The sequence below is a fragment of the Biomphalaria glabrata genome, chromosome 11 (genome assembly GCF_947242115.1).
Source record: "Biomphalaria glabrata chromosome 11, xgBioGlab47.1, whole genome shotgun sequence".
NCBI classification, from domain to species: domain Eukaryota; kingdom Metazoa; phylum Mollusca; class Gastropoda; family Planorbidae; genus Biomphalaria; species Biomphalaria glabrata.
This window is the reverse complement of record NC_074721.1, coordinates 42243974-42316062: the sequence shown is the minus strand read 5'-3', so window position 1 is coordinate 42316062 and position 72089 is coordinate 42243974. Positions and strand designations below refer to the sequence as shown.

At 36.6% G+C, this 72089-nt stretch overlaps 1 protein-coding gene across 4 annotated transcripts; it reads left to right on the top strand.

Annotated features, from left to right (window-relative positions):
• The first annotated feature begins 21625 nt into the window (after positions 1-21625).
• Positions 21626-71723, top strand: LOC106052743 (A disintegrin and metalloproteinase with thrombospondin motifs 7-like). 4 transcript variants are annotated; one of them, XM_056004970.1, is made up of 20 exons: positions 21626-21683; positions 25398-25483; positions 27908-28113; positions 29076-29171; positions 30994-31198; positions 32177-32733; positions 35611-35688; positions 39071-39216; positions 39872-39921; positions 42870-42987; positions 47224-47394; positions 51069-51207; positions 53854-53973; positions 57615-57666; positions 58191-58325; positions 62363-62545; positions 65474-65614; positions 66667-66807; positions 69449-69595; positions 71423-71723. In XM_056004970.1, exons 2-20 carry the CDS (start codon positions 25426-25428, stop codon positions 71620-71622), a joined length of 2943 nt encoding a protein of 980 aa, XP_055860945.1. In that variant the 5' UTR covers positions 21626-21683; positions 25398-25425; the 3' UTR covers positions 71623-71723. The 4 variants fall into 4 exon arrangements, with proteins under 4 accessions (XP_055860945.1, XP_055860947.1, XP_055860946.1 ...); XM_056004971.1 differs by having other exon boundaries at positions 21634-21720; XM_056004972.1 differs by lacking the exon at positions 25398-25483 and having other exon boundaries at positions 21629-21720.
• Positions 71724-72089: the final 366 nt, after the last annotated feature.

Genomic DNA, 72089 nt, shown 5'->3' with positions numbered 1-72089 from the left:
AAATAATGGACATTAGGTTCTTCAAAATATATAAAGAACGTATAAAACGTATATTTGGTTGTTTATAAAAACGTACAAGTTTTAATAACTTTTAATTGTAGGTTTCAAAAATAATTAGAAGATAATGGATGTTTTAGATTTTTTATAATATACAATTGTAAAATATTTATCTATATATTATGCCTATTTAATTCTAAAACTAAAACAAATATTTTTTTATTATAAAAAATGCAAAAATTTTCTTTAGAAAATGTCAATAGAGTTCTCTATGTCACTCTGTTACGAAAATAATGTACGGAAAGGTCAACCTTCAAAGGTAGATAACTGTTGGAAAAAAGGTTTATCTATTTTTAATATGTATAAGTATTACTAGACTAACAATTTTAAAGGTCAACCGTAAGAAAATATGACACATAAAACCTTTTTTTTGTTTTGCTTATTCTTTTAGAATAATCTATAACGTCTTAGTTATTTAAAGTTACAGATTTAAAAAACAATGTTTATAAAGTATAGCCGAAAAAGAAGATTAAGATTTATCATTCAAAAAGAAAATTTATTTAAAAGTAATTTATATAGACTACAATTTTAAATGTTCATATAGGACGTGTGGCTTTGTCCGTTAAATGGTGGCTTTTGAAGCCAAAGGTACGAGGTTCAAATCTCTCTGTAAGCACAAACATATACAAATTTTTTTTGTCGAAAACAAAAAACAAAAATCTGTACAACAAAATCGTAAGTAAATAATGATAATTTTGTCTAAATATATATATATATATATTCTTAGAAAAAAAAACAATAGCAAGTCAAATGTATTGTTTTTTATTGTTCATATACATTTTCAAAAAATGTTATGTCTTAAAGTGAACAGATATCTAGAACTTTATTTTTTCTTTTTTTTTTAGGAAACCTCAGCTTTTTAGCTTTTGACTTCAGTTGTCTAGCTTAGTACATCCTAGGAATCCTTGGGCTTTTGCCTCTTTTCTTTGCCTCTTTTCTTTGCCTCTTTTTTGGGCGTTGCCTCTTTTTTGGGCTCTTGGCCTCTATATTGGGCTTCTTTTTTTTTTTTTTTTTTTTTTTTATTATTTTTTTCAAAGAAAACACACAAAGCATCATTCTAAATTACTAATAACGCAATGAAAATTTCATAAAAAAAAAACATTTTTATCAAAGTCATATTCCAGGATTTACAGTATAAACGCGGAGTAGGCTGCATCGAAGATCCATAAAATGGTGACAGCGGGGAGTCCAGAAACTGATGACAGCAGAGGTTCAAAAAAATGATGACAGCAAAGGTCAGGAAAAAGGTGACAGCAAAGGTCCATAAAATGATGACAGCAAATGTCCAGAAATTGGTGAAAAAAACATTCACAAAATATTTTGAAAGTGTTCCTTTTTAAGATAAAATTTATTTAGATTATTATTTATTGTAATATTGTTTTTTTTTTTTTAATTTTCTGTTTTTGTTTTATTTTTTTTAACAATTTAGTAGTCCATTTGGTACATTTTCATGAAATCCTGTCCTGTTTGGGTTGTCTTGAAAATTTATTAATTTGGTCAAAGGGATGTAACCAAAAGAAATTGTCAGCTTGCATCTTCCAGTCCTAATTGTCTCTCTTGTTGAAAAAAAAATTAATAAATAATTTATAGGTAATTTTTAGTAATTATAATTTTAAAGCAAATAAATGATGTATTAAATACATACACATGCACATTTTTAATAGTTATTACTTATACAAACACACACACCAATACATTCAAACTTATTTTCTTCATTGTTTAAACAGGCGTTGAACGTTGTCCAAAGTTTATATATGTCCTCCGTTAATGTCAGGGTTATGTATGGAATAATAAAATGCAATGTTTATTTGTTGTAACTTTGGTATGAGTTATATCCATGTTTTATGTACTTTGAGGTTATGAATGTGATAAGTCTGCACGTGATGTAAACTTATTTTCTTAATTTTCTTTCTATGTGTTTGAGAAAGAAAAAGTATGTTTGTCCTTCGTTATCTCTGCAGAATGGAAGACCACCGCATCCCATAACGACTCTTGTATGGCCAACTAAGCGAAGGAAAGCGCTCTCAGGGTTGTCAAAGATAGCGCTTCAGGGACACCCTCAAAGCTTCTCTGAAGGCGTTTAGCATAGATCCAGCCACCTGGGAGACAGAGGCACATGACAGAGCATCATGGCGTCGCGCTGTGAAAACTGGCTCACAGGTTGCTGAGGAAAAAAGAATAATCTGGCAGAAGAAAAACGCCAGAGAAGAAAAGCAAGTCAAACGACACTAGCTCCAGCTGGAATAACCTGCCAAGTGTGCGGCCGAACATTCCGGGCTTACATAGGTCTCACCAGCCACAAGAGGAGGCATGAAACCCCAGTGCAAAGCCCTCAGCCCCCTGGATGACAAAGTGGTCATCCTCGAACCACGATGGACGAACTATATCTATATATCTCTTTGTGGAACAAGAAGTTAGATCGTAATAAATACAAGTGTATCTGAGATATTGTATTTTGAACGTATTGAAAATTGTATATTTCAAGTATGATTGGCCCTTCAACTTGTTTTTTTAAAGTATTCTCTTATAAAGATCCAGTCTTTGTTTTGTATTCAAATAATCAATCAAATTCCATGTTTGTAAAAAGTTAAGACTAATGGCCCTTCTACAGTCATTCGAAAGTACACACGACTTGTTTTGTTTGGTTATTAATTATAGTAGTTGGATTTCCTTTCAGAATTTGCGATCTATAGAGTATAAAATGATCTGATCATCTGCTTCGTTAACGAACAATGTTGCCAGCACCAGTCTGAAAGTGTGTTTTTTACCCAAATTACGATACAAAACTGGGTTTGGATGGACTTAGAATAGCTAAGGACAATTATGAAATTGTAATATCTTTGTCGAGATATCAAACCAAGATTTCAGTGTCGGGAGCCTAACGGTTAACTGGTTACTCTTTATGTAGTATTATTCTGCAAAATAATGGACATTAGGTTCTTCAAAATATATAAAGAACGTATAAAACGTATATTTGGTTGTTTATAAAAACGTACAAGTTTTAATAACTTTTAATTGTAGGTTTCAAAAATAATTAGAAGATAATGGATGTTTTAGATTTTTTATAATATACAATTGTAAAATATTTATCTATATATTATGCCTATTTAATTCTAAAACTAAAACAAATATTTTTTTATTATAAAAAATGCAAAAATTTTCTTTAGAAAATGTCAATAGAGTTCTCTATGTCACTCTGTTACGAAAATAATGTACGGAAAGGTCAACCTTCAAAGGTAGATAACTGTTGGAAAAAAGGTTTATCTATTTTTAATATGTATAAGTATTACTAGACTAACAATTTTAAAGGTCAACCGTAAGAAAATATGACACATAAAACCTTTTTTTTGTTTTGCTTATTCTTTTAGAATAATCTATAACGTCTTAGTTATTTAAAGTTACAGATTTAAAAAACAATGTTTATAAAGTATAGCCGAAAAAGAAGATTAAGATTTATCATTCAAAAAGAAAATTTATTTAAAAGTAATTTATATAGGCTCCAATTTTAAATGTTCATATAGGACGTGTGGCTTTGTCCGTTAAATGGTGGCTTTTGAAGCCAAAGGTACGAGGTTCAAATCTCTCTGTAAGCACAAACATATACAAATTTTTTTTGTCGAAAACAAAAAACAAAAATCTGTACAACAAAATCGTAAGTAAATAATGATAATTTTGTCTAAATATATATATATATATATTCTTAGAAAAAAAAACAATAGCAAGTCAAATGTATTGTTTTTTATTGTTCATATACATTTTCAAAAAATGTTATGTCTTAAAGTGAACAGATATCTAGAACTTTATTTTTTCTTTTTTTTTTAGGAAACCTCAGCTTTTTAGCTTTTGACTTCAGTTGTCTAGCTTAGTACATCCTAGGAATCCTTGGGCTTTTGCCTCTTTTCTTTGCCTCTTTTCTTTGCCTCTTTTTTGGGCGTTGCCTCTTTTTTGGGCTCTTGGCCTCTATATTGGGCTTCTTTTTTTTTTTTTTTTTTTTTTTTATTATTTTTTTCAAAGAAAACACACAAAGCATCATTCTAAATTACTAATAACGCAATGAAAATTTCATAAAAAAAAAACATTTTTATCAAAGTCATATTCCAGGATTTACAGTATAAACGCGGAGTAGGCTGCATCGAAGATCCATAAAATGGTGACAGCGGGGAGTCCAGAAACTGATGACAGCAGAGGTTCAAAAAAATGATGACAGCAAAGGTCAGGAAAAAGGTGACAGCAAAGGTCCATAAAATGATGACAGCAAATGTCCAGAAATTGGTGAAAAAAACATTCACAAAATATTTTGAAAGTGTTCCTTTTTAAGATAAAATTTATTTAGATTATTATTTATTGTAATATTGTTTTTTTTTTTTTAATTTTCTGTTTTTGTTTTATTTTTTTTAACAATTTAGTAGTCCATTTGGTACATTTTCATGAAATCCTGTCCTGTTTGGGTTGTCTTGAAAATTTATTAATTTGGTCAAAGGGATGTAACCAAAAGAAATTGTCAGCTTGCATCTTCCAGTCCTAATTGTCTCTCTTGTTGAAAAAAAAATTAATAAATAATTTATAGGTAATTTTTAGTAATTATAATTTTAAAGCAAATAAATGATGTATTAAATACATACACATGCACATTTTTAATAGTTATTACTTATACAAACACACACACCAATACATTCAAACTTATTTTCTTCATTGTTTAAACAGGCGTTGAACGTTGTCCAAAGTTTATATATGTCCTCCGTTAATGTCAGGGTTATGTATGGAATAATAAAATGCAATGTTTATTTGTTGTAACTTTGGTATGAGTTATATCCATGTTTTATGTACTTTGAGGTTATGAATGTGATAAGTCTGCACGTGATGTAAACTTATTTTCTTAATTTTCTTTCTATGTGTTTGAGAAAGAAAAAGTATGTTTGTCCTTCGTTATCTCTGCAGAATGGAAGACCACCGCATCCCTAAACGACTCTTGTATGGCCAACTAAGCGAAGGAAAGCGCTCTCAGGGTTGTCAAAGATAGCGCTTCAGGGACACCCTCAAAGCTTCTCTGAAGGCGTTTAGCATAGATCCAGCCACCTGGGAGACAGAGGCACATGACAGAGCATCATGGCGTCGCGCTGTGAAAACTGGCTCACAGGTTGCTGAGGAAAAAAGAATAATCTGGCAGAAGAAAAACGCCAGAGAAGAAAAGCAAGTCAAACGACACTAGCTCCAGCTGGAATAACCTGCCAAGTGTGCGGCCGAACATTCCGGGCTTACATAGGTCTCACCAGCCACAAGAGGAGGCATGAAACCCCAGTGCAAAGCCCTCAGCCCCCTGGATGACAAAGTGGTCATCCTCGAACCACGATGGACGAACTATATCTATATATCTCTTTGTGGAACAAGAAGTTAGATCGTAATAAATACAAGTGTATCTGAGATATTGTATTTTGAACGTATTGAAAATTGTATATTTCAAGTATGATTGGCCCTTCAACTTGTTTTTTTAAAGTATTCTCTTATAAAGATCCAGTCTTTGTTTTGTATTCAAATAATCAATCAAATTCCATGTTTGTAAAAAGTTAAGACTAATGGCCCTTCTACAGTCATTCGAAAGTACACACGACTTGTTTTGTTTGGTTATTAATTATAGTAGTTGGATTTCCTTTCAGAATTTGCGATCTATAGAGTATAAAATGATCTGATCATCTGCTTCGTTAACGAACAATGTTGCCAGCACCAGTCTGAAAGTGTTTTTTTTACCCAAATTACGATACAAAACTGGGTTTGGATGGACTTAGAATAGCTAAGGACAATTATGAAATTGTAATATCTTTGTCGAGATATCAAACCAAGATTTCAGTGTCGGGAGCCTAACGGTTAACTGGTTACTCTTTATGTAGTATTATTCTGCAAAATAATGGACATTAGGTTCTTCAAAATATATAAAGAACGTATAAAACGTATATTTGGTTGTTTATAAAAACGTACAAGTTTTAATAACTTTTAATTGTAGGTTTCAAAAATAATTAGAAGATAATGGATGTTTTAGATTTTTTATAATATACAATTGTAAAATATTTATCTATATATTATGCCTATTTAATTCTAAAACTAAAACAAATATTTTTTTATTATAAAAAATGCAAAAATTTTCTTTAGAAAATGTCAATAGAGTTCTCTATGTCACTCTGTTACGAAAATAATGTACGGAAAGGTCAACCTTCAAAGGTAGATAACTGTTGGAAAAAAGGTTTATCTATTTTTAATATGTATAAGTATTACTAGACTAACAATTTTAAAGGTCAACCGTAAGAAAATATGACACATAAAACCTTTTTTTTGTTTTGCTTATTCTTTTAGAATAATCTATAACGTCTTAGTTATTTAAAGTTACAGATTTAAAAAACAATGTTTATAAAGTATAGCCGAAAAAGAAGATTAAGATTTATCATTCAAAAAGAAAATTTATTTAAAAGTAATTTATATAGGCTCCAATTTTAAATGTTCATATAGGACGTGTGGCTTTGTCCGTTAAATGGTGGCTTTTGAAGCCAAAGGTACGAGGTTCAAATCTCTCTGTAAGCACAAACATATACAAATTTTTTTTGTCGAAAACAAAAAACAAAAATCTGTACAACAAAATCGTAAGTAAATAATGATAATTTTGTCTAAATATATATATATATATATTCTTAGAAAAAAAAACAATAGCAAGTCAAATGTATTGTTTTTTATTGTTCATATACATTTTCAAAAAATGTTATGTCTTAAAGTGAACAGATATCTAGAACTTTATTTTTTCTTTTTTTTTTAGGAAACCTCAGCTTTTTAGCTTTTGACTTCAGTTGTCTAGCTTAGTACATCCTAGGAATCCTTGGGCTTTTGCCTCTTTTCTTTGCCTCTTTTCTTTGCCTCTTTTTTGGGCGTTGCCTCTTTTTTGGGCTCTTGGCCTCTATATTGGGCTTCTTTTTTTTTTTTTTTTTTTTTTTTTATTATTTTTTTCAAAGAAAACACACAAAGCATCATTCTAAATTACTAATAACGCAATGAAAATTTCATAAAAAAAAAACATTTTTATCAAAGTCATATTCCAGGATTTACAGTATAAACGCGGAGTAGGCTGCATCGAAGATCCATAAAATGGTGACAGCGGGGAGTCCAGAAACTGATGACAGCAGAGGTTCAAAAAAATGATGACAGCAAAGGTCAGGAAAAAGGTGACAGCAAAGGTCCATAAAATGATGACAGCAAATGTCCAGAAATTGGTGAAAAAAACATTCACAAAATATTTTGAAAGTGTTCCTTTTTAAGATAAAATTTATTTAGATTATTATTTATTGTAATATTGTTTTTTTTTTTTAATTTTCTGTTTTTGTTTTATTTTTTTTAACAATTTAGTAGTCCATTTGGTACATTTTCATGAAATCCTGTCCTGTTTGGGTTGTCTTGAAAATTTATTAATTTGGTCAAAGGGATGTAACCAAAAGAAATTGTCAGCTTGCATCTTCCAGTCCTAATTGTCTCTCTTGTTGAAAAAAAAATTAATAAATAATTTATAGGTAATTTTTAGTAATTATAATTTTAAAGCAAATAAATGATGTATTAAATACATACACATGCACATTTTTAATAGTTATTACTTATACAAACACACACACCAATACATTCAAACTTATTTTCTTCATTGTTTAAACAGGCGTTGAACGTTGTCCAAAGTTTATATATGTCCTCCGTTAATGTCAGGGTTATGTATGGAATAATAAAATGCAATGTTTATTTGTTGTAACTTTGGTATGAGTTATATCCATGTTTTATGTACTTTGAGGTTATGAATGTGATAAGTCTGCACGTGATGTAAACTTATTTTCTTAATTTTCTTTCTATGTGTTTGAGAAAGAAAAAGTATGTTTGTCATTCGTTATCTCTGCAGAATGGAAGACCACCGCATCCCTAAACGACTCTTGTATGGCCAACTAAGCGAAGGAAAGCGCTCTCAGGGTTGTCAAAGATAGCGCTTCAGGGACACCCTCAAAGCTTCTCTGAAGGCGTTTAGCATAGATCCAGCCACCTGGGAGACAGAGGCACATGACAGAGCATCATGGCGTCGCGCTGTGAAAACTGGCTCACAGGTTGCTGAGGAAAAAAGAATAATCTGGCAGAAGAAAAACGCCAGAGAAGAAAAGCAAGTCAAACGACACTAGCTCCAGCTGGAATAACCTGCCAAGTGTGCGGCCGAACATTCCGGGCTTACATAGGTCTCACCAGCCACAAGAGGAGGCATGAAACCCCAGTGCAAAGCCCTCAGCCCCCTGGATGACAAAGTGGTCATCCTCGAACCACGATGGACGAACTATATCTATATATCTCTTTGTGGAACAAGAAGTTAGATCGTAATAAATACAAGTGTATCTGAGATATTGTATTTTGAACGTATTGAAAATTGTATATTTCAAGTATGATTGGCCCTTCAACTTGTTTTTTTAAAGTATTCTCTTATAAAGATCCAGTCTTTGTTTTGTATTCAAATAATCAATCAAATTCCATGTTTGTAAAAAGTTAAGACTAATGGCCCTTCTACAGTCATTCGAAAGTACACACGACTTGTTTTGTTTGGTTATTAATTATAGTAGTTGGATTTCCTTTCAGAATTTGCGATCTATAGAGTATAAAATGATCTGATCATCTGCTTCGTTAACGAACAATGTTGCCAGCACCAGTCTGAAAGTGTGTTTTTTACCCAAATTACGATACAAAACTGGGTTTGGATGGACTTAGAATAGCTAAGGACAATTATGAAATTGTAATATCTTTGTCGAGATATCAAACCAAGATTTCAGTGTCGGGAGCCTAACGGTTAACTGGTTACTCTTTATGTAGTATTATTCTGCAAAATAATGGACATTAGGTTCTTCAAAATATATAAAGAACGTATAAAACGTATATTTGGTTGTTTATAAAAACGTACAAGTTTTAATAACTTTTAATTGTAGGTTTCAAAAATAATTAGAAGATAATGGATGTTTTAGATTTTTTATAATATACAATTGTAAAATATTTATCTATATATTATGCCTATTTAATTCTAAAACTAAAACAAATATTTTTTTATTATAAAAAATGCAAAAATTTTCTTTAGAAAATGTCAATAGAGTTCTCTATGTCACTCTGTTACGAAAATAATGTACGGAAAGGTCAACCTTCAAAGGTAGATAACTGTTGGAAAAAAGGTTTATCTATTTTTAATATGTATAAGTATTACTAGACTAACAATTTTAAAGGTCAACCGTAAGAAAATATGACACATAAAACCTTCTTTTGTTTTGCTTATTCTTTTAGAATAATCTATAACGTCTTAGTTATTTAAAGTTACAGATTTAAAAAACAATGTTTATAAAGTATAGCCGAAAAAGAAGATTAAGATTTATCATTCAAAAAGAAAATTTATTTAAAAGTAATTTATATGGACTCCAATTTTAAATGTTCATATAGGACGTGTGGCTTTGTCCGTTAAATGGTGGCTTTTGAAGCCAAAGGTACGAGGTTCAAATCTCTCTGTAAGCACAAACATATACAAATTTTTTTTGTCGAAAACAAAAATCTGTACAACAAAATCGTAAGTAAATAATGATAATTTTGTCTAAATATATATATATATATATTCTTAGAAAAAAAAACAATAGCAAGTCAAATGTATTGTTTTTTATTGTTCATATACATTTTCAAAAAATGTTATGTCTTAAAGTGAACAGATATCTAGAACTTTATTTTTTCTTTTTTTTTTTAGGAAACCTCAGCTTTTTAGCTTTTGACTTCAGTTGTCTAGCTTAGTACATCCTAGGAATCCTTGGGCTTTTGCCTCTTTTCTTTGCCTCTTTTCTTTGCCTCTTTTTTGGGCGTTGCCTCTTTTTTGGGCTCTTGGCCTCTATATTGGGCTTCTTTTTTTTTTTTTTTTTTTTTTTTTATTATTTTTTTCAAAGAAAACACACAAAGCATCATTCTAAATTACTAATAACGCAATGAAAATTTCATAAAAAAAAAACATTTTTATCAAAGTCATATTCCAGGATTTACAGTATAAACGCGGAGTAGGCTGCATCGAAGATCCATAAAATGGTGACAGCGGGGAGTCCAGAAACTGATGACAGCAGAGGTTCAAAAAAATGATGACAGCAAAGGTCAGGAAAAAGGTGACAGCAAAGGTCCATAAAATGATGACAGCAAATGTCCAGAAATTGGTGAAAAAAACATTCACAAAATATTTTGAAAGTGTTCCTTTTTAAGATAAAATTTATTTAGATTATTATTTATTGTAATATTGTTTTTTTTTTTAATTTTCTGTTTTTGTTTTATTTTTTTTAACAATTTAGTAGTCCATTTGGTACATTTTCATGAAATCCTGTCCTGTTTGGGTTGTCTTGAAAATTTATTAATTTGGTCAAAGGGATGTAACCAAAAGAAATTGTCAGCTTGCATCTTCCAGTCCTAATTGTCTCTCTTGTTGAAAAAAAAATTAATAAATAATTTATAGGTAATTTTTAGTAATTATAATTTTAAAGCAAATAAATGATGTATTAAATACATACACATGCACATTTTTAATAGTTATTACTTATACAAACACACACACCAATACATTCAAACTTATTTTCTTCATTGTTTAAACAGGCGTTGAACGTTGTCCAAAGTTTATAAATGTCCTCCGTTAATGTCAGGGTTATGTATGGAATAATAAAATGCAATGTTTATTTGTTGTAACTTTGGTATGAGTTATATCCATGTTTTATGTACTTTGAGGTTATGAATGTGATAAGTCTGCACGTGATGTAAACTTATTTTCTTAATTTTCTTTCTATGTGTTTGAGAAAGAAAAAGTATGTTTGTCATTCGTTATCTCTGCAGAATGGAAGACCACCGCATCCCTAAACGACTCTTGTATGGCCAACTAAGCGAAGGAAAGCGCTCTCAGGGTTGTCAAAGATAGCGCTTCAGGGACACCCTCAAAGCTTCTCTGAAGGCGTTTAGCATAGATCCAGCCACCTGGGAGACAGAGGCACATGACAGAGCATCATGGCGTCGCGCTGTGAAAACTGGCTCACAGGTTGCTGAGGAAAAAAGAATAATCTGGCAGAAGAAAAACGCCAGAGAAGAAAAGCAAGTCAAACGACACTAGCTCCAGCTGGAATAACCTGCCAAGTGTGCGGCCGAACATTCCGGGCTTACATAGGTCTCACCAGCCACAAGAGGAGGCATGAAACCCCAGTGCAAAGCCCTCAGCCCCCTGGATGACAAAGTGGTCATCCTCGAACCACGATGGACGAACTATATCTATATATCTCTTTGTGGAACAAGAAGTTAGATCGTAATAAATACAAGTGTATCTGAGATATTGTATTTTGAACGTATTGAAAATTGTATATTTCAAGTATGATTGGCCCTTCAACTTGTTTTTTTAAAGTATTCTCTTATAAAGATCCAGTCTTTGTTTTGTATTCAAATAATCAATCAAATTCCATGTTTGTAAAAAGTTAAGACTAATGGCCCTTCTACAGTCATTCGAAAGTACACACGACTTGTTTTGTTTGGTTATTAATTATAGTAGTTGGATTTCCTTTCAGAATTTGCGATCTATAGAGTATAAAATGATCTGATCATCTGCTTCGTTAACGAACAATGTTGCCAGCACCAGTCTGAAAGTGTTTTTTTTACCCAAATTACGATACAAAACTGGGTTTGGATGGACTTAGAATAGCTAAGGACAATTATGAAATTGTAATATCTTTGTCGAGATATCAAACCAAGATTTCAGTGTCGGGAGCCTAACGGTTAACTGGTTACTCTTTATGTAGTATTATTCTGCAAAATAATGGACATTAGGTTCTTCAAAATATATAAAGAACGTATAAAACGTATATTTGGTTGTTTATAAAAACGTACAAGTTTTAATAACTTTTAATTGTAAGTTTCAAAAATAATTAGAAGATAATGGATGTTTTAGATTTTTTATAATATACAATTGTAAAATATTTATCTATATATTATGCCTATTTAATTCTAAAACTAAAACAAATATTTTTTTATTATAAAAAATGCAAAAATTTTCTTTAGAAAATGTCAATAGAGTTCTCTATGTCACTCTGTTACGAAAATAATGTACGGAAAGGTCAACCTTCAAAGGTAGATAACTGTTGGAAAAAAGGTTTATCTATTTTTAATATGTATAAGTATTACTAGACTAACAATTTTAAAGGTCAACCGTAAGAAAATATGACACATAAAACCTTCTTTTGTTTTGCTTATTCTTTTAGAATAATCTATAACGTCTTAGTTATTTAAAGTTACAGATTTAAAAAACAATGTTTATAAAGTATAGCCGAAAAAGAAGATTAAGATTTATCATTCAAAAAGAAAATTTATTTAAAAGTAATTTATATGGACTCCAATTTTAAATGTTCATATAGGACGTGTGGCTTTGTCCGTTAAATGGTGGCTTTTGAAGCCAAAGGTACGAGGTTCAAATCTCTCTGTAAGCACAAACATATACAATTTTTTTTTGTCGAAAACAAAAATCTGTACAACAAAATCGTAAGTAAATAATGATAATTTTGTCTAAATATATATATATATATATTCTTAGAAAAAAAAACAATAGCAAGTCAAATGTATTGTTTTTTATTGTTCATATACATTTTCAAAAAATGTTATGTCTTAAAGTGAACAGATATCTAGAACTTTATTTTTTCTTTTTTTTTTAGGAAACCTCAGCTTTTTAGCTTTTGACTTCAGTTGTCTAGCTTAGTACATCCTAGGAATCCTTGGGCTTTTGCCTCTTTTCTTTGCCTCTTTTCTTTGCCTCTTTTTTGGGCGTTGCCTCTTTTTTGGGCTCTTGGCCTCTATATTGGGCTTCTTTTTTTTTTTTTTTTTTTTTTTTTTTTTTTCAAAGAAAACACACAAAGCATCATTCTAAATTACTAATAACGCAATGAAAATTTCATTAAAAAAAAACATTTTTATCAAAGTCATATTCCAGGATTTACAGTATAAACGCGGAGTAGGCTGCATCGAAGATCCATAAAATGGTGACAGCGGGGAGTCCAGAAACTGATGACAGCAGAGGTTCAAAAAAATGATGACAGCAAAGGTCAGGAAAAAGGTGACAGCAAAGGTCCATAAAATGATGACAGCAAATGTCCAGAAATCGGTGAAAAAAACATTCACAAAATATTTTGAAAGTGTTCCTTTTTAAGATAAAATTTATTTAGATTATTATTTATTGTAATATTGTTTGTTTTTTTTAATTTTCTGTTTTTGTTTTATTTTTTTTAACAATTTAGTAGTCCATTTGGTACATTTTTATGAAATCCTGTCCTGTTTGGGTTGTCTTGAAAATTTATTAATTTGGTCAAAGGGATGTAACCAAAAGAAATTGTCAGCTTGCATCTTCCAGTCCTAATTGTCTCTCTTGTTGAAAAAAAAATTAATAAATAATTTATAGGTAATTTTTAGTAATTATAATTTTAAAGCAAATAAATGATGTATTAAATACATACACATGCACATTTTTAATAGTTATTACTTATACAAACACACACACCAATACATTCAAACTTATTTTCTTCATTGTTTAAACAGGCGTTAAACGTTGTCCAAAGTTTATATATGTCCTCCGTTAATGTCAGGGTTATGTATGGAATAATAAAATGCAATGTTTATTTGTTGTAACTTTGGTATGAGTTATATCCATGTTTTATGTACTTTGAGGTTATGAATGTGATAAGTCTGCACGTGATGTAAACTTATTTTCTTAATTTTCTTTCTATGTGTTTGAGAAAGAAAAAGTATGTTTGTCATTCGTTATCTCTGCAGAATGGAAGACCACCGCATCCCTAAACGACTCTTGTATGGCCAACTAAGCGAAGGAAAGCGCTCTCAGGGTTGTCAAAGATAGCGCTTCAGGGACACCCTCAAAGCTTCTCTGAAGGCGTTTAGCATAGATCCAGCCACCTGGGAGACAGAGGCACATGACAGAGCATCATGGCGTCGCGCTGTGAAAACTGGCTCACAGGTTGCTGAGGAAAAAAGAATAATCTGGCAGAAGAAAAACGCCAGAGAAGAAAAGCAAGTCAAACGACACTAGCTCCAGCTGGAATAACCTGCCAAGTGTGCGGCCGAACATTCCGGGCTTACATAGGTCTCACCAGCCACAAGAGGAGGCATGAAACCCCAGTGCAAAGCCCTCAGCCCCCTGGATGACAAAGTGGTCATCCTCGAACCACGATGGACGAACTATATCTATATATCTCTTTGTGGAACAAGAAGTTAGATCGTAATAAATACAAGTGTATCTGAGATATTGTATTTTGAACGTATTGAAAATTGTATATTTCAAGTATGATTGGCCCTTCAACTTGTTTTTTTAAAGTATTCTCTTATAAAGATCCAGTCTTTGTTTTGTATTCAAATAATCAATCAAATTCCATGTTTGTAAAAAGTTAAGACTAATGGCCCTTCTACAGTCATTCGAAAGTACACACGACTTGTTTTGTTTGGTTATTAATTATAGTAGTTGGATTTCCTTTCAGAATTTGCGATCTATAGAGTATAAAATGATCTGATCATCTGCTTCGTTAACGAACAATGTTGCCAGCACCAGTCTGAAAGTGTGTTTTTTACCCAAATTACGATACAAAACTGGGTTTGGATGGACTTAGAATAGCTAAGGACAATTATGAAATTGTAATATCTTTGTCGAGATATCAAACCAAGATTTCAGTGTCGGGAGCCTAACGGTTAACTGGTTACTCTTTATGTAGTATTATTCTGCAAAATAATGGACATTAGGTTCTTCAAAATATATAAAGAACGTATAAAACGTATATTTGGTTGTTTATAAAAACGTACAAGTTTTAATAACTTTTAATTGTAGGTTTCAAAAATAATTAGAAGATAATGGATGTTTTAGATTTTTTATAATATACAATTGTAAAATATTTATCTATATATTATGCCTATTTAATTCTAAAACTAAAACAAATATTTTTTTATTATAAAAAATGCAAAAATTTTCTTTAGAAAATGTCAATAGAGTTCTCTATGTCACTCTGTTACGAAAATAATGTACGGAAAGGTCAACCTTCAAAGGTAGATAACTGTTGGAAAAAAGGTTTATCTATTTTTAATATGTATAAGTATTACTAGACTAACAATTTTAAAGGTCAACCGTAAGAAAATATGACACATAAAACCTTTTTTTTTGTTTTGCTTATTCTTTTAGAATAATCTATAACGTCTTAGTTATTTAAAGTTACAGATTTAAAAAACAATGTTTATAAAGTATAGCCGAAAAAGAAGATTAAGATTTATCATTCAAAAAGAAAATTTATTTAAAAGTAATTTATATAGACTCCAATTTTAAATGTTCATATAGGACGTGTGGCTTTGTCAGTTAAATGGTGGCTTTTGAAGCCAAAGGTACGAGGTTCAAATCTCTCTGTAAGCACAAACATATACAAATTTTTTTTGTCGAAAACAAAAAACAAAAATCTGTACAACAAAATCGTAAGTAAATAATGATAATTTTGTCTAAATATATATATATATATATATTCTTAGAAAAAAAAACAATAGCAAGTCAAATGTATTGTTTTTTATTGTTCATATACATTTTCAAAAAATGTTATGTCTTAAAGTGAACAGATATCTAGAACTTTATTTTTTCTTTTTTTTTTAGGAAACCTCAGCTTTTTAGCTTTTGACTTCAGTTGTCTAGCTTAGTACATCCTAGGAATCCTTGGGCTTTTGCCTCTTTTCTTTGCCTCTTTTCTTTGCCTCTTTTTTGGGCGTTGCCTCTTTTTTGGGCTCTTGGCCTCTATATTGGGCTTCTTTTTTTTTTTTTTTTTTTTTTTTTTTTTTTCAAAGAAAACACACAAAGCATCATTCTAAATTACTAATAACGCAAGGAAAATTTCATAAATAAAAAAACATTTTTATCAAAGTCATATTCCAGGATTTACAGTATAAACGCGGAGTAGGCTGCATCGAAGATCCATAAAATGGTGACAGCGGGGAGTCCAGAAACTGATGACAGCAGAGGTTCAAAAAAATGATGACAGCAAAGGTCAGGAAAAAGGTGACAGCAAAGGTCCATAAAATGATGACAGCAAATGTCCAGAAATTGGTGAAAAAAACATTCACAAAATATTTTGAAAGTGTTCCTTTTTAAGATAAAATTTATTTAGATTATTATTTATTGTAATATTGTTTTTTTTTTTTAATTTTCTGTTTTTGTTTTATTTTTTTTAACAATTTAGTAGTCCATTTGGTACATTTTCATGAAATCCTGTCCTGTTTGGGTTGTCTTGAAAATTTATTAATTTGGTCAAAGGGATGTAACCAAAAGAAATTGTCAGCTTGCATCTTCCAGTCCTAATTGTCTCTCTTGTTGAAAAAAAAATTAATAAATAATTTATAGGTAATTTTTAGTAATTATAATTTTAAAGCAAATAAATGATGTATTAAATACATACACATGCACATTTTTAATAGTTATTACTTATACAAACACACACACCAATACATTCAAACTTATTTTCTTCATTGTTTAAACAGGCGTTGAACGTTGTCCAAAGTTTATATATGTCCTCCGTTAATGTCAGGGTTATGTATGGAATAATAAAATGCAATGTTTATTTGTTGTAACTTTGGTATGAGTTATATCCATGTTTTATGTACTTTGAGGTTATGAATGTGATAAGTCTGCACGTGATGTAAACTTATTTTCTTAATTTTCTTTCTATGTGTTTGAGAAAGAAAAAGTATGTTTGTCATTCGTTATCTCTGCAGAATGGAAGACCACCGCATCCCTAAACGACTCTTGTATGGCCAACTAAGCGAAGGAAAGCGCTCTCAGGGTTGTCAAAGATAGCGCTTCAGGGACACCCTCAAAGCTTCTCTGAAGGCGTTTAGCATAGATCCAGCCACCTGGGAGACAGAGGCACATGACAGAGCATCATGGCGTCGCGCTGTGAAAACTGGCTCACAGGTTGCTGAGGAAAAAAGAATAATCTGGCAGAAGAAAAACGCCAGAGAAGAAAAGCAAGTCAAACGACACTAGCTCCAGCTGGAATAACCTGCCAAGTGTGCGGCCGAACATTCCGGGCTTACATAGGTCTCACCAGCCACAAGAGGAGGCATGAAACCCCAGTGCAAAGCCCTCAGCCCCCTGGATGACAAAGTGGTCATCCTCGAACCACGATGGACGAACTATATCTATATATCTCTTTGTGGAACAAGAAGTTAGATCGTAATAAATACAAGTGTATCTGAGATATTGTATTTTGAACGTATTGAAAATTGTATATTTCAAGTATGATTGGCCCTTCAACTTGTTTTTTTAAAGTATTCTCTTATAAAGATCCAGTCTTTGTTTTGTATTCAAATAATCAATCAAATTCCATGTTTGTAAAAAGTTAAGACTAATGGCCCTTCTACAGTCATTCGAAAGTACACACGACTTGTTTTGTTTGGTTATTAATTATAGTAGTTGGATTTCCTTTCAGAATTTGCGATCTATAGAGTATAAAATGATCTGATCATCTGCTTCGTTAACGAACAATGTTGCCAGCACCAGTCTGAAAGTGTTTTTTTTACCCAAATTACGATACAAAACTGGGTTTGGATGGACTTAGAATAGCTAAGGACAATTATGAAATTGTAATATCTTTGTCGAGATATCAAACCAAGATTTCAGTGTCGGGAGCCTAACGGTTAACTGGTTACTCTTTATGTAGTATTATTCTGCAAAATAATGGACATTAGGTTCTTCAAAATATATAAAGAACGTATAAAACGTATATTTGGTTGTTTATAAAAACGTACAAGTTTTAATAACTTTTAATTGTAGGTTTCAAAAATAATTAGAAGATAATGGATGTTTTAGATTTTTTATAATATACAATTGTAAAATATTTATCTATATATTATGCCTATTTAATTCTAAAACTAAAACAAATATTTTTTTATTATAAAAAATGCAAAAATTTTCTTTAGAAAATGTCAATAGAGTTCTCTATGTCACTCTGTTACGAAAATAATGTACGGAAAGGTCAACCTTCAAAGGTAGATAACTGTTGGAAAAAAGGTTTATCTATTTTTAATATGTATAAGTATTACTAGACTAACAATTTTAAAGGTCAACCGTAAGAAAATATGACACATAAAACCTTTTTTTTTGTTTTGCTTATTCTTTTAGAATAATCTATAACGTCTTAGTTATTTAAAGTTACAGATTTAAAAAACAATGTTTATAAAGTATAGCCGAAAAAGAAGATTAAGATTTATCATTCAAAAAGAAAATTTATTTAAAAGTAATTTATATAGACTACAATTTTAAATGTTCATATAGGACGTGTGGCTTTGTCCGTTAAATGGTGGCTTTTGAAGCCAAAGGTACGAGGTTCAAATCTCTCTGTAAGCACAAACATATACAAATTTTTTTTGTCGAAAACAAAAAACAAAAATCTGTACAACAAAATGGTAAGTAAATAATGATAATTTTGTCTAAATATATATATATATATATTCTTAGAAAAAAAAACAATAGCAAGTCAAATGTATTGTTTTTTATTGTTCATATACATTTTCAAAAAATGTTATGTCTTAAAGTGAACAGATATCTAGAGCTTTATTTTTTCTTTTTTTTTTAGGAAACCTCAGCTTTTTAGCTTTTGACTTCAGTTGTCTAGCTTAGTACATCCTAGGAATCCTTGGGCTTTTGCCTCTTTTCTTTGCCTCTTTTTTGGGCTCTTGGCCTCTATATTGGGCTTCTTTTTTTTTTTATTTTTTTTTTATTTAAAAAAAAAAAAACAACACACAAAGCATCATTCTAAATTACTAATAACGCAAGGAAAATTTCATAAAAAAAAAACATTTTTATCAAAGTCATATTCCAGGATTTACAGTATAAACGCGGAGTAGGCTGCATCGAAGATCCATAAAATGGTGACAGCGGGGAGTCCAGAAACTGATGACAGCAGAGGTTCAAAAAAATGATGACAGCAAAGGTCAGGAAAAAGGTGACAGCAAAGGTCCATAAAATGATGACAGCAAATGTCCAGAAATTGGTGAAAAAAACATTCACAAAATATTTTGAAAGTGTTCCTTTTTAAGATAAAATTTATTTAGATTATTATTTATTGTAATATTGTTGTTTTTTTTTAATTTTCTGTTTTTGTTTTATTTTTTTTAACAATTTAGTAGTCCATTTGGTACATTTTCATGAAATCCTGTCCTGTTTGGGTTGTCTTGAAAATTTATTAATTTGGTCAAAGGGATGTAACCAAAAGAAATTGTCAGCTTGCATCTTCCAGTCCTAATTGTCTCTCTTGTTGAAAAAAAAATTAATAAATAATTTATAGGTAATTTTTAGTAATTATAATTTTAAAGCAAATAAATGATGTATTAAATACATACACATGCACATTTTTAATAGTTATTACTTATACAAACACACACACCAATACATTCAAACTTATTTTCTTCATTGTTTAAACAGGCGTTGAACGTTGTCCAAAGTTTATATATGTCCTCCGTTAATGTCAGGGTTATGTATGGAATAATAAAATGCAATGTTTATTTGTTGTAACTTTGGTATGAGTTATATCCATGTTTTATGTACTTTGAGGTTATGAATGTGATAAGTCTGCACGTGATGTAAACTTATTTTCTTAATTTTCTTTCTATGTGTTTGAGAAAGAAAAAGTATGTTTGTCATTCGTTATCTCTGCAGAATGGAAGACCACCGCATCCCTAAACGACTCTTGTATGGCCAACTAAGCGAAGGAAAGCGCTCTCAGGGTTGTCAAAGATAGCGCTTCAGGGACACCCTCAAAGCTTCTCTGAAGGCGTTTAGCATAGATCCAGCCACCTGGGAGACAGAGGCACATGACAGAGCATCATGGCGTCGCGCTGTGAAAACTGGCTCACAGGTTGCTGAGGAAAAAAGAATAACGCTGGCAGAAGAAAAACGCCAGAGAAGAAAAGCAAGTCAAACGACACTAGCTCCAGCTGGAATAACCTGCCAAGTGTGCGGCCGAACATTCCGGTCTTACATAGGTCTCACCAGCCACATGAGGAGGCATAAAACCCCAGTGCAAAGCCCTCAGCCCCATGGATGACAAAGTGGTCATCCTCGAACCACGATGGACGAACTATATCTATATATCTCTTTGTGGAACAAGAAGTTAGATCGTAATAAATACAAGTGTATCTGAGATATTGTATTTTGAACGTATTGAAAATTGTATATTTCAAGTATGATTGGCCATTCATTTTTTTTTTAAAGTATACTCTTATAAAGATTCAGTCTTTGTTTTGTATTCAAGTAATCAATCACATTCCATGTTTGTAAAAAGTTAAGACTAGTGGCCCTTTTACTGTCATACGAAAGTACACACGACTTGTTTTGTTTGGTTATTAATTAAAGTAGTTGGATTTCCTTTCAGAATTTGCGATCTATACAGTAGAAAATGATCTGATCATCAATTTAATGCCTCTTCAACAACGCGATTCTATAATCTACCGCCAGAACGTATCAATTTCTCTCGACTAACAAATTATCATACTATTGATGTTTTTTTGTTTTTTGAGTTAACAAAAATGGGCGGTAAAAGTCTCGCTAAACAGGAGGATCGTCTCTACCATTTATACATCCTTCTTTTCCTGTTTCTTAATGTCACTTTATTTAACATGTTCAATTACACATTTATCATACTAAAATTGACCCAGTGGACAAAAAAAACGCTTTAGGGACACACTCAAAGCTTCTCTCAAAATCCTCAGCCTTGACTCAGCCACCTAGGAAACAGAAGCATATGACAGCGCATCATGACGTCGCGCTTTGAAATCTGCTGAAGATAAGAGAACAGCGCTGGCAGAAGAAAATCGTCAGAGATTCTAAAAAGTAAGGTCAATAACACTAGCTCCAGAAGGAATAACCTGGCAAGTGTGTAGCCTAACATTCCGGGCTCACCAGCCACATGAGGAGGCACAAAACCTCGGCCCCCTTGATCTTCTTTTCTTATCTTATATAATACAGACGTTACTTCCAATAAGAAGATGATTACGTCCTATGCGTCATGCATTTAGTCGTGCATATTAACCAATGGCTTAAATTCTGCCAAGTCACTGGTTTTCCTGGCTAGCTCAGGCAACCCATTCCATGCTCTAATAGCACTAGGGAAGAAGGAGTATTTGTACAAATTTGTCCTAGCATATGGGACGAGGAATGTGCCTTTATCTTTGTGTCTTTCTGTGTATTTTATTAAATTTTGTTTTTGTATTTGAAGATTATGAAATGATGATTTGAAAGAGATGTATTTATATATATATTAGTCTATGATTGCCGAAATGTGACATATTTTGTTATGTCCGTAAAAACCAAAAGAAAAAAAGATTTATATACCATAGGTTTGTGTGAAGAGATCTATATAGCATATAATATATAGTTCTGTGAATAATCACCTCTTTTATTTAGAATTTGCAAAATAGGATTGTGTTATTTCTAAACTTTGAAAAATAAAGATCAATACTTTTCTGAGACTGAAGAACGATTTATATGTTTCCTTTACATCTTGAGTTAGAATCTTGTATGAATTCTTTCACATTTAGATTCTAGGTCTAGTGGTAATTAGAATTTAATAAATTGTGGGATATTCTACAAGATCTGTATCATGAAACACAGACACAGTAAATCACCTGAACCTTGCAAAAAATTACAAATCTATAGATTAGATCTGAGTATCTCCTAGTCAGACTCACTCAGACTAAAAAGTCCACTAGATTACTAGATCTATCTATTATTTATGTATAGAAATGTAAATGATTCAATGTATATCTATACCCCCCTGACCTAGATTTTAGCTAGACCAAGATTTAATTGAAATATTGATAACACGATATAGGGACCTAAGTTTAAATTAGAAACTGCAAAGAAATAATAATGTCGTCAAGTCCGAAGATTAATGAGGAATGCAGTATTTCCAATGGCATAGAAAGCAAGCATTGCAAGCTCAAGATCTGTAAATTTTTTAAAGTTTCAGTCCTTCAAAAATGATGACTGCCTGGTCGTGCGGTTTGCGCTCTGGACTATCTTTTAGATTTACCGATGTTTCCAGGTTCAAACCCTGCCCGCTCCCATCCTCCGTCGTCCTTTGGGGGGACTCTGAAAGAACATCCGAAACATGTCAAACATTTTTCAAATATAACAAATCTGGGTATATTTAAAAATAGAATCTGTGCATTAAAAACTGTAACGTGATGGTGGAAGCTACATCTACTTTTGGTTTGAATCTAGTTCCATTTAGAGCTAGTTTTAAGTGTTGACCTAGATCTAGAACTTAAAGCCGTATAATATCGAGCAAGGTTAACTAAACAATTTCCGTTTTATCTCTAGAGGAGCATTTATGTCTAGATCTGTTAATGTAAATCTATATGATGTAGATCTATATCAGTGGTTCCCAAACTTTTTTGTCTCGTAGACCCCTTGCCATGTTTTCTTTTTTTCGGTAGACCCCTTGCTCAACTTGCAACTTGCTCAACTTGCACATTTTTGCAAATTCATTAACATTTTTTTTTAAATTTCTAACGGTAGTGAGTTGAGGAGTGAAAAAGTAATTTAAAACTACACAACTTAGGATATTATGTTTAATATACGAATTTTTCGTTCTATGAAGTAGTCTTTCCAACATTAAATATTATTTAATTAATTAATTAATTAATATGCCTTAAGTATCATTGTAAAAGGTTTCGCAAAGAGCAGTTTTTCGTGTATTTCTTGATCTTTCACGTGTGGCTCAAATGTTGAATCTGCTGAACTGTTTTCATTAACAGGAGATGGGTCAAAGGCGAGTAACTGGAGCCTAAACCAGTAAACTTCGAGCAGGAAGGGCTCATTAGCCTTGGCTTGCTACCCACCTAGCAGAAGGAAAACTGAATTCAAACCTCTGCTGCCTTGCTACTACACCAAAACATGGGAAAGGTCTCGTGGGTCAAGCCTAAGGAAATATAAGGAGACGGTGACCATTAGCGCCATGTATTTCTGGGCCGTCCCCTCTTTCTCTTTCCTTGGGGGTTCCAGGTTAGGGCTTGCCTTGTTATGTTGGATGCAGGCTTGCGAAGGGTGTGAACTATCCATCTCCAGCGTCTCTGAAGGATATCTACTTCAGTGGGCTGCTGCTTTGTTCTTTGCCACAATTCCTCATTCAAGATCTTGTCTGGCCAGCGGATCATAAGAATTTTCATCAGGCAGGTATTGATGGATTGCTGGATTTTTTTCACGATGGTGATGGTGGTTCTCCAGGTCTCCGCGATCTGGGAGCAGATTGGCAAGACGTGGCGACAGTTAGAGAGATTCGCCCAGAACTGAGATGCCTGGAGGCAGCTGGTTGGTAACCTATGCCCAGAAGGGACTACAGGCATAGATGAGATGAGATGGTGACCATTAGATAGTTTGTAGCACACAGCGCTACACCTTGTCAGACCAAACTGTATGTATGTATTTTGCAAAGATTTACATAAGAAGCTTTTAATTTTATAACTCATGCCACTGAAGTGCCCTTGAACTGTATTGTTGCTTAAAGAAATTCTTTTAATAATAACAGATGTAGGTTTGTGGAAAACGGCTGGTAGAATCAATAATTGACCTTTGCTGTTTTCCGTATTTTGCTATAAGAAAAGAAATCTTGTAAGACTCTCACAAACCATCATCTTCTCTATATGATGTCGAACTATGATTTTGCGGGTCTATTTTGAACTTTGAGTGTTCGAAAGTTTTTAAAATCTTTATTTTGTTAGGGTAGCATTGTCTCAGATGATCTTCCAGCGAACCTGGTTCATATCGTCATAAAAAGTCACTTGGGCTTGTTCGACAAGGAAGGAATGAATCAAAATTTTAAATAATTGTACTGTCTACATTTCTTTTTTTTTTAGTTCTAAATATTATTTACATGTAGACCAAATTAAGCTATTTAAATAAGTATTGAAATTGATTACAACAATTTTTCATTTGAATAGCAGGATGAATATTTAAAGGATTAACGAAGGTACATATCATATATTAGTGTAGGGAATAATTACATTAGTGGAATGTGAACATTAAATGTGCTTAAACGAAATCTATTATCGTAGACCCCCGTGGGCATCTCATGGACCCCCAATTTAGTTTTTTACTTTCGTGGACCCCTTGGAGGTCTTCGTAGACCCCTGGGGGTCTATATAGACCACTTTGGGAATCACTGATCTATATCCTTAGGCTATATGACTATATCATAAATATGGCGCACAGTCGCTTATTACCTTACAATTAGAGTATAATGACACTATAAATTGTAAACAATTAGCACACATAGGCTGATAGTATATTATGGCCTCCTTAAGGCGCGAAGCGAATGTTTATCATCTGATGGTGGATGAGATGAAAGCCTGGCATTAGATGTGTCGGAACGTCGTTTTAAAGTTTAAGTACAAACATAAGGTAAGTGTTTCGAACCCTGGAATCTTCTAGTGTGTTAGACGAATGTGATGACCACTACACTACGAAGACTCGAAGACTCGTGTATGTTTACATATTTATATATAAGATCGGAAAGTCTCTTTGTAAATATAATGGTTCCTACAGGATGACTTTTACAGTGGGAGGCCCATCATACCATTCTTGTGCTCATAGTCAGGGGTACCTTGTTACGCCGCTGCGCTTGTTAAGTCCTAAATAAAGCAATTTATAATTAGAGCTTCATAGTCTCTATATATACATATATCAGGGACCTGATTCATTCATTCATGCACTCACCACTCAACTATCTTTGAATTATCCACTCAAAGTGGACTATAAAATATAGGACAATGTGACCTTGCTTGCCTTGGGTCTAGAACAACAAAGATATATTCACGATTGAAGCCGCAGCGGTTTAATGTACCAAACAAGAAGTCAGAAAACCAAGAAGTATAATGTGTGTAATTCTGTACATTAGTCAAAAGACAAGAATTGAATGTTCTTTATAAATGCATTAAATTTGCAAATAATGGGAAGCGTGGTCAAGAGGTCAAGTGCGCTTGAACTTGGCTTGGCTTGGCTACCTAGAAGGGGGCTCGAGGTTCGACATCCAACTCAGGCAGAGTTGTGTTTACTGAGCGGCTAAAGGCAGCACGGAAAACCAACTCCTCCCCCCCCCCCCCAACTGGTCCACAAATGAGATTGGACCAAAAGCGCTCTGAGCATGCTATAGCATGAAAGTAGCGCTATATAAAAGCTATAATAATACAAAAAAAATTTTATATTGCAAAAAACGTTTATATATCAACAGACTGTAATTGAGAGAACATATTGGAAGAATGTCTATTATTGTTGTAATTTTCTCTGTTTTCATCTGTCATATCTCAAGTACTGACGGTCAGTGTCATCTATTAATATAAACAGTATTCTAATAACTTAAGACTCTACTGTTCTGCCTTATATATAAATAACGTCATTAGAATCTCTCGTGTTATGAAGTATTAGTAGCGAGATTTTTATTTGGGTAATAACGTGAGAGTGTATTACCATGTATAAGAGCTCATTAGAGTCCTTTTTTTAATTACATGTAAAAACTATCCAATAACCTTGTGCTAAAAGGTATTAATAGTGAGTGACACATTTAATGCTATACCCATCGAGTTGTTATATTAAGCTCCATAATTTCTTTTCTATAGCAGTTTTATCGAATTATTTGTTTCGTTTAAAAGAAACTTTCAATTGTAAAACTTTTTATAATTGAAATTGTGACGTGAAATGTTTACGATTTGGTATAGTTTAACTCTCTTCAATCCATAATCCTTATCAGACTTATCCTCCTGTAAATGATGTTAAATGGTGTAATGCTGAGGAATGCGAATGTCGTGGAATGCTGGGTTCGTGCTTCCTGGAGTACTCTTGACACGTGACAATCTATAAGACTTGTCTTCCGATCCGAAGATTAAGGAGGGAGTGCAGTATTTTACGTGGCAACGCAGCCTTGCTGTCATCTACTTAGTTTGTCACACCCAACGCAGACATAACCGTGTGTCTTCCTGTGGTCGGTTTGGGTTCTCTTTCCGCCTGCCGCTGAGAGAGGTTCTATCCAAGGCAATAGAGGAATGGAGAGAGACGGTCAACTAATCATGTGTGGTGCCCCAATGGTCCAACAGACAGTGTTTCCCAAATTTTTGACCTTTGTGTACCTCTTTTATAATTTTCGTAACGCTGAGTGCCCCACCCCCCAAAAGGATTCATTTTAATAACAATCAAAATACATTATTTCATTCTACACTAAATAATAATGAACGAATAATGAAACTGTTCATACTAAAATATAAGTAAAAGTTTTAGTATAAATAACATATATGTGAATCAATGAGAAGGCTGATATTTGTTTGTGTGATGACCTTTTTTCTTTTGTGACTTAATTTCTAGAAATGCTGAAAAAGCAACTTAATGCACATAATAAGACTTGTCTTCGAGTCCAGAGATTAGTATTTCCTGAGCCCCAGCTGTGACCTACATATTTTGCCACATCCAGGGCAAGCATAACAATGGTCCGCAGGTGGACGATTTAGATTTTCTTTTCGCCGTCTGCGTTTGTCCTCGACAGCGGATTTTCTTTTGGTCTCAAATGTGTATCCCGCGGCCTTCGAGAGTGACCTCCTCGTTCTGAGGCCTCATATAAAGTTGGAAAAAGCAAGACCTTTTTTCTGTTAAAACCGCCTGCACATGTTGCATTTGTAACAAGAGAGATGTTCAAATCTACTCATGTTTATTTTGTAAGACTCCGCCTGAAAGCTAATCCCAACAGCTGCTCTTCCTCCGCATGCAAACAAACGTCTTAGCATGAATGCTGTGTTACTATCAGGCTGATATCTTATCCATTAAATATTTGTATTAAAATAAACTTTGTCACATGTAAATTATGAGTGAGTCTGGTGCGAATGTACACTTTGGTTTCTTATAGTTATAATGTTTTTTTTTGTTTGGTGTAATGCACAAATTGTAAGACAAATTTCCATACGGATAATAAAGATTATTATTATAAATCAGGGAAATACTTAGCCTTCAACTGTAATATAACATCGGTTTGGAGTTTAAGAAATTTTAAAATACAATTAACAAAACTAGGATTGAAAACGTATCATTACCTTACTCAGCATAGTCAAAGAGATGCAACGCGTATCCCCTTTAAAAATTTCCCATACCCCTTCGAGTACGCGTACCCCAATTTGGGAAACACTGGACTTAGGGAAAGGGGAAGATGATAAGGTGGTATAAGCTATGTTTGGAACATTTTCAATCACACAGCATCCCCCCCCCCCCAATTCAGCAGTTGTGTCTAAAGCAGCGGTTCTCAACCTTTTATGCTCGGCGACCCCTTTTTACAATCCCCCACTTTGCCGCGACCCCCCCCCCCACACACACACACACACATACAGCAATAGGAGAATAGACAACAACAATCCATATTTTCGATGGTCTTAGGCGACCCCTGGCTAATCGTCAATCGACCCCCCAAGGGGTGTCGCGATCCACAGGTTGAGAACCCCTGGTCTAAAGGAAATATCCGATACTGTTTAAAATCAGCAGACATAACTCGTATAGAGTTACATATTTAAATATTCATCAGTTATTGAACTTGAGCCGCCCTTGGGTAGCTAGCGAACAGTATTTCAGCCACACGATACACATTTTCACTCCACCCATATTTAATCATTGTTATTATTCATAAGAACTTTAATAAAAATAATCTATAGGTGATTGAGAGTGAAATAAATATTGTCCATCAAATTCAGCCATATTTTGTCTCCACAGTTATGCTTCAATATGAGGCGAGTGACGTCACTGGAGATCAAATGCCCGACCAAGTCAATGTAACTTTTAGCACAGAAACCAAATCTCTAACCAAACTTAATCTCAGACGCTCGCGACATTTCAACCTTGACATTCCTCTGTATACTCTGGCCACCGACCAGGAGGGAATTTTCCATAGACATAAAGTGAAAACCAGGCCTAAAAAGGTAAAAAAAAAAAAAAATATTTTACAATACTTTTTTTCAAGAAATAGTTCAAATGGCCAATATTCAAATTAAAATGAAGTAAAACTTATGGTGTGAAACTTACTGGAAAGAATGTGATTGTGTTGCAAGCAGGTGTCTGGGGGTATGCACCCCTAAGTTATTGTGCACATGTCCAGTGGTTTAGTGTGGGATCTAGGACATTTAAGCACTGGAATGTTTGGCACCGGACATTTAGGAACCCGGAAATTTACTTACCTCGCTCGGTCAGACTATATCAACGCTACTCGTTGATCAGAAACATGAAAAGGACCAAGATCCCCGTGTGTAGTCGCTGAATGAGCTTTTTATGTTGTGTCTGTTGTATTTATGTGTATGTTTCTGTTGCGTTGCCTGGATATGAGAAAAGATTCCTTGTAATCACAAATTTCCATAAGTATCAATAAAGTAGTCTTAGTCATAAATTAAATTTTAATGAAAATGAAGCCACTCTTAAATAAAAAAATTCGTATTTTAAACATCCTACAGCTAACAAGAATATGTTTCTATAGATATACAATGAATATAATGAATATACTTGATTAGTTCTTAATTAGTTATAATCTCAGACTCGTTAGTGGGGTCTAGAGTTCGTATCCTGGTGAACTTATGGATCCAGAGTATGTCCCTCATCCCACCCAAATTTAATCAGTGCCTGATATTAGCTGGGGAGAGTAAAAGCAATGGTCGTTCGGCTGGCCACACAACGCTCTCATTAACTGTAGACCATAGCAACATTTAAATTGTGCATCTACTCCATCTCTGGGATTTTTATTAATATTTTTTTTAATTTAGACCATCCTACGTACAGGACGGATACATAACTGAGAGATGACTTAATGTACTTTTCGTGTGTTATCGCTTTATAATCCGGTATTTAATATTTTGTCTAAATTAATAGATGATCAACTTTCTCGTCATTACAGGATCTAGGTTTCTACCAAGATATCACAAACAAGGCTGTTTTTCGTATCCAAAGGTCTTCAGAGAAATTGGCGAACAAGAAATCTAAATTTTATTTGGTCAGTTTTCCACAAATGGCATTTTCTGGGACGAATCAAGATGGTTTAAACTTCAAGGACAGAGGCTCTTTCAGCTGGGACGCGGACCCAGACGCTATGCAATTTCTTGCATAATCAGCTTCTCTTATCGGCTAAATATGTATCTCGTACTATGTAATAGTAATGCAACTAAGCGACGAATAAATTCGGTTTTATATTTATTTAATTTTAAGATCATTATGTGAAAATTCCGGATAATGTTGTGTGCTGGCCTACTTCAGTGTAGAACGACTATGGTTCATTACTTCATGTGTCAGCTGACCTTGATGATTTTTCAAAAGGTTTAGATAATAGTGAACAAATAGATGCTATCTTACTAGATTTTTCTAAGGCTTTTGACAAAGTTCACCACCATAGTTTGCTTAAAAAATTAAAATATTTCGGCATTAATGGTCCACTGCATCAGTGGATTAAAGATTTTCTGATAGGGAGAGAACAAACTGTAATAATAAATGGCTCTAAATCAACACCGATAACAGTAAACTCAGGTGTACCTCAAGGAACAGTCTTGGGTCCACTACTATTTTTAATTTACATAAATGATTTACCAAATTGCATTACTTCAGGAACAAAAGTCAGATTATTTGCAGATGATTGCATAATATATAGAACAATAAAAACAACACAAGACACAGATATTTTACAAAGAGAATTAGATGAATTACAGAAATGGGAATCAAATTGGAGCATGTCTTTCCACCCAGAAAAATGCCAGTTGTTAAGAGTAACAAAAAAACTAAAACAAATTAATTCCACTTATCTTATTCATGGCAAACCAGTAACACAGACTAAAAACGCAAAATACCTAGGTGTTATAATAAATGAAAAACTGTCATGGAATCCACATATTGATGAAACTACAAAAAAATCAAACAAAGCATTAGGATTTATTAAAAGAAATTTCTATAAATCAAATAAGAACATAAAACTAAAATGTTATTTAACCTTGGTTAGGCCAATAATAGAATATGCATCCTCTGTTTGGGACCCCTCAACTCAAGAAAACATTAAGAAACTAGAACAGACACAAAATAGAGCAGTGCGATTCATCTTAAACGAATATTCACATTTGACTAGAGTAACACCTTTAGTAAAATCACTAAATTTAGAAAGCCTTCAGGACAGAAGGCTCAAAAGTAAAGTAGCAATCATACATAAAACACTGAACCATAATCTTCAAATACAAAAACAAAATTTAATAAAATACTCTGAAAGACACAAAGATAAAGGCACATTCCTCGTCCCATATGCTAGGACAAATTTGTACAAATACTCCTTCTTCCCTAGTGCTATTAGAGCATGGAATGGGTTGCCTGAGCTAGCCAGGAAAACCAGTGACTTGGCAGAATTTAAGTCATTGGTTAATATGCATGACTAAATGCATGACGCGTAGGACGTAATCATCTTCTTTTTTGAAGTAACGTCTGTATTATATAAGATAAGATAAGAAAGCTATGGACAGCGAACAAGAATTAGCTCATCTCTGGAACAAATTCTTGCCAAACGAAAAATGGTTTATTCCTTTACCGCCAAAGCGAAAGCCACTTTAACCTACATAGATTTGGACGATAGTGTTTCTCCAAAATAGGGCTCCACAGGCTCATGAAAAAAATGTCTACTAGATAAACCATAGTCGTTGTACGACTGATGAAGGCCAACTAAGCACAGATCTTGAATGACGAGAAATACAGAAGCATTTTCAATATATATTGAAAAAATTATGACTTTGCAATTGATACTTATTTGTGACGCTGTAAAGACATGCCAACTAGTATCGTTTCAGAAAGGAGAATTTCTTCTCAACGCCTCCAGATGTCTCTTCGACTCAGAGAGAAAGACCTTAAAAAAGCCTTGGAGAACTATGTCCCTCAAAGCGATGCCTCATTCAACTACTAGACCTTCTTCCACGACAACATTCGACCAATATGTTTATAATTTAGAAATACTGAAAACCACAACGTTTGATTTGTTTGACGCTAGAATACCTCGTAAGTCACGTGACTTTACATGTTCTTGTGTGAGTTTAAAAAAAAAAAGTTACATTTAGTTACAAAACATTAACATCAACAAAAAAAAAAAAGCGGCTTATAAACTATAGCTATACAAACGTTCCATGTACCTGGTCAGCAATGTATTTACCCATTTTTCAACGGATATGGTCTTAAAGACTGTAAATCTTCATTTTGTTTCCTATATGAGCCCATGTCTATTATAAAAGTTTTTGACATTCCTTCAAATATAAGATCTCGCACTTTTGAAGCAACGAATTAGATGACAGTGAGCAGGGTTCAAGGTCAAGATGACGTCAGGACGGGAAAATCGTGGGCGGGGGAAAATTTTTCCTGTTTTCTAATCATTCATTAATTCTTAAGGGTTGGTATGGCACGATTAGGAATTAATTATTTGTTTCGGAAATAAGGGAAGTTTTGACTTAGAGACAATGACGTGACTAGTAAAAACAATGATTAGTTTTAAACAGAACGAAATATCAGCCGATGTAAACAGACTACTTCCAGGACGCCATAGAGATAGGAAGCTTGTTATGAACGTTGAGAGTTAGCTGACATTCGAAAATAGATAACTATAAAACATTATATTTTCATAAGCGATTTGCTGGCATAGTGGTTAGTGTATTGACTTGAGGAGGCTTTAGACCTCGAGTTCGAAATTAGATAGTTCAACTTAAAAAAAAAAAATTCAATTAAAAAGCGATCACCCAGATCCTCACTACTTTCTCTCCTTACGCCAGAGAAGTAATAGCATCATAGCGTATTGAGAAAGCTAACAGCATGACATTGTGCTAAACAAAAACAATTGATGAAAATATTTCTAATCGCACAGATTTATTTTTGTTAGTCTAGATCTATTACAAATTTTAATTAGATAACTGATCCAAACTAATTGATACAGCTACGCTTTATCTCTTTTTTTTTTCAAGTATTATCATTATGTCATGAATGTCACAGCGCCAGAAGAAAAAACTGTGAGAATGAATGCCATCAACATTAGAGACATGCACATGAAAAGCTCAGGACGTAAATCTAACCGGTCAAAACTGAGGTCAGCCCCACAAAGCAGACGTCGCCGGAACGCAGTGCTGGACTACTACCCACAAAGCAGACGTCGCCGAAATGCAGTGCAGGACTACTACCCACAAAGCAGACGTCGCCGGAACACAGTGCAGGACTACTACCCACAAAGCAGACGTCGCCGGAACGCAGTGCAGGACTACCACCCACAAAGCAGACGTCGCCGGAACGCAGTGCAGGACTACCACCCACAAAGCAGACGTCGCCGGAACGCAGTGCAGGACTACCACCCACAAAGCAGACGTCGCCGGAACGCAGTGCAGGACTACTACCCACAAAGCAGACGTCGCCGGAACGCAGTGCAGGACTACTATGTGGACGTGGCGGCGGTGATTGACTACAAACGCTACTCCATGTTCTTAGCACAAGCGAACTACGATAACTTCACGGCAATGCAGAATATTCTAGAGTACTATGCTTTTGTGTTTAGTGCGGTGAGTTCTTCTTAGCAGTGGTTCTCAAATTATCTAAATTCGATAGCGCGCGTGATGTTATAGATGTTAGTGCAGAATGTCTATAAATGTGTTAGAAGAGAATGAATGAGAGGTCGACAGGAAGTAGATATGAGAAACATGCGCGGAATAAGTGTATAACAATCATAATGAAAAGAAATGAAGTGTGTACAATGTACAGATATCTTTTCAGTCAACACGGTGACAAAGTCGCAGTAGAATCTATTAGAAAATATGTAGCAAGATATTACTTTGAATAACAACTAAATCTATACAAACTTTTATAAGGCATTAACTCATTGGTTAAAGATATTTTTTTTTAAATAACGTGAAGCTCAGAAGTTGGAATTGGCTCTTTTGAAAAATCATTTTCTAAGTCTAAGTTTGTTCATTTCACGGATTTCGTTTCTTCACAAAGCAAGACTGTCATGTGATGTAACAGGAGGCAGGAGCGACGCTGGTCGCCCACTTTTAAGGTATGGAAACGCAACATGAAGCTCTTCAAAACGGACACGAACAGTTGGGGAAAAAAAAAGAAGCCCTGGATAGATCCTGATGGAGAGCAAGCATAAAGGAAGCTTGGCTGGATTAAAGACGGGTTAGTTACTAGTAGAAGTAGAAGGAAAGGTGAACGTGATTCATCATCTTCTGATTACAAATTCTCAACCTATGACCAAAGTTGTGTATCAAGAATTGGACTCTTTAATCACACAAGGCATTGCAAAGGGAATTGCCTATTACAAAAATACCACAGGAATGTGGTGTCAGTGGATGGCTGCCTGGTCTTGCGGTTTTGCGCGCTGGACTGTCGTTTGGATTTATCGATGGTCCCGGGTTCAAACCCTGCCCGCTGCCATCCCCTGTCGTTCTGCAGGAGGTTAGGACTAGGAAGTAAACTATCTTCAACTCTGAAGGAACATCCGAAACATGTCAAACATTTTACAAACAAAACAGTGAATTCTATCAATATCTTATTAATACGCCTATTTGCGTGTGCTGCAGCAAAAGTTTGTCAGTTGGTAGAAAACTTTTTGGAGTATCCGCTGTGCAAAATAAAGTTCGTGTGGATAAGCTAATGTTCTTAAAACGTTACATGCTCACCTACGTGCGAAGTTTAGCAATGCACAATCATATTTTTAAACCCTTCTTTTACTTAGTTGGCTATTTGGAAGTTCAGTTTAGTGTCCTTGACCTCGTTTAGCAGCTTGAGTGCGTCCTTGACCTTGTTTAGCGACTTGAGTGCGTCCTTGATCTTTTTTAGCACCTTGAGTGCGTCCTTGACCTTGTTTAGCAACTTGATTGCGTCCTTGACCTTGTTTAGCAACTTGAGTGCGTCCTTGACCTTGTTTAGCAACTTGATTGCGTCCTTGACCTTGTTTAGCATCTTGAGTGCGTCCTTGACCTTGTTTAGCATCTTGAGTGCGTCCTTGACATTGTTTAGCACCTTGAGTGCGTCCTTGACCTTGTTTAGCAACTTGATTGCGTCCTTGACATTGTTGGGTGCATCGTGAAAATCTCAAAAAATGTGACTTTGTTTCTTATTTCGTTGAGAGGTGTGTCTTGGCTACCTGAGAGGGCCCGCGTTCCAATCCTCATATAGACTATGCACAATCATATTTTTTAACCCTTCTTTTATTTAGTTGGCTATTTGAAAGTTCAATTTAGTGTCCTTGACCTAGTTTAGCAGCTTGAGTGCGTCCTTGACCTTGTTTAGCAACTTGATTGCGTCCTTGACATTGTTGAGTGCAGCGTGAAAATCTCAAAATGTGACTTTGTTTCTTATTTCGTTGAGAGGTGTGTCTTGGCTACCTGAGAGGGCTCGCGTTCCAATCCTCATATAGACTATGCACAATCATATTTTTAAACCCTTCTTTTATTTAGTTGGCTATTTGAAAGTTCAATTTAGTGTCCTTGACCTTGATTAGCAACTTGATTGCGTCCTTGACATTGTTGGGTGCAGCGTGAAAATCTCAAAAAATGTGACTTTGTTTCTTATTTCGTTGAAAGGTGTGTCTTGGCTACCTGAGAGGGCTCGCGTTCCAATCCTCATATAGACTAAGAAATGTATATCCGAGCTGAGATCACCTCAAAATAGATCGGGCCAGAACGCAATGCTATGAGTACTATACAGAAATTATATCAATACTTATAGCCTACTCTGTGGCTTTAATCTGATAGTGTTGTTTTTTTATTGTCTGTACATTTTCCTAAATGAAATTAGCTTTAAATTTCATTTTTCTCCATTTAAATTTTTTGACTAATTTCCTGACTTGGATTCAAATTTTTCAAAAAAGTTGTTTATATATCTTTATGAAACTTGGCACATATCTAGAATGGTATGTTTCGAGCGAGCAACTCCTACTACTTTGGCTTTAATTGAATGAAAAGTTTTAAAGTCATGGTCATTTAGAAAATTTTATTTTGATGTTTTTACTTACAAAAAAATACAATAAATAGAATAAATATTTTCAAAGGGTAATACACTTCAGAATATAATAATTTTAGTAGGGCATGTTGATAATATATGTATAAACATATTTGCAAAGTTACAGCTCAAAATCTTTTATACTTTTTGAGAAATCTGTTCCCAAATTTGTGTTACTATTTATAGTAACAAGTAGCGGTGACGTCATTCCAAATGTCAAAATTGACATTTGACTTTTTTAAAACTCATTTTATGTGTCTATCAAGTTATTTGGAAACTTTCATGGCCGTGGTGCTATTTTAGGACATACTTTGGTTTTAAGGTGAAACCTCTCCCTTAAGCTTGATAAATACGTTGTTCCAGAGTCTTGCTTTAAATGTAGATCCACATATAATCTTGCAACTGAATTTCTGTGAAAAATGTTTCTTTTTCAGGCCGATATGCTGTATCAAGGCATCAAACATCCAGAGTACACGATTCATATTCTTCTGAGTAAAGTATACGTTCTTCAGGTAGTGAAAATAATTAATAGTAACTAGCTTTATTTGTTAAAACATACAATTAGTGGTAAATTCGACCACGAATAAATTTTAATATAGTATACCTGATGACAAAATAGCCAAACTGCAACGTATACAGAACAACGCCGCACGAATAGTACTTAAAAAAACAAGACAAGATTCTGCTACTACTTTCTTGCGCATGCTCCATTGGCTTCCCGTGAAAGCGAGAATCGATTACAAGGTCGCCACACCTTGTCATCAGTGTATATATAACAATGAGATGCCCTTGTACCTTAGCGAAGTGATTACTCCATATGTCCCCCAGAGAGCACTGCGCTCAATGGACTCAACGCTTTTAGTGGTGCCACGTTTCTCCCTCAAAAGCTACGGTCTGCGGGCTTTTTCAGTGCACGGACCAAAGGTTTGGAACTCACTCCCCATTGATCTCAGACAGACAACATGCTATACCACTTTTAAGAAGAACATTAAGACCTACTTGTTTAAAACTTTTTTAGATTAGATTTTTATATCCATTGTCGTGTTTGTGTTTGTAATGTTATTACAGCGCCTTGAGCCTACATTTTGTTTGTTAACAGCGCTTTATAAATAAAATTATTATTATTATTATTTATATATATAGATTACATTTTTGTAGCAGTGTTTCTCAAACTTTTACCGAAGACTCCTCTATGGTACAGTTTCCCTTTTCAGACCTTGCGATCTATAAAGCAGATGATGTTCCTTTACCCCATGGTTTACGAGTAACAACACCCAACCGCATTTACTTTCTCTAACTAAAGTCAGCCACAGCGCCCCGGCTCCTCGGTAGATGCCAAAAAAAAAGTTTGTTCGCGATGTAACAGATGTCTAGATCACTTTGAGAGTCGCTCAATGTCTAAGACAGCATTTATTCCATTTTATTAATCTCCTCTTAAATTATTTCCCTGTTACAACATTCAACCATAACACAAACCCCCATCCTCCTGTCCCTCGTTAGTTTCAACTAGATCCAAATCACTTAACCACATAAAAAGTTGCCCTACTTTTTTTTTTGTATCCTTATCTCCCCTTGACATATTGGAGACTCAATACTCGCGAGTGGTAGCGCTGGACGGTTTCGAGAACCCTTCGACACACGGTGTCGCCACTGCATCGAGACCGTAGAAACAATAGACCACATTCTTGACGAATGTCGCGTTCTGCATGAATGTAGATCGAGACAAGGATTCGAAAGAGAGAGAACTAGTTCGTCTGCTGCATTTGGTCTAGTCCTTGTAAGGGGACAAGGCGACCTTAAAACTTGCTGACCGCTTCCTTTCACGTGCTCTAAGGGAGTTATCTCAGCATGGTTCGTTGCTGATGGGGTTTCTGATTCGGTTGCGCTGGTCTATGATGCCCGGGTACTCTACTCAACGTGGCACTCGGGTGGAAACGATCGTTAAAGAAAGGGATTCGGCAAAATGAGTAGCGACACAAGACTCCTGTGGGAGTGTCTAAGGGAATGCGAGGATGGCTGCCTGGTCGTGCGGTTTGCGCGCTGGACTGTCGTTCGGATTTATCGACGGTCGAGGGTTCAAACCCTGCCCGCTCCCATCCCCCGTCGTCCTGCGGGAGGTTTGGACTAGGAAGTAAACTATCTTCAACTCTGAAGGAACATCCGAAACATGTAAAACATTTTACAAACAAACATGCGAGAGATTTCTCATTGCACAGTGCGGAGTTGTTTATAAATATTGTTACGATCTCTCCTACAATCCAGGCTCTCTTCCAACTGCACCACCACACGACACAACGAACTTAAAGAACCTCACAACTCGGGGCTCCAAAGTATCAGTCAGTTTAATTTCAAATACATCGCAATTGGCAACAACATTAACACTGTCTTTACAAAAACCTAGTCTCTGCTCCGCACTGACTTCACACACCGTGCTGGTTCTCGCCTCGTACTGGTCACATAGCGAGGTAACGTGAAGTGCAGTGATTCTGACACATTCGCTCTTATTTAGTGTCCCTACTGGCCTCGAACCGTCTTGACCACTCCAGTTGATCACTTTCGCCCGTGACTTGCGTGCGTAATATTTACGACACTGGTCCTTGCAGAACTGGTTGACCGCTCGTCCTGCGCTGGACTGTGGCGATTTGGGTAGGCTAAAAACACACAGCACTACCCCCATCTGTGTTACCACCAGGTCTACAACAATATATATCAATGGCTTGGATTAAACTGTAGAATTAAAAAAAACAACAACTTTGTAAGGCCTTTGTCTATCTGAATGTTTTTAAGTTTCATAAATTTAATTTGAGAGTTGTGGTGTACGCATAATAAATTAGACCTTCTTATCTCACAAGGTAGCCTAACATAACATTTAGAGGTTTGGAAGTGCTCGTAAGAAATGCAGTGTTGCATTTGTTACCTCTTTCTCTCCGTAATTATTTACCACATTCTGGTGGAATCAACGTTGCTATCTCAGTTAGGAGAGAAAGAGTTAAGAGTTGGACCTTTTCAAACTCCATCAATAAAAAACAACCGATTCAGCAATGAAAAAAAATATTTCCATCAAACACAAACAACTTGTTTTAATCATCACAAAAGAGATACAAGACACCGATAGCAAAGACAAACAGACACAAACACTCTTTTGTTCCCCTGGCAATCAAATCATTAAATAAGAACACTCTGGTATAGACTTTGTCACATGTAAATTATGAGTGAGTCTGGTGTGAATGTACACTTTGGTTTCTTATAGTTATAATGTTTTTTGTTTGGTGTAATGCACAAATTGTAAGACAAATTTCCTTACGGATAATAAAGATTATTATTATTATTATTATTATTATTATTATTAGATGTAGCAGAACCAAAAGCTTGACTAACAAAAACTATCCGAGCACAGAGATGTAAGAATAAGGATCATTGACTTTACTTATTACTGACCAATGGCTACTAATTACTGACCAATGATTTTACTTATTACTGACCAATTACTGACCAATGACTTTATTAATTACTGACCAATTACTTGCCTCGTTTACCTGTTATAGTACCCACAAAGTTTTTAGTAATGTTTGTGTGTTTGTTTGTCATGTTTCGGATATTCCCTCGCATGTTCAGAAGATAATTACATCATATCCCCAATTGTAGCGAGTGCTGGTCCATTTTCATTGTCATTCTACTCTCTATTATTTTCTTCATGTCTTCCGGATAGAGAGAAATTTTCATTAGTTGGCTCATTCTTCTATCTTGGTCCCAGATTGTCTAGTTTTTCATTGCCCACGTTTTAATGTGTGCTGTTGTTCATTGAAGAACCTGACAAAATTAGTTTGAATTATTTTTGTTTCTGTTCGAAGAAAACTACCGAACATTTAAAAGAGTAACCGATTTTTTCTCCAGACGGTCACTTCGTCAAGTTTTATTGAGACGATCGCTGGCGACGATGAGATGAATGGGGACGCAGCGTCCAATAGTATAGAATATTTTACCGTAGGTGCTGGGCGTGGCATCGTCGGCTTTTATGATCACGTGATGCTGTTCACTGGGTAAGTACTTCCCTACCAGAATTAGTAGACCCCCCCGGCCCCCCCCCCAAAAAAAAAAATAAAGGACAAAACTGCTATGCGTCTTTTATTCCCCCTCACTGCGCTATGATCCTATGACCCTATGATCTAATGACCCTTTGATCCTATGACCCTATGATCCTATGACCCTATGATCCTATGACCCTATGATCTTATGATCCTATGACCCCATGACCCTATGATCCTATGACCCTAAGATTCTATGACCAGGTGGGAAAGGGAAGGGGGAGGGAGAAAGCGACAACCTAATTCTCTCTACAAAGTATAAAGGAAACTAGTTCAAATTACACCTCACATCTGTCAAGTACACTTTCTTTCCCTTGTTTGAGACCAAACAAAATCATTAATTAATTACCATTTGTTCAATTAACTAATAGGATTTTCTTTTTTAAATTGATATTTGTTTGTGTCAGGTACAAGAAATAATTGTGTAAAATTTCGATTTGATCCGAGATTGGGTGCAGGAGAAATTGAGTGTACAAACTTTTTTTTTTTACCAGACAGACAGAGAGAGCTGATATAAGCTTTGTAAAAAATAGAGTCATGTTAATTTAGTTTCGTACATTTAACATTAATGAAGAAACAATATCGCATCCATTTTGTTTTCGCATTCCAGTTATAACCTCTTTAGAGTGGACAGTAACTATAATAAAAAAGATACCTTAGGTAAGTGCTCTCTTTTACAGTTCTTTCCTGTCTTTTGACAGTACTTTTAATGCACGCATGCATGTGATACATGTTTCGGGTGTTCCTTCAGAGTTGAAGGTAATCTACTTCCTAGTCCAAACCTCCCGCAGGACGACGTGGGATGGCAGAGGGCAGGGTATGAATCCGGAGCCATCGAGAAAACCGAACGACAGTCCAGCGAGCATACCGCCCCGAACCGGCGCCTTCGACGTCACGGAGGTCATGCCCGAACAGCCATGTAGTGGGAAACTATGGTGTAACGCTTTGGTCATATTTTGAAAATATTTCCTTTTTTTTTTCGAATGGTTTTCACTGCCTTCGTCTCTTTGTTTTGACGGTTGACTTCATTAGACCGTGATTAAAGATTAATAGTCAAAATTTGCAAATCGAACAAGTTAATTTAAAGTTGTTTTAAAATTAATTCTTCACTAAGACTAAGACTGCTTTATTGATCCTTATGGAAATTTGTTGTGATTACACCCAGCGGTTCTCAACCTTTTAAGCTCGGCGACCCCTTTTTAGAATCCCCCCACTAGGCCGCGACCCCCCCCCCACCCACCCACACACACAGCAAAAGAAGAATAGACAAAAAACAATCCATATTTTCGATGGTCTTAGGCGACCCCTGGCAAATCGTCAATCGACCCCCAAGGGGGTCGCGACCCACAGGTTGAGAACCCTGTTACACTAATGAAGCCGTTTGATGGTCTATGATTTCTCGTTCAATCTATTTCCTGTAATGCTTTAATTATTGGAACGAGTCTTTCTTCCAAGTCTAAACTTTGCACAATCAAGGTCTTCTATTCACAGTTCAGCTCATGATTTCTACTTAAGCTTGTGTGCAAGATGTTTCATAGACGAGTATTTTTTTTTTGGTCCATTTCCGTGTCCTCTGTAGTGTTCACTTTTTAAAGCTGGTCAGACATCTTGAGTTATTCATTTCCGGCATCCAGGGCCGGCCTTTGATTAATCGAGGCCATAGGCCAGGGGTTCTCAACCTGTGGGTCGCGACCCCCTTGGGGGTCGATTGACGATTTGCCAGGGGTCGCCTAAGACTATCGAAAAAAATGGATTGTTATTGTCTATTCTTCTGTATGTGTGTGTGTGTGTGGGGGGGGGGTCGCGGCAGAGTGGGGGATATTAAAAAGGGGTCGCCGAGCCTAGAAGGTTGAGAACCGCTGCCCTAGGCGAAGTGAATAAGGCGGCCCCAGATGAAATAAAAAAATAAAAAGCGAAAAAAAAAAAAGCATTGTCTAAGATTCCGAAGATTAAGTATGGTACTCTGAACGCAATGTTTCACTGGACTACGAAATCCATTTTCAGCCTTCATAGTTTGTTACATCTAGTGCCGAACAAAGCCTTTTGTTTGTTGAGTGTTGTTAGGATATATTTATCTAGTTCAGTGATGCCCAAACTACGGCCCGCGGGCCAGATCCGGCCCGCGAAGTGGCTTTAACCGGCCCGCCTAAACATGTTTACAAGCACTTCATTGAGTAGACAAACGTTTCACTAATAAAACAAATGAAACCGATCTTACATAATAGCCATACGTGTGTACGTAGGCCAAATAGTGCTACGGGTTTATAATAAAACTGTATAAAATGGTTTATTCACTATTTCTTTTCTTTTTTATCTATTCGATGATGTGGCCCGCGACACGAGTGTCGGAAGTTAAACTGGCCCGCCGGCCGAAAACGGTTGGGCATCACTGATCTAATTGATAGATTTAGGAAATTTAATGAGTAGTAATCTTTTTCCCGTGTAAATAAATCTATTCAACTTATTAACAGTCTTTGTAATCCTTTGAGAGCGTCTGAGAAGCCGAACAGTGGTATCAAGTGATCTAAGTCCAACATGAGTATTGTTATGGCACCATTAGGAGTTAATTATTTGTTTCGGAAATAGGGAAAGTTTTTACTTAGTGACAATGACGTAACTTTAAAAAGAAGGATAAGGTTTTAGAGCCGGAGCGAAATAGAAGTCGACATCAGCAGACGGCCTTCATGTCATTGTAGAAATAAGTAGCCTTTTATGAACGTAGCTGACATTCGATGGTTCCCTTCATTGTTATTAAACTTGTTCGATGTTCAATATTAGCGTCGACTAACTTCTGTTAAATTAATTGTTCGGCTTTCGCCGGTGTTAGTGGATTCTACATTTCGTTAAGTGTTACCTCCATTTGGTTTGTTCGCATTCGACACCGCGGAAGCGCTTAAAGCAGCGGTTCTCAACCTTTTATGCTCGGCGACCCCCTTTTACAATCCCCCACTCTGCCGCGACCCCCCCCCCCCTCACACACACACAGCAATAAAAGAAAAGACAAAAACAATCCATATTTTCGATAGTCTTAGGCGACCCCTGTCTAATCGTCAATCGACCCCCAAGGGGGTCGCGACCCACAGGTTGAGAACCCCTGGGCTTAAAGTATTGAGTGATCTAATCAGAGCTAAACAGTGTCTACTTCCTTTTCGTCTTCTGCTCCTGTAGTCGGCAAAGGCTTTTTTTGGGAGTTTAAAACTTTAAATGTGTATCCAGTGATCTTTGTGAGGTCTTCCCAGATATGTGTCTTCCAGTCCAGATGCCATCTTCTGCCAGATTTTTCCCTCCATGCCAGTTAGGGCGAAATGGCACCTAATTCGACTTTAATATTTTATAATTATTCAGTAATATTATACTAATATTATCATTTCTAATAGATGAAATAACACTCGTGATATCACAATTTACTTAGCCATTTAGCGCGAGCAACGACGTGTTTACACATCTGAAAGATCATACCCCAACTTATCCGCAGAAGAAAATCAACCTAAACCAGTGATTCCCAAAGGGGTCTATATAGACCCCCCAGGGGTCTACGACGACTTCCAAAGTTTGGGAATCACTGACCTAAACCTATGTTCTAATAGCCCAATCGTATTTTCTCTTAGGGGTTACTAATAGTGACTCAATGTGTCGAACAGACGGAAGGAGCTCTTCTGTAATAGAAGATCGCAAAGGCTACTCTACCACTACTATAGATACGGTAGCACACGAACTGGCACATAGGTAAACCTTTGCTAAAAGAACAGTATTTAATTTGTTGGAAGGCATTCATTATTCTACGTTTTTTTTTTTAATTATATAAATTGTACAAGCATTAAACATCTCTATGTCCATTGATTTGGTCCAAAGGTTTTATTGTTTATTTTGACTCCACCTCCCCGGATTTTTCCACTTCCAATAAAACGACCGACCCTTCCCCCCCCCTCACACATAAACCCAATCGTAAAACTCTCCCATATAGTATTCTGACGAAAACCCAGCACTTTTACCTTTTACTCCCATGTGAAACGGCCCGCATTGCGACGCTTCTCGTTCATACTCACTATGAGTTCAAGTGTCTATTACTTTGATTTGGAACGGCCGAATATTCTGCCCTCCCTCGCGGTTATGTCTAGCACATGGTGTGATATGTGCTCTGGACTGTCATCTAGACTATTCTGCGCTCCCTCGCTAATGTCTAGCACATGGTGTGATATGTGCCCTGGACTGTCATCTAGACTATTCTGCGCTCCCTCGCTAATGTCTAGCACATGGTGTGATATGTGCTCTGGACTGTCATCTGGACTATTCTGCGCTCCCTCGTTAATGTCTAGTACATGGTGTGATATGTGCCCTGGACTGTCATCTGGACTATTCTGCGCTCCCTCGTTAATGTCTAGTACATGGTGTGATATGTGCCCTGGACTGTCATCTAGACTATTCTGCGCTCCCTCGCTAATGTCTAGCACATGGTGTGATATGTGCCCTGGACTGTCATCTAGACTATTCTGCGCTCCCTCGCTAATGTCTAGCACATGGTGTAATATGTGCCCTGGACTGTCATCTAGACTATTCTGCGCTCCCTCGCTAATGTCTAGCACATGGTGTGATATGTGCCCTGGACTGTCATCTAGTCTATTCTGCCCTCCCTCGGTTATGTCTAGCACATGGTGTGATATGTGCCCTGGACTGTCCCGGTTTCCAAGCCTGCCCTCCGTCCCTCTAGAAGTTTGGGCAAAGATGTCATGATGTTTAGTTCTGAAGGATCATCCCAGATATGTACAATAATGTTAGGTCATATCTTGGTAATCAATTATTTTGTTTGATATCGAGTTTGGTAAATAACTTCTAGATTTTTGACGGGTATTGTTGTAAGGGCGGAGTTTTTCCCCTTAGATAAGATTTGTTTTTTTTTTTATGATTTTTAAATTTGCTTCTTAGTTTTAGATCTCTAATACATGTCCATCTAGATCAGCGGTTCTCAACCTTTTAAGCTCGACGACCCTTTTTACAATCCCTCACTTTGCCTCGACCCCCCCCCCCCCCACCCTCACACACACAGCAATAAAAGAATAGACAAAACAATCAATATTTTCGATGGTCTTAAGCGACCGCTGGCAAATCGTCAATCGACCCCCAAAGGGGTCGCGACCCATAGGATGAGAACCCCTGATCTAGATCTAATCATAATGAAGTAGACGCTCCATTGAACAGAAGACAGTCGTATAAGCTGAAGAGGAAGTGCTAATATTATTTTATATCATCTTTCAAAAACATATTGGGTAGACATAGCGAATAAAGAGTTGTAGGCCTCTGTATGGTAAATTTAACAGCTGTGGTTTCGATCGGGAAAGGTGCTTAGTTGTTCTAGGCACACGGAAAATAATATCCGGTTACATTAGTTTTGTCGTCCATGGCAAATGGGAGAATCAGTGATAGGTGAGTCAATCAGTGAATCAATAAATCAGTGATAGATGAGTCAGTGAATCAATCAATTAGTGATAGGCGAGTCAATCAGTGAATCAATCAATCAGTGATAGATGAGTCAGTGAATAAATCAATTAGTGATAGACGAGTCAATCAGTGATAGGTGAGTCAATATGTGAATCAATCAAACAGCGATAGGTGAGTTAATCAGTGAATCAATCAATCAGTGATAGGTGAGTCAATCAGTGAATCAATCAATCAGTGATAGGTGAGTCAATCAGTGAATCAATCAATCAGTGATAGTTGAGTCAATCAGTGAATCAATCAATCAGTGATAGGTGAGTCAATCGGTGAATCAATCAATCAATGATAGACTAGTCAATCAGTGAATCAATCAATCAGTGATAGGTGATTCAATCGGTGAATCAATCAATCAGTGATAGAAGAGTCAATCAGTGAATCAATCAATCAGTGATAGAAGAGTCAATCAGTGAATCAATCAATCAGGGCCTTTGGCCTATATAGCGATTTCTAAAGTTTATACGAAGCGAGAGTCCTTAAACAGGATACTGTTGAAGAAAACAGAAGGAATCATTAAGATTCTGTAGCACGTCATTGGCGAAAAATAGTTCTAAGTGTACAGGCTTGTACTTCGAATTCCCAAAGGCATAAATTGTTATACATATACCAGAAGAAAGCCGAGTTAACACTTGGATTCTGTTGAATAGTCATAGGGCCTAGCTGTGATTTAGGGCATCACGAAAATGGATGTCCTTAACGCCTAAGCTTCATTGATATATCTTATTCGCAATATGTACTAAATTTTTTTGAAAGTTATAGCAAAGCAACGTTACTGGAGATTTTCATGCGTGGCGGGAAAACTATAAATAGATAGCTTCTTGGTGTAACCGGTGTGCAAAGTAAAGGAAGTGTCGGTAACTTCCGCTTACTTTTTAAAACATATGATCATTTTTTGATTGCACTTTTTAGCACCGCAGAGACATTTTTTTCCAAGCTCTTCCGTTTGCAGGACAAAGCAACGGAATTCATTCACCAATCGTAAACAAACAACATTTAGCCACGTGATAATAGTGATAAAACAATGGGGGGAAAAAAACTGTCACGTGACAGCATGTGTGTATTACGTCATTTGTATAGAAGAGATAGAGAACCACGTGGCTAAATGTTTGCTTACGATTGGTGATTGGGGTCCGTTGAATATGGAGGAAGCATAAGACTTTCACTCTCTGACTTTCTTATAAAAGTAAAATCCCCCTTGTAGACCTCGCGATCTATAGGGTAAGGTCATCTGTTTCTTTGGCCAACGGTTAACGAGCAGGCTGTCATGTGGCCAGCACAACAAGCAACCATCTTGGCTTTCCCCAACTTAAGTCGGGTACCCATTAGATTTGGTTGGATTCAGAGGCGCCCTAAAAAATCGCGAAATTCAAAATTCCTGTCTTCGCCGAGATTCGAACCCAGGTTTGGAAATCAAGCGTTTAACCACTTATACACCGTGCCCCTCTTATTTATACTTAAAAGCAAAGGGGCAAATATCGGAAATAAAGAGGATTTGTTACTAAGAACTGATATGTATTGCGATAGTTTCATTTCGTTGGATATGTCGTCTCTGCAGAGGGGGAAGGGGTGACTGCAGTGTGGAGAGGGGTGACTGCTGTGTGGAGAGGGGGAACTGCTGTGTGGAGAGGGGTGACTGCTGTGTGGAGAGGGGGAAATGCTGTCTGGAGAGGGGGAACTGCTGTGTGGAGAGGGGGAACTGCTGTGTGAAGAGGGGGAACTGCTGTGTGGAGAGGGGGACTGCTGTGTGGAGAGGGGGAACTGCTGTGTGGAGAGGGGGAACTGCTGTGTGAAGAGGGGGAACTGCTGTGTGGAGAGGGGGAACTGCTGTGTGGGTGACATCGTTCCAACTATAGCTTATGACCAGGCCTCCATTATCATTTTTATGAGATTATTCATTGTCTGCAATTCACTGTCCTTGACATTGTTTAGTTTATCGTGACATTCTTCAAAAATGAATTTTGCCCGTTCTTTAATTCACCATCCTGAACAGTATTAGATTCGAGTGAAAGCCTCCTGTAGGTTGTGGCGGGCTATGAGAATTAGATCTAATGAGTAAAATATTCCAGGACATCCTGGAATTTCAGGAGGCTGCCGACACCCTGATAATATCTCACTGTCTGATGGAAAAATAGAAAGATTTATGAGACTCCATGGTATTTTAAAGTCCATTTTTTTTTCAATTATCTCTCTTTGCTAGGAGGTATAGTGGCTGAGCGGTAAAGCATTTAGCTTCCGAAGTGGAAGTCCCAGGTTCGAATCATGGTATTTTAAATTTTGGGACCTTTGGGCTCCTCTTAGTCTAACCAGCTCTAATGTGTACCTGACATTAGTTGGGAAAAGTAAAAGCAGTTGGTCATTGTAATGCATGGAGCGGAGAGTATACAAGGCAGCCAACTGAGTGAAGAGGAGACGGACTTTTTTTAGACAACCGTACTATGAGATTTAACTTTATGAACACATTACATTTTGCAGCCTCTCAGCCAAGCACGACGGAGAAGACAATACCTGCAAAGCTTCAAAGAGATTCATCATGGGTTCTTCTGAATTGAAAAAAAGGCCTGGGACAGAGTATAATCCCTGGCGGTTCTCTTCCTGCAGTGTCAAATACTTTACCAGCTTTTTGAAGGAGAAAATGAAGACCAGGTTGGTTACTACATTGTTATGAAAACATTTGTTGTTGTTGTTGTTTCAACTAAAGATCTGCTTGTGGCTGTTGAATTTCGGTGGTGCAGTGGACAGACGGGGACGGCGAAAAGAAAATCTAAATCGACCTCCGGCGGAAAATGGTTATGTCTGCGCTGGGTTTGGCAAAGTATGTAGGTCGCAGCTGGGGCCCCATAGCCACGGGGAATACTGCATTCCTTATTAATCTTCAGACTTGAAGACACGCCTTGTTATTTACAGAGCTTATATCAACTCCCTCTGTTGATTCACTGACTCACCTATCACTGATTGATTGATTCACTGATTGACTCACCTATCATTGATTGATTGATTCACTGATTGACTTGCCTATCACTAATTGATTGATTCATTGACTCACCTATCACTGATTGATTGATTCACTGATTGACTCGCCTATCACTAATTGATTGATTCATTGACTCACCTATCACTGATTGATTGATTCACTGATTGACTCGCCTATCACTAATTGATTGATTCACTGACTCACCTATCACTGATTGTACATGTTATTTCTCCCGTTCCCAATCTCGGAAAAAACTGAAATACTGCAAATTTGGAAGTTTCTTTTACCTGCCAGCGTAAGAATGAAAAAAAACAACAACAACCAACTAGTGAATTAATTATTGTCAATTAATTATTTTGTTTGGTATCTTGAACTCAGGTTGAACTCAGGCCGGTCACTTTATTTTTTAACAAATACATTTAAAAAGCGATGACCCAGATACGCCCTTCTTTCTTCACCCCCCCCCTCCCCCAGCCCTTCCCAACTGGTGCAGACAGGTGATAGGGATCATAGCGTATTGGAAAAGCTAAACCAAAACAGTTGGTAAAAATATTTCTAATCGAACACGTTTATTATTGTTAGTCTAGGATCCAGATTTATTACAAATCTAAATATATGACTGATCCAAACTAATTGATACAACTACACTTAATATAAACTCTGTTGTTGTTTTATTTTCAAAAAAAATATTTTTTTTTGCTTGTTATTAGGTTGTGTTTGATTTTGAGTCTGTCTTTACAATCCTATACGCTGAAAAACTGACATTTTAAAATAGAATTCGGTATATGTAGTTTGCTTTCGTTATGTCTTAAAGCTGCCAGGTCGTGAGGTTTGCGCGCTGGACTGTCGTTCGGATTTATCGATGGTCGAGGGTTCAAATCCTGCCCGCTCCCATCCCCCGTCGTCCTGCGGGAGGTTTGGACTAGGAAGTAAACTATCTTCAACTCTGAAGGAACATCCGAAACATGTAAAACATTTTACAAACATTTTACAAACATTTTACAAACATTTTACAAGCTGTTAAGCACTTAGTTTAGTTTCGAGGCGCACTTTAGTACACGGACTTTGAGCGCGACATTTTAGTGTCACCCTTGTATGAGATTATTGATGTTTGTATGAGATTATTGATGTTTGTATGAGACTATTGATGTTTGTATGAGACTATTGATGTTTGTATGAGATTATTGATGTTTGTATGAGACTATTGATGTTTGTATGAGACTATTGATGTTTGTATGAGATTATTGATGTTTGTATGAGACTATTGATGTTTGTATGAGACTATTGATGTTTGTATGAGATTATTGATGTTTGTATGAGACTATTGATGTTTGTATGAGACTATTGATGTTTGTATGAGATTATTGATGTTTGTATGAGACTATTGATGTTTGTATGAGACTATTGATGTTTGTATGAGATTATTGATGTTTGTATGAGACTATTGATGTTTGTATGAGACTATTGATGTTTGTATGAGACTATTGATGTTTGTATGAGACTATTGATGTTTGTATGAGACTATTGATGTTTGTATGAGACTATTGATGTTTGTATGAGACTATTGATGTTTGTATGAGACTATTGATGTTTGTATGAGATTATTGATGTTTGTATGAGACTATTGATGTTTGTATGAGACTATTGATGTTTGTATGAGACTATTGATGTTTGTATGAGACTATTGATGTTTGTATGAGACTATTGATGTTTGTATGAGACTATTGATGTTTGTATGAGATTATTGATGTTTGTATGAGATTATTGATGTTTGTATGAGACTATTGATGTTTGTATGAGACTATTGATGTTTGTATGAGACTATTGATGTTTGTATGAGACTATTGATGTTTGTATGAGACTATTGATGTTTGTATGAGACTATTGATGTTTGTATGAGATTATTGATGTTTGTATGAGACTATTGATGTTTGTATGAGACTACTGATGTTTGTATGAGATTATTGATGTTTGTATGAGACTATTGATGTTTGTATGAGACTATTGATGTTTGTATGAGATTATTGATGTTTGTATGAGATTATTGATGTTTGTATGAGATTATTGATGTTTGTATGAGACTATTGATGTTTGTATGAGACTATTGATGTTTGTATGAGACTATTGATGTTTGTATGAGACTATTGATGTTTGTATGAGACTATTGATGTTTGTATGAGACTATTGATGTTTGTATGAGATTATTGATGTTTGTATGAGATTATTGATGTTTGTATGAGACTATTGATGTTTGTATGAGATTATTGATGTTTGTATGAGATTATTGATGTTTGTATGAGATTATTGATGTTTGTATGAGATTATTGATGTTTGTATGATATTATTGATGCTTGTATGATATTATTGATGTAGACTTTTAGTTTAGTGACTGTCTAGACTGTGTCCTATTCAGTAATAAAGTTAGGTAATGTGCTATTTCATGTTTGGGCTCAGTGATACTGTATCGACTCCTCTCTCTGACGGTGTTAGGTAAGGATTGCTCTCCCACTTGTAATTCACTCTCTACACAGTACACCCAAGCATCTATGATTCTTACCAAGGTAATAGAGAATATAGAAATACATTAACTCCAATTCACACATACATCATATCGAATCATGGATAACGAAGATGAATTATTTTTATTATTATGTTAGAAACGAACGAGTAGTCATTCTCTGGCACTGCCAGGGTCGAGTTTCGTTAAAGTGAAACAAAATTCATCGTAGTCCCTTTATCAGTTTCCACCGAGGAATTTTCTGGTGATTATTATTATTATTATTATTATTATGTTAGAAATGAACGAGTAGTCATTCTCTGGCGCTGCCAGGGTCGAGTTTCGCTAAAGAGAAACAAAATTCATCGTAGTCCCTTTAACAGTTTCCACTGAGGAATTTTTTGGTGATGTGGCAGGTCTGCAGAAGTACCGCCCTCTGACAGGCAACGAGGATGTTCCTAGGAATGTTAAGGGCCTTGAATGTGTCTGTGAGGTCAGTTGTTATTATCCCCTCGGTTGATATAACAATAGGGTATATTGTTATTTTGGACAATTTCCATAGACGCTTAATCTCCAAGCCTAGGTCCCCATATTTTCTTTGTTTTTCTATCTCAGTTTTTCTTAAATTATGAGACAGTGGTACCGCGATATTATTATTATTATTATTATTATTATTATTATTATTATTACAGTGCTCAGTTTAGCTCTACCCATTTCATTCCCACTTCCTCTCGACTAAAACACAAGTCTTGCCTAAGTAACTCTAACTTCAAAGGAGTAATGATACGAAGCTCTAAAATGTAAACTCTATTTAGTATATATTGTAAATGTGTATATGTCTATTCCAAGTCGAGGTTACACCTGTCTCGTCTACGCTATCGAAGCATCTGCAGACATTCCAGATGTATCTGATAAACTATTGGGTCAGTTGGTCAAACCTGATCAACAGTGTCAACAGTTGTATGGAAATAATTCCTATTATTGCAGGGTAAGGTAACACAACTCGATAACAGCCCAATTTAATTAACTTCTTTCCTGCTAAGCAGCGTTATCACTCATATCACGCATGGCCTGCTTAGTCACCTCATCATGCATTGACTTCTTAGTCACTTTTATTTCCTACTTAGTCACTTCTTTATCATTGATAGTCATCATATTAATTACCGAGCCCTTCATCTTTGCTCCTTCACAAAATTCGCTGAGGCTGAGGCTGTCCTTGCTCTCAGAGAAGTCAGATGTAAATGAGTATTTCAGAAAATAGAACAAATTGAAAAATACTGTAGATATAATTTATTAATATAAATGTAAAAAAAAAACAACAACAAAAAAATGATAATCGATTTTCGTAGGGAAAAGAATGAAAATGATATTGTTTCTGTAGCTGAAGAGAATATTGAAACAGTGCACATTTTTGAATACCTTGTACTATCTTAGACAATAAATTAATTTTTACTGCAAATACTGATTATTTCAGCCAAAAAGGGCAGCAAAAGTTACGATTATTTAGAAAAATTAGTTCCCTTTCAGACCATGTGGTCTACAGGGCAGATGATGTAAAGGTCATCAGTTTCTGTGGCCTATGGTTAACGAGAGTGTTATGTGGCCAGCACAATGACCAACCACCTTTACTTTTCCCTAACAAATGTCAGGTAGCCATTAGAACTGGGTGGACTCAGAGGTGCCCAAAGATCCCGAAATTAAAAATCCCATTCTTCACCAGGACTCGAACGCCGGACCCCGGTTCGGAAGCCAAGGGCTTTACCGCTCAGCCACCGCACCCCAACTTAGAAAAATGTCCTCATTTAATGTTAGCGAAATCCTTGGCGATGTTTTATATCGCACGCATTGGCGGCATTTTAAGTTGTAATATCACTGCCTGGTTTGGCAATCTGAACTTAAACAAGCAAAACATCTTAAAATTCTTTTTTTTTAAAGAACGCTTATCTAAAGGAGAAAAACTCCGCCCTTAATATCATATCTATATCTATCAATAATGTATAAGTTATTTACCTTATTCGGTCTCAACCAAAATAATTAATTACCAATTAATAATTGACAAATTAGGTATATTTTTATTGATTTATTAATTTATTCTTACCCTCGTCTCATGTAAATAAAGTATCTTTTTATTTATTTACAATCAGTTACTTTATTGCTTTCTTTTACTTAGCTAGGTTAATTCGTTTAGTTGTGCTGTTCATCTGTTCACGCGACTCTAGCCCCTTGGTCACCATCATCATCATCATCAAACTCCATTAGAGTGAGGGCTTGAGAGGCTCAAATCCTCTCTTGCAAAAGGTCTGGACAGAAACCCTGCTGTCTTGCGTAGGGGACAGTGCCCGCCGACCTCCTCGTGGTGTCCCCTGGTAACTGGAGTAAGTCCACCGTTTGCTCTCAGGGTGGTCTGAAAAAGGCTAACGTTGCGGGAGCCCCAACTTTCCTTGCAGGCTCTCATGCTCTCCTGGTGCAGAGTTCTGCTGGTGAGGTCTGGGTAATGCAAAGCTCTGATCGACTTAACCCCTGCACGCTCGTATTGTGTAGGGATTTGTGTCAGTCGGGGCTTTAGCAGCTGAACTGATCAGCCGCCGCCCTGGAGACTAGTGGAGGGTCAAGCCATCAAAATTTGTGGGCCCTAAACTGGTGGCTTTAAAAAAAAAAGGTCTCCTGCCTCACTCCACTTTCGTGGATTAAACCCAGCCCCTTGGTCACAGACTGAGGAGCACAAATACGACCCACCCAGTAGCGTTGCCATCTGGCTACTGTATAAACTTCTCGTTTGCTGAGGCCTGTCGGCGCCGCACGCTAACACTGGTATGAGGCTAAACCGACTCGCATGTTGGATTTGTCTTAGCAAAGGTGGAAGAAGTTTGGCCTTTTCATATGGCAGGAATATAAGGTCCACGACTCTGAAATATAAAAGGGAGGTAATGACTACAACACTGAAGACTTTTCTCCATAACCAATCTTTTTCTTGATGTCAGTCAGAGGGGCACGTGAAATATTTAGGTTAACAGCAGGGGCGGACTGGCTATATGGGCATTCGGGCAAATGCCCGGTGGGCCGGTACCCAAATTGGCTGGTAGGGCCAGGAAAAGGCCGCATGGATGCCATTAAAGCAGGCATCAAATTGTTAAAGCCTTATAAAACTTTATAAAAAGGCCCTCTGCGCGTTGTGTTAAAAAAATGTTCACGGACTCTACAGTGTAATACTATTTTAATGCTACACATTTTCGTAATATTGTGATAGCCTACATCCGTAGACAGTGCTACAAGTAAGGCTTCACCCTTTTAGGGCCTACACATTTAGCGATTAATATGCAACATAATGTCTATATTTGTATCAAGATTTAGAGTTCACTGTATGCTTGCGTATCGATACATTATCAAACTTAACATAACGACTTAGAGGACAGTTAGGTCTAGAATGGTATGCCCATCATATGATATGCAAGTTATGGGCCGGATTGTATAGAAAGGCCCGGGCCGATTTCGACAACCAGCCCGACCCTGGTTAACAGTAACTGGTATGGTATAAGTAGAGGCACTTTGACATTGACACACAGACCAAAAATGACTAAAAAATACAATAAGTAGCCAAGCTGTAAATATCATAATTTTATTTTTATTAAATCAGGCTTCCGAAGCTAAAAGCTCTCTCAGTGACATCTGCCTCTCCATGTTATGTGCGGATTTTTCAAAAAAGATTTGTAGCCCGCAGAGAGCACTCATGGGGACATCTTGTGGCGATGGAAAGGTAAGCTTTGATCAATCCTCAATATATCTCAGAACAGTTGCTCAACCACTGGTTGCCTTAGGATTACTGATCGGTGAAGAGACGCGAAGACAATGTGGTTGTTGAACTAGAACTAGCAATACAAATCTAAGCCAAAAGAAAAACTTAACAAAATGTGTTTGCGGAATTAAATTTTTTTTTAATGTTTGAGAGGGCAGTAAGGCTTCGTGGCCCAAATGTCCTTTGTTTTACTTGGACCTGCAGGGTCACATCTATGCAAGTTTCTATACAGTCGTTCACCCCTGCAGCAGTATTTCTTTGGGTTTGAACTTCCTTCTTCTTCCTTCCTTCTCTCATTTAGCCCTTGTTATGTGGAGAGAGAGAGTAGTCCTTAACGGAATGCAGGCACGACATGGCCTAAAATTGTGCCGATGTGCCTAAAACCAAAACCAATCCTTCTCTCACTCTTTTCCTTACTTTTCTCTCTTTTAATTCCTTTCTTTTTTTTCTCTCTTTTCCTCTCTTCCTTCTCTTTCCTTTTCCTTTCTTCTTTTTCCGTCTTTCTCTTTTCCTTCCTTCCTTTCTTCCTTTTCTCTCTCTTTTCCATCCTTCTCTCTTTTTTCTTTCTTCTCTCTCTCTCTTTCTCTATTTTCATTCCTTCTTTTTCTCTCTCTTTTCTTCCTTACTTCTCTCTTTTTCATTCCTTCTCTCTTTCTTTTTCTTCCATCTTTCACTTTCTTCCCTCTTTGTTTTGTCCTTCACTCTCTCTTGTTCTTCCTTTCTTCTCTCCCACCATTTCAAATGTTTCTGGGTTTAGTCTAGCCCTAAGCCCGCTCACTGCCTCTCCACCCACTACAACTACTCTTTCATTGGTAATAATACTTGTGTGCAGAATTAGCCAACATCGTCCCTTTTCCACCATCCAGAAAAATAAATGAAGCAAAACTATTATTACCGAATCCTTAGTTAATGAGGCTTTAATGTTCACCCCCCCCCCCACACACACACACCTTCAATAAAAGACATTGGGTTCTATAGATAAAGCAAATGTACGAAAACTCAAGTAATAAAAGAAGCCTGACGAGAATTGAAACAATTAAATTCCCTCCCCTAAATACATTGATTGCTATCAGTCGCTCAGCTCCATTAATACAGTGCAGAGATTGGATCTTTGGTTCAATTGTAAGTCTGAATCTAGGTCAGTTCAAAGGTCATAGTGATGTTATAGAATTATTTTTTTTTGTTACCAAGAAAAAACTAACAAAAATATTCTTTCTGCATTTCATTAGAGATTAATTCATACTTATGGATTAGTTCATACTAAGAGATTAGTTCATACTTAGAGATTAGTTCATACTAAGAGATTAATTCATACTTAGAGATTAATTCATACTTAGAGATTAATTCACAATTAGAGATTAATTCATAATTAGAGATTAATTCATACTTAGAGATTAATTCATACTTAGAGATTAGTACATACTAAGAGATTAATTCATACTTAGAGATTAATTCATACTTAGAGATTATTCACAATTAGAGATTAATTCATACTTAGAGATTAATTCATACTTAGAGATTAATTCATATTTAGAGATTAATTCATACTTAGAGATTAATTCATACTTAGAGATTAATTCATACTTAGAGATTAATTCAGTGTAGTCCTAATCCCATCTCGCTCATTTCTGCCTGTGGTCCCTTCTGGCCACCAACCAACTTCCTTCAGGCGTCTCGGTTCTGGGCAAGTCTCTTTAGCTGTCCCACGTCTTGCCCATCTGCTTGGCATCTGCTTCCAAAATCGCGGCGCCATGTATTCCTGGGCCGTCCACTCTTCCTCTTTCTTTGGGGAGATCTTGTTTGGCCAGCGGATCATAAGTATATTTCTCAGGCAGATATTGATGAATACCTGAAATTTTTCATGGTGGTTCTCCAGGTCTCTGCTCCATTAAGGTTAATTTTTTTTTTATACCTGACAACACAAGAATACATTTTAAAAAAATAGCCAGTTAGTTAATTAACTTTTGGTAATTAATTATTTTGCTTGTTATGTTGAACAATGGAAAGAAATCGTACTTGACAGATGTAGTGGTATAAGTTGAATTAGTCCCCTTGAGGAACCTGAAGCCCTAATGGAACATTTTTTAAAAAAATTAAAAAAAGACGATCATGTAAACATTTACCAAGATACCCCCTTCTTCCCTCCCCCTTTCACAACTGGTAGAGCAGGGGTTCTCAACCTGTGGATCGCGACCCCCTTGTGGGTCGATTGACGATTTGCCAGGGGGTCGCCTAAGACCATCGAAAATATGGATTGTTATTGTCTATTCTTCTATTGCTGTGTGGGTGGGGGGTCGCGGCAAAGTTGGAAATTATAATAAGGGGTCGCTGAGCAAAAAAGGTTGAGAACCGCTGTGGTAGAGGAAAGTGATAGGATCGTAGAGCATTGATTAATCTAAAAGCTAAATAAAAACAATTTGTAAAAATATTTCTATCGCACAGATAGACCAATACCATAGACTTACATCAAACTTTAGGATATAAATGAGCTATTTATAGAGGCACAATTAAAGTTCAGGAAATTCATAAGTTGCATTGGTCTGACCACATACCAGATACGAAATCCTACAGTATCACAATACCACAGTAAAAAGGTCCCAATTTCTACGGGGCGGGACATGTAGTCCGCATGCCAGATAATCGGGGAGCTGTGTGTAGGAAAGCGTTCTCAAAGGGTTCAATACAAGCGCTACAAAGACACCCTTAAGAGCTCCTTCTAGGAATGTAATATTGACATTTGCGGCTGGGAAGCACTAGCTCTCGATCGCTCCTCGTGGCGTGAAGCTGTGAGTGTCGGAGTCGCGAGTTATGAAACAAGAAGGGTTGCCAGCGTGAAACCGAGAGAAGAAGCAGGCCTACCTGCAACTGACCAAACTTCCCATGCCCCGTATGCGGCCGACTTTTTTTAAAGCGAGGATTGCACTTTACAGTCCTCTTTGAGTCGATAAGATGTGAGAAATGAGCTCATCCTCGATCACGAAGGAGGATCTATAAATATACATAAGGAAAAAAAAAAATTAAGTTTCCCTTTCAGACCATGCGGTCTATAGTGCAGATGTAGTAAAGGTCATCTGTTTCTGTGGTCAAGGTTAACAAGGGTGTCATGTGTCCATTACAACGACCAATCGCTTTTAATTTTACTCAACTAATGTAAGGTACCCCTTAGAGCTGGGTGCTCTAAAAATCCCGAAATTAAAAATCCCAGTCTATAATTCAATAAATTAAAATAAATAAATTGTAGCTTTTATATAGCGCTATAGCATGCTCAGAGCGCTATGGTCCAATCTCATTTGTGGACCAGTTGGGGGGGGGGGGGAGGATGTTTGGGAGAAGGTTTTCCGAGCTGCCTTTAGGCGTTCAGTAAACACAACTCTTCATAAGTAGCCAAGCCAAGTTCAAGCGTACTTACTTAGCCTCTCGACCACGCTTCCCAAATAACTGATCCAAACGCATTGATACAATTACACTTTGTTTTTGTGTTTTTTTTTAAGTATTTTTTTTGACTTTCTTGTTTAAATCTTGAAACAAAATAACTAATTTATCACACAGTTTATACAATTTTGATCGTTGAATTTTTTTTTAAATACCTATATTTGTTTCAGATCTGTATAAATGGACATTGTGTCAGCGACCCCTACGCTCCTCAGCTTGATGGTGTGTAGCTTAAAGATCTAAAATGTTCTTTTTCTTATTCACCTATTCAGAACTGGATATTGAATTTTTAAATTAACTAATTATGTTTTGGTATTAACAGTCACACACACTGTCACAGCGGTGCGATAATATGCAAATTATTTTTAAAATTATGTTCCTCTTAGATGAATTCATTGTAAAACAAATGGTCTTCAATTGTCATCAAGGTTTTTACCTTTACCTTTATCTATCCCTTAGTCTTTTGGACAGTTGGGGCACCATGCAAGATTCGTCGACCGTTTTTCTCCATTCCTCTCTTTTTTTTGCCTTAGAGCCTCTTTCCATGGCAGGCCCGTCCATTCTTTTCATGTTGTCCTCCCATCGCTTTCTCTGTCTGCCTCTTCTTCTTTTTCCTGGTGCTGTTCCCTGAACGTTCTCTCAGTAATACGTTCTCTTTATTTAAAAGTGTTATCTAAATGTTAATACTGTGATATTGTTTCTATTCTATGGTTAATGCTTCTCTGTTACATCTTACATCTCTCTAGAAAACTGTGCATTTGGAGACAGACCGAACTATTCTTGCAATATGTATATCAGTTTGTTTAAAGGCAACTGTTACTCTACTGGTCGCTATCAATCATGCTGTGACACGTGTAACAATGTGTCTAGGCCCGTGAAAGGTAGATCAAATACACACTCTTTCAACACTCTATTACGTCATACATAATGTCATACATAATGTCATACATGTCAATCCGTGTCTAGTAACGCTTAGAGTACCTTATATGGCACCATAGCCTGGTATGTTTAGACGGAACAGAGTGATTTAAAAAAAGAGGGCGTGTCTCCCTCAAGGCACCATAGTCTGGTATGTTTACACGGAACAGAGTGATTTATAGAACGAGGGCGTGTCTCCCTCAGGGCACCATAGTCTGGTATGTTTAGACGGAACCGAGTGATTTATAGAAAGAGGGCGTGTCTTCCCCAAGGCACCATAGCCTGGTATGTTTAGACTGAAAATAGTGATTTATAGAAAGAGGGCGTGTCTCCCTCAGGGCACCATAGCCTGGTATGTTTAGACGGAACAGAGTGATTTATAGAAAGAGAGCGTGTCTCCCTCAGGGCACCATAGTCTGGTATGTTTACACGTAACAGAGTGATTTATAGAAAGAGGGCGTGTCTCCCTCAAAGCACCATAGCCTGGTATGTTTACACGGAACAGAGTGATTTAAAGAAAGAGGGCGTGTCTCCCTCAGCGTATTTTTTCCGCAAGCTCCACTCCCCATAGACTGGCTTTTGGTCGCCTTCAATGTGAGAGTAAGGTGAATAGGTCTCTTCGCCTATCAATGTCTATAAAGTTGTGGTTCTGAGACCTAGATTTCTATAAAAGGCATGTAATGCTCCTTGAACCTTCCATCAAAGGTGCCTTCGCAAGACTTGTTTTGTTTTGTTTTACATTGTTTCGGATGTTCCTTCAGAGTTGAAGATAGTTTACTTCCTAGTCCAAACCTCCCCCAGGACGACGGGGGATGGGAGCGGGCAGGGTTTGAACCCTCGACCGTCGATAAATCCGAACGACAGTCCAGCGCGCAAACCGCACGACCAGGCAGCCATCCTTACCTTACCAATAACCATGTTCGGATGGAGTTCGGTTTAGAATGTAGAAGCACTACTTACGATCGGACTACAGAGCTGGGTCGGACACTTTTCCCGTATGAAGGAGGACTGCATGCCACGGGTCAAATAGTTTCAAGTCAATTTCATTTGGTTTTTGTACCTATTTGTTGATGCGGCCCGCGACACGAGTGTCGGAAATTAACTCTATCTCTCCGCAATTATTTTCCGCGCTCAAAAGGAATTATTTTTCTCATTTATATTTTACTAGCCTGTTAGGGTTAAACTTCAATAACGTTTTTCTTTTAATCAGTCAATGTTATAATTGGTAGAGATAAATGAATGCCCTTTTATTCAACACAAATCAAAGTTTATGAACCAAAAAAAAATAAGTTAATTTAATGGCGTCAAAGCAACGATCAGGAGAGAAAGAGAAACGGTGATTTTATACGAAAATTGACTTCCACACATCTAGATTTTGTGCGAAACTGTGGCTCAGTTCTTTTTCATTTAGTTGGCAACAATAATTATACTTCAATTGACTCTAGATGTCTCATAATATCTATTTACAGAAATGCAACAAGGTTATAACTAGCTTTCTTCAGCAGACGATCTCTCTGTGTTTCTTCAGCAGACGATCTCTCTGTGCTTTTATATATCCCAAGATACATTTTTGTTTTGTTGATTAGCGACCTCTAGTTTACACCAATAACTCTGTATTTACTTTTATAACCACACTAATAATAAGTAGGCCTATACAGTTATGTCCCTTTAATAAATAATACAAGTAAAATTAACAACCACTATGTTATCAAAACCAAACCAGGGCGGACTGGCTATAGTGGTATTCGTGCAAATGCATTGAATTGGCCGGTGGGACCGCCGCCAAATGGGCCAATTGGATACGTCAGTCAATTATTTTATATATTTACAAAGCTGTCTGTCTGTCTGTCTGTCTGTCTTGGTAAAACGTTTGTTTGCGTTCTTTCTTTCACACCCATTCTTGAAATAAGTTGAAGCTTTGCACAATTATTTATTGGTCTATACATGAGTCAATTTAAATAATATCAATTAGTCAATTAATTTCTGGTAAGGGAATTCAATCCTTCAGAATTCATATGTATGGCTAAATATGTAGGGTTTGGTCTCCTTGGATAAATGTAGACGATATTTCTCCAACACTCATTCTTGTATCAAGTGGAAACTTAAATAACAATTTATTGCACCTAACAAAACACGAATCAATTAAAAATAAGCCCATTACTGTGGCATGCATAACTATAGCTGTAAGTGTGGACTTCTTCCCTTCCGATACGTTTTATTTTTTTATTTTTATATTTTTTTGCTTGCTCCTCTTCTTGTTTATGTGGCTCCTTTTTCAAGTGTTAGTAGTTCAGTTTCTCTTTCAGACCTTGCAGTCTATAGGGCAGATGATGTAAAGATCACCTGTTTCAAGTGTTAGTAGTTCAGTTTCTCTTTCAGACCTTGCAGTCTATAGGGCAGATGATGTAAAGATCACCTGTTGCATTGGCCCACGGTTAACGAGGGTGTCGTGTGGCCAGCATAACGACCAACCGCCTTTACTTTTCCACAACTAATGTGAGTTGCTCATTAGAGCTGAGTGGACTCAGAGGTGTCCCTAAGATCCCGAAATTAAATTTCCTAGACTTCACCAGGATTCGAACCCACTTTACCACTCTGTCACCGCGCCTCCTACTCTTGAAGTAGTTTTAAAATTATTTCAAAATCATGTAACAAAGTTTTCTATTCAGATTAATTAAGATTTCGATTTTATTGTAGACTTTGTTTTATATTTCTAAGTATGGCCGAGAGGCTAAGTTCGCTTGAACTTGGCTTTGCTAACTATCAAGGGGGCTTGAAGCAGTGGCGTAGGAGGGGGGGAGGAAGGGGGAGAAATTGAAAATCCCCCCGGGCCTCCACTTGAGGGGGGACCCCCACTTGAGCTTTTTTACATTAAATATTAAATATTACGCAAAATGCAGCCCCTCCCCCCAAAGTAGTTAAGCCCCCCGGACTCCCAAATGATGGGAAATTCCTAGCTACGTCCCTGGCTTGAGGTTCGAAACCCGACTCGAGCAGAGTTGTGTTTACTGCGCGGAAAGGCAGCACGGAAAACGTTCTCCCAGATATCACCCCCCCTCCCCCAACTGGTCCACAAATGAGGTTTGGACTTAGCCTCGATCATGCTACAAGCATGAAAATTGCGCCATATAAAAGATATTCTTTTTTTTTTTTTAGAAATACAATACGTTACGTCAATAGTGTTAACACATGCATGAGTTCAAAGTTTTTTGAGGCTTTATCAAGTTTACATATTATGACGAAAGGTACGAATGGATACTTATGATATGGCACTCAAAAGGTTGGCCAATAGTAAGTAATGCCAGGCTGATTTAGACACCCAGTCCGCCCCAGTAGCAAATCTATACGAAACCATAATTACCAAGAGGGGTTGAGAATTTCGATAGTGCTCTGCTAAAAAAGACACACATTTTATAGTTCGTCCATCGTGGTTCGATGATGACCACTTTTGTCATCCAGGGGGGCTGAGGGCTTTGCACTGGGGTTTTATGCCTCCTCGTGTGGCTGGTGAGACCTATGTGAGCACGGAATGTTTAGCTGCACACTGGGCAGGTTATTCCAGCTGGATCTAGTGTAATTGATTTTGACACCCAGTCCGCCCCAGTAGCAAATCTATACGAACCCATAATTACCAAGAGGGGTTGAGAATTTCGATAGTGCACACATTTTATAGTTCGTCCATCGTGGTTCGATGATGACAACTTTTGTCATCCATGGGGGCTGAGAGATTTGCATTGGGGTTTTGTGCCTCCTCATGTGGCTGGTGAGACCTATGAGAGCCCGGAATGTTCGGCTGCACACCGGGCAGGTTATTCCAGCTGGATCTTGTGTAATTAACCTTCCTTTTTTCTCTGACGTTTTTCTTCTGCCAGAGCTGTTCTCTTGTCCTCGGCAATTAGTGCGCCATATATGCTCTATAAAATACACAGAGAATCAATAGTTCATAATTTTGCACACCAGATAATTCTCCATATAATTATAATTTTCTGTACCACTTTAGGCTGTGAATACGGAGACAGAATACTGTATTGTACACAAGATCACTGCTTGAATGCTAAAGAGGATTGCTGCGGCACGTGTAACTATGGCACCCCCTTTACCCCAATGTCCAGCACCAGAAGAAGCACACCAATAAGATTAGCCACGACAGCGAATCCACGTGTGATATTCACTCCAATTAAAGGTAGAGAACTTTGTTGATATTTAATGTGACGTATGAGCTCATAGTTTTTAACATTTAGTTCATATGCAATTCTTGATAGCAATGAGAAAGAGTTAAATGGCCTCTGATGTGCACCATTAATGTTATATATATATGGCTCATTCTGTCTCGGAAGACAATGGAAGCGCGCCCAGATGAGTCACTGGTTTTGGTTTCGTCTTAAGACTTGAGACGGGGCAGAAGAATCTGGATTGATCGATCAAGCCAATTCTGGAGCGGCGGCATGTATATGCATGTTTTAGGGCTAGCTGATAGGGCAGCTTTCTTTTTCTTTCCCTTGACTGAGGCAGCTTCGTTTGTTTTGCTCTCGGCGAAGTTTGTACCAGCTTGTGCAGTCTGTTTCCATGATGTCCGGTCTCCTCCCACCTACTTCCGTTGATGCCTGTGGTCCTTGGGTCTTGCTTGCAGGCATCTCTGTGGGTTGGTCTTGGGCGGCCCTTGGGTCTGACTCCCTCAGCAAATGACTTCGTAATATAAATGCTTATTCTCAAAAGCTACTCGACTTTGCAGGCGCTCTCAAATAATTCCTAGTACTTTCAAGCACTTAAAGGAATTTACTTATAAGTGCAATCTATTTGTTCTCCTTAGCTTTTTCTTATTTCGTGTCTACTTCTAGCTACACTTTTAGTTTTAAGATTGGTAGTCAGATATTTCTTAATTCTACTTAATATCCTACCAGCTTTTTATAAAAATCTCACTCGATGTGAAGATAGAACAGAGACCCAACAATCAAATAAGTCCGCCCAGGGGCGTAGTTAGGAATTTTCCATCATTTGGGAACCCGGGGGGGGGGGCTTGACCTCTTTGGGGGGTCCCTGCATTTTGCCTTTAGCTACTCCACTGGGTCCGCCTCGACGTTCCACACTTCGTAACTGGAGTGGTGGTCCTTACACTGTATTGTTGTGCTTACAGTACAAGAAGATAAAGAGATTTCCGGTGGTTAGCTCGGCCTCCGGGCGCCACCTATATAGCACGATCCAATCGTAGTTATGCTCGCTGCCATTGTGGAACCTTCAGACTGGACTTTGGTAAAGAGCTCCCAGCCCATGCCTGGTCGTTGACTAAATTCCTTGCAATTAATTGTCGGGATAATGGCGCTTACGGCGCCGATTACCTACTGGACTTTTTTACAAGGTGATATATATTGTAGGCCTGCTGCAGTATTGCCCACTGAAGAGTGACGAGAATATTCTTAGGGATGTTAAGGGCCTCGAATATGGCTGCGATGTCCGTTGTTACTATCCCCTCGTTTAATATAACAAGAAGGTATATTGTTATTTTATATTAGAATGCCAGTAGGTCGACTTCCACAGGACATCCTGTATGGCGATCTAATAGAAGGCAGGAGAGCCGCTGGTCGCCCACTTTTACGTTATACGGATGTATGCAAACGCGACATGAAGCTCTTCAAAATCGACACTGGCAACTGGGAAGAGGTGGCACTGGACAGATCCACATGGAGAGAGAACATAAAGAAAGGGTCACAGATTGCAGATGTCATACACAACAGAAGCAGAAAGAAGGGTGAAAATGCAACGGCGCCTGGTGATTATATATGCCCAACCTGCGATCGCAGCTGTGTATCAAGGATTGGCCTCTTTAGTCACACAAGAAGTTGCAAAGGGAAAAGATCGTCTCTCGAGACGTAAAATGCCACAGAATATTATTTCCATAGTCGCTTAGTCTCTAAACGTAGGCTCTCATATTTTGCTATCTTGTACAAAGCTTAAATCAGATCACTTTGTCTGTCTGCTAAAAAGTTTGTACACGTTTTTTTCTCCACACCTATTCTCCGAGCATGTTGAAACTTTACACAATAATTAATTGGCGAAGACAATACACGAGTCAATTAAAAAAACTACAATTAGTCAATTAATTACTGGTAGTTTATTCTTTTGTTTGATATAGAAAAGGGGAAATAACTTCTACATCGTTGAAAGATGTAGTTGCAAAGTGTGGAGTTCTCTCCCTTAGATAAGCCTTTTTAAAAAATATTTTTTTTATATTTTGCCTTGTATCACTTTCAGTTGTTCTTTTATAGCGAGATAAGGGTGCTTCCATTTTAATGACCATTGCAGCTTTTTCTCTCTAGAGAGAGATGATCTTTTCCCATTGAAACTTCCCAAGCCTTGATACAAAACTGCGGTTATAGGTTGGGCATCTGTAATCGCCAGAGGCTGTAGCAGTATTCACCCTTTTTTTCTACTTGTGGGGTGTACGCCATCTGCAATCCAGGACTCGACCAGGACCCTTCCGTTATGCGACCGTCACCGCGAGGTTCCATTGTTTTTTAACTTAGCATTCATTAGTTATTACGAGAAAAACAATCACTTTATAAGCTGTATAACGGAGGTATTGTATTTGAAATGTTTTATTTGTTTTCATTTTATTAACCTATGTTTTACATGTTTCGGATGTTCCTTCAGAGTTGAAAATAGTTTACTTCCTAGTCCAAACCTCCCGCAGGACGACGGGGGATGGGAGCTGGCAGGATTTGAACCCTCGACCATCGATAAATCCGAACGACAATCCAGCGTGAAACCTCACGACCAGGCAGCCATCCTTCTAAATAGAAGTTTTGTATCAATACAAGAAATCCTAGAATTCTCGTACTACGACAAGGAATGTAGCAAAGATTTGGAAATGTTGATCATTTAATTTTTGTTTTTGTGGGAACCTGAGCTCTGCATTTTACCAGTTCTATTGTTACATTCCCCAGGCCTCATTTAATTCTTCTTTTTGGCTGCCAAGCAATTATTTATTTTTTTTTTTTTTTGCATGCGCCTCTAAAACTAAAATCTTCACTTTGCAAAAGCCTCTCATTTTTTTGGGAGTAGTCAAAATATAGTCAAGTAATGCATTTTTTGTTTTGTTTTAAATGCTGTACAGAATGTGAACCAGGAGATCAAGACTTGAGACCAGAACTGTGTACTAACATTAGCGTCTGCCTGATACAGCCAGCACAGTGCTGTCACTACTGCTCATTATATTACACGTCTACAACTACAAGAACCACGTCACCCAAAACTAGTAGGCAATCTATTGGTGTAGTAAATGTCACGTTTGAACTAGCAAAATAAAAATAAAAAAATACTTTAAAAAAAAACGAAGCTTTTTTAATGTGTATCAATTAGTTTGGATCAGTCATGTAATTGGGAGGCGCGGTGGCTGAGTGGTAAAGCGCTTGGCTTCCGAACCAGGGGTCCCAGGTTTCTGGTGAAGACTGGGATTTTTAATTTTGGGATCTTCGGGCGCCTCTGAGTCCACCCATCTCTAATGGGTACCTGACATTAGTTGGGGAAAAGTAAAGGCGGTTGATCGTTGTGCTGGCCACATGACACCCTTGTTAACCGATGACCTTTACATCATCTGCCCTATAGACCACAAGGTCTGAAATGGGAACTTTTTTTTCAGTCATGTAATTAAATTTGTAATAGAGCTACACTAACAATAATAAATCTGCGATTATATATCTATGAATATATATATATATATATTACCAGTTGTTTTTGTTAAGCGCAATGTCATTCTTTTAGCACTCTCTATACGCTATGATCCTATCACTTGTATCGACCAGTTGGAGCGGAGGAGGAGTAAGAACGGGATATCTGGGTGGTCGCTTTTTAAATGTATTTTTTTTTTAAAGGGAACGACCTGAATTCCAACTTTTGGGGCTAAAAATTCTCAGACATCTCTAGCCAACGCAGTAACCACTCTGCTAGCGAAGAGTCTATGAACATGGAAGATTGTATAGTTATCTATTGTTTCTATTTCATGTTTGTGTTCACTAAGCCTCATACGCCTAATATAAGGGAGATAAATTCAGCTTATTCCACGACTTCAATCAATTACTATTTCTTTCCCTTTTTTGAGATACCTAACAAAGTAATTTATGACCAATAGTAAATGAACTAATTGGTTAATTCGTCTTTCGTTTTCTTTGTACCGACGTATGTAAAACAAATTAGGCAATTTATAGCTTCGTACTAAATGTTTGGTTTTCAGTATTACAGTGTAAGTTCCCTAAAACCGTAGTTGTTCGTAATTGATACTGGTCCATATCTCACGCCTATACTCTACAGAATGTGAACCGGGAGATTTAGACTTGAGTCCAGAACAATGTCTTAGCCCTAGTGTCTGCAAGACACAGCCATTACTGTGCTGTAACTATTGCTCGTTCTATTTCAAAAATGAATCAATTACCACACCAACTTCGCCCAAAGGTAAGACATTGATTTGTTGAAAATTCGACACTTAAACACTTAGTAGGCCTACTTGGAGCAGTCCTGAACATTACATTTGTACTCTGTTGGCCTAGTTGGAGCAGTCCTGAACATTACTTTTGTACTCTGTTGGCTTAGTTGGAGCAGTCCTGAACATTACATTTGTAATCTGTTGGCCTACTTGGAGCAGTCCTGAACATGACATTTGTACTCTGTTGGCCTAGTTGGAGCAGTCCTGAACATGACATTTGTACTCTGTTGGCCTAGTTGGAGCAGTCCTGAACATTACATGTGTACTCTGTTGGCCTAGTTGGAGCAGTCCTGAACATGACATTTGTACTCTGTTGGCCTAGTTGGAGCAGTCCTGAACATTACATGTGTACTCTGTTGGCCTAGTTGGAGCAGTCCTGAACATGACATTTGTACTCTGTTGGCCTAGTTGGAGCAGTCCTGAACATTACATGTGTACTCTGTTGGCCTAGTTGGAGCAGTCCTGAACATTACATTTGTACTCTATTGGCCAAGTTGGAGCAGTCCTGAACATTACATTTATACTCTATTGGCCTAGTTGGAGCAGTCCTGAACATTACATTTGTACTCTGTTGGCCTAGTTGGAGCAGTCCTGAACATTACATTTGTACTCTGTTGGCTTAGTTGGAGCAGTCCTGAACATTACATTTGTACTCTGTTGGCCTAGTTGGAGCAGTCCTGAACATTACATTTGTACTCTGTTGACATTTGTATACGCGTTTGTATTTGTATTCATATTGTTATAGCTCTGGTGGCGACTTGGGTTGGGTCAATCTTGTGTGCAGCTGGCATAAATAACACAGGCCAGCGCTTGGCGAATCAGGGCCGGCCTTAGGTAATTGGAAGCCCTTGGTGAAGTGAATTTGGTGGCCACCCAATAAAATATAAAATCGATGCCAACCGAAAATGTAAAATTATATATTGATCGTGACACACCAGGGACTGTGTTATTGTGTGTGTATAAATATGTATAGCTCCTCCGTCGTGGTTGAATATATACACATTTCTTCGAACTAGTTGTCAGATCCTAACTTTTAAAAGACCGTATATTTTTGTGCATCAAAAAAAGTATATTATTGTTTATCAAATAAAATATCAATCTATATAAAGGTGTTTAGTACAGAGAATGTATCCTCGTGATGTGTGCATTAAAGTTTTAAAATTCTGTTAAAGAATGTGACGTGTATATTGTAATCAAAGAATGCAAATTATTGTTTCGATTGTGTATTAAAGATTGTGTACAATTGTGTATCAAAGATTGTGTACAATTGTGTATCAAAGATTGTGTACAATTGTGTATCGAAAAATGTGTTTTATTATTTATCAAAGAGCGCACATCAAAGGATGTTTGTAATTGTGTTTCAAAGAATAGTTATCAAATAATTTCTATCGTTGGGTATGAAAGAATGTTTATCGTTATAAGCTATTTTCTTTTTATTTTGCTTTTATGCTTTGCACCCCTGCTAGAAATTCGAGAAGTACCAACATACAATAAAGAATGCTGCCCAGAATGGCCCAATGTTGACAACATGATCTACTTACTTGTAGAGCGAAATTTTTGGGTTTTTGGAATGACTACGGTCTTATGTCTCTTACTAAAGAAAAGTTGTTTTCGCTTTAAAATATTTGTGAAGTTAAAATACTCGAGATTCAATAGGCACTGATTCCTGTTTTAATTGCCCACAGCCCCCACTAATCACTTAACCCAATCTTTCTCATTAGTTGCTAAACATTGTATGCTCCATTTAGATACAACTCTACGCTTTTAAAAAATAATGTAAGCTGCAAGCCACATATCGAAGAGCAATGAAGGCATTCTTGATGATATTGTTATAAACCTGGTGGTGGCACAGATGGGGGTAGTGGTGTGAGTGTAGTCAGCCGATGCAAATCGCCCCAGGCCAGCGCTAGACGAGCGGTCAACCGTGACGAGTTACGACGGTCAGCCGAGACGAGTGTCAACACGGCGGTTCGGGAAGGATCGACGGCGGTCCGGGAAGGATCGACGTCGTGAACAGAGCTCAGGAGCGTCACGAGAGTTGTAGTCATCTGACCACCTAGAAACGTCGAGCGGCGTTCTGTCCGGTTCGAGAAGGCCAGTAGGGACCCTATATAAGAGCGGAGGTGTCGCAGTCAAGACGGTTCAAGGCAGGGGTTCAGAGCCCGGTTCACTACAGTCCGGTCGACTACAGCACAGTTTAGCGGTGTGGTTCTGTACGGAGCATTACGACGGTTCAGTGCGGAGTACTGTCAAGTACAGTTGAGACGACTGGCATCTTGATCTTGGTCTGCGATCGAGTCCGACACAACGAGCCTAGTGTGTGAAGTCAGTCCTGAACTGTTGAACCCAGTGCAAGCCCGGAACGAGACGGAGAGGCCAGTGAAAGAGTTGATACGGCGGTAGGGCTATTAACGGAGAGATATTTCTACAGTGTACGTGTTGCCAATTGTACAGTATTGGCTGTTATTTATTCAACTATTAAAGTGTTACGTTACTTTGGAGCCCTGAGTTGTCAAGTTCTTTAAGTTGGTGGTGTATGGTGCAGTTTGCAGAGAGCCTGGATAGTGAGATTCGTAACAATATATTATGTTGTTGTTTTTTTGTCTACAGAATGTGAACCAGGAGATCTAGACTTGAAACCAGAACTGTGCACTAACACTAGTGTCTGCCAGACAAATTTATCACTGTGCTGTAACTATTGCTCGTTACATTACAATTCTTCAACTACAAATACTACACAATCAACGTCCCACAAAGGTAGGAAATTTTGTTACAAAGTTTGTGTAATAAACTTAACATTTTTTTGAATGTTCATTCAGTGTTGAAGTTGAACTACATCTCAGCCCAAAACCTCCCGCAGGACGACAGGGGATGGCAGCGGGCAAGGTTTGAACCCGTGAACATCGAGACCGCCAAACAACAGTCCAAAGCGCATACCAAACGACCATGGAGCCATTCGTTTTATTACTTGTATTTAAATGTGACGTTTTAGTACTTGGCAGTGTAAGGCACCGATTTTCAGTCCGTATCTAAGTTCTAAACTTTAAACTATTCATTCGTCTAATAAACGTGTTTTAGAAAAGATACAAAGTAATTAAAGATCCTCTATGCACGTCAAGAATTCTAATCTCAAGGAAAGTTAGTTTAAAGATTGTACATATACTCTGATTGGTATATTCGATATAGCATCATATGTATCACTGTAAATCAAATACCATTATGCATTTGTTTTTTAAAACGTATTATTATATCTCAAAATACCCACGGGAGACAACAGCTTTTTCTGTTTCAGAAGTAACAAAATAATAAATCACAGTTTGGCGTAGTCATTTGAAATAATGTCATATACAACGCAGACATAACATTGTTTACTAGAGGTTGAATTAGCTCCCTTTTCGCTTTCCATTTGATTTTAAATTTGTGTACATTCGTTTGTTGTTGTTTTTTTGTAAGAGATTTGCAGCATTTTCTTTCGGAAGCCATTCGCCTGCAGTAGTTCTCTTGTACTTCTGTATGGGCAGCCTGATACATGAAATCGTCAGTAATGTTTTTAATGTATGCTATTTCGATTTTTAAACAATGTAATCTCCTTTACATATGTATCTATTGTTTTAAAGTGGTGCATTTTTTTTAATGAAAAAAACGGCTTGCATAATTAATGTAAGCCTAATAATAAAAACGGTTAACTTTCAGAAATCATAAAGTAGCCTATGCATCAGAGCTTTCCAAGCTGTCAAATATGAAATCAGATTTTCAAAAGATTTTCTATATAGAGAGAACTAAGTGTGACACACTGATAAAAAGACGGACTGACAGACAACACAAAACTATAGCGGCTTTCCTGCCTTTCGATGGCCAGTAATATTGTCGAAATAATAATAATAATAATCTTTATTATCCATTAGGAAATTTGTCTTACAATTTGTGCATTACACCAAACAAAACATTATAACAATAGAAAACCAAAATATTCATTCACATTTGAAATGGCTTATTGTTCAGATTTTGCTTAGTAGATATTTCGATCTACTTACTTAGGCTTAGTTCTTGTAAGTTGAAACAACTATCATGATGTCAGTTATGGTAGAAACGGTGTTTACAATAAGAAATTTTAATGAACTTTATAATAATAATAATAATAACAAAGCTTGTCTTCGAGTCCGAAGGTTAATGAGTAGTGCAGTATTTCACGTGGCTACGCAGTCCCAACTGTGACCTACATAATTTGCCACATTCAGCGCAGACATAAACATTGAGTGAGGTTTATACAAAACACGAAATGTCACGTTCCCTGTTTTATTAAAGTAATTTCTTCTTTAAAATAATAAATAAAAAAAAATAACCCATGAATTGGACATGTTTATTTGTCGGTATGCTGTCCAGTATGTAGCTTTGTAGTTTCCTTCCTTATTAGAGGTATTTGGCACATCGGCACAATTTAGGCCATGTCGTGCCAACTATTCCTCAAAAGAACTAGAGGTCAGCATATCTGAATTTGATTAAGTTGTACAAGAAGCAGTACTGTTTACAGTAGTGGAGACATATGATGAAAGTAATGTCTAATTATCTGTTTACTTTCAACAGAGTGTGTACCAGGAGAACCAGATTTAAGTCCACAGCTGTGTACTAGCCCAAGTATCTGCCAGACACAGCCATTGATGTGCTGTAACTATTGCTCTTCTCGTGACAATTCTGCAAGCCATCTCTCATTATACACTATTCGGATATATCGTTGTTTTTGCACTGCGTTCTATTTTCTTTATATTAAAACAAATGTCTATTAGGTAGATAGAGTACAGATGTCTATTGGTAAAGTACTTTATATGTCAAGTCCACTGATATCCCCTTATTTGATATTTTAAATAAACGCTCGTACAAAAAGTTAGTTTTTGTCTTTTCTTATCTTTATACCATTTCAAACCTTATATACACAACGATATCAATCATAATAAAGCATCTATCAATCATAATGAAACAATCTATCAATCATAAAGCAATCTATCAATCATAATAAAGCAATCTATCAATCATAATGAAGCAATCTATCATGAAGCAATCTATCAATCATAATGATTATCAAACAATCTATCAATCATAATGAAGCAATCTATCAATCATAATGAAGCAATCGTTGGTGTACTGTGCATGAAATAATAGACTTCTAAAACATTTTGTAGGTCATCTTCTAATTCTGGATGTAAAGATAAATTATGTTGCTTGTTTTTATTTCATTTAACAGTTTCAAGTTCTT

Bases quoted from the DNA above. Each gene is read 5' to 3' on its own strand.
- LOC106052743 (XM_056004970.1), top strand. From the start codon at position 25,426: ATGTCTATTATTGTTGTAATTTTCTCTGTTTTCATCTGTCATATCTCA. The intron at 32,734-35,610 runs GTGAGTTCTTCT...TTTCTTTTTCAG, and splicing joins ATGCTTTTGTGTTTAGTGCG to GCCGATATGCTGTATCAAGG. The intron at 39,922-42,869 runs GTAAGTGCTCTC...ATTTTCTCTTAG, and splicing joins TAATAAAAAAGATACCTTAG to GGGTTACTAATAGTGACTCA.